This window comes from Dermochelys coriacea, chromosome 26 (assembly GCF_009764565.3).
Source record: "Dermochelys coriacea isolate rDerCor1 chromosome 26, rDerCor1.pri.v4, whole genome shotgun sequence".
NCBI lineage: Eukaryota > Metazoa > Chordata > Testudines > Dermochelyidae > Dermochelys > Dermochelys coriacea.
In genome coordinates, this window is record NC_050093.1 from 7287000 (window position 1) to 7352008 (window position 65009).

Genomic DNA, 65009 nt, shown 5'->3' on the forward strand with positions numbered 1-65009 from the left:
CCTATGTGACAGGCTACTTTACTCACTGCTGAATGGCACCTCCTACTGGCAGTCCTGGAGATTAGCTCTGTCAGTTCAACACCCCTTCCAGCCATTACACCATCAGTTTCTCCTCCGCAGTCCCCCCTCAGGAGTCACAGCATCCTCTTTGTAACTCAGCCAGGTCATTATTGTGGTTTCCCCCATCCCAGAAAAGGGTGTCAAGATTCCTGCTCTCCAGTAGTCTCCTGCTTTACTGCCTTGCAGGATCGCTCCCATAGGAGATAGCGAGAGAAACCAGGCTCACACTACTCTAGATTCTGGCTCAGGAGCCCTTTAACCAGGAGCTACAGTCCATTCCCTGCATCTTACTGCCTTTCCCTGAGCCACTTCCATACCTCCTGGCCTCCCCCACTCCTCTAGCTTTATCAGTCTCTTTATTCCCTCCTCTCCCCAACCCCCAAACACACCTCCCTTCTATCAGGAAATGATTGCAGCCTCCTTCCCTACAGTCTCTACTTCCTATTTCCTGTCTTTTGTAGACATGCCACCTGTCCATCACAGGTGAGCTGCTCTCCAATTAGCTGCCTCCAGCTTAAAGCTCCCCTCCCACCTTTCCAGCCTAATTAACTAATGGGACATACCTGACCTAATTTAGCTCTTGCAGGGCCAGTGTGAAACCCACACCCTATCACAAAATCTGTGGGACTACACAGGGGTAAATATCACCCCAGGGGACTAGCTTCCCTAGTAGTCCAAGCTACATGTACATATAGTCTCTTCTCAGTTAATTGAAATTCTCCTCTAATGGGGCAACCAAATAATGTGTTAAACTTTAGAAGATGCTCATTGAACAGTTCTCATTAAGCAGGCAGCTTTTTAACCTTCATTGTAGAGGGGATGTGCTATTTACTTCCTCCAGCAAAGTCAAATGTCCTCTGTGGCGGCTACTTAAATGATGAAGGATATGTTTGTCAAAAAAAGGGATAAAAATATCTCTATACATTACATTAGTCTTTAAAAATTCTGACCTGAATGAAGGATTTGCACACTGGGCAAATATTCTGCCAATGAAGCAGAATTGCTGCAGTCCACATCCCTACAATCAATTATTTGATTGCAATGCACTTGGCCTAATCATTTATCTTTTGTTGCTTGGCTTTGAGCAACATGGCTCCAGTATACAGCCTGGCCACCTGAGGTGCGTGCTAAGTGGCTCCATGGGGCTGAATGCAAAGAATCTTCCCTACACTCATGGGGCAGTAGTGCAGCTGTCACAAAGCTGAAACCCCCTCTTATATCTGGAGTAGCCTTTTTGCAAGCAAAAGGCATCAAAAGTAGATCTGAGAAGCGGAAATATGTTTACACAACATGCAATTAGGCCCTGCAACTCTGTCATACGATACCATGGAGACCTAGAATTAATAGGCTACCGAAAGGGGTTGCATATTTACATGGATAATGAGAACATCCAGTTTTTTTTTTTTTAAAAAAAGGGGGGGGGGATGTAAATCCTCCTGCTTCAGGGATAAGACATCCTCTTGCTAATGGTGGTTAGCAATAAACTTTTCCCAGGGGCAAGTTACTTAATACTGCATTTCCTGCTGCTTCCTCTGAACCAGCTAGCGCTGACTACTACTGGAGACAGGATATTGAACCGGATGAACCACTGGTTTAATCCAGTCTTATGTAACTATACTCTTCATACAGGGAGTCGGGCTCATGGGTCCACAAAGCACCCTCAGATACCTTGAATTTGGAACGATACGTATTCTAGCTCACCCATTTAATATTTTATTAAAGGATTTCCAATACAATTACCAACATGTCAGGGAATAAACAGCCATTTGCACTCAATAAATGATCGACATCAGGAATAATATGAAATAGATACCAAAAATCTGCATTCAACTAACGTTGAGGCATTTTTTTTTCTTTGTGAATGGATCATGCATATATATTTATTTGATCATGAGAGTTGGTATAAGTCTCTCTTTAATAAGTTATACCAACTATACACCAGCAGGGTTACGTGCATCAACTCATTCTCTCTGGTGTGTGTGTGTGTGTGTGTGTGTGTGTGTGTGTGTGTGTGTGTGTGTGTGTGTGTGTGTGTGTGTGTGTGTGTGAGAGAGAGAGAGAGAGAGAATAGATGCAAGGATCTTGAATATCCTTGTGCACACAAATTCTTGCATTGATTTTTTAAACTTCAATACGACTACTTGAGTGAATAAGGATTACTCATGTCAGTAAAGATTTGCAGGATCAGGCTCAAACTAAGATCCTGAATCAAAGCCCACTAAATATATGGAAAAACTGGTTTAATTCAATGGGCTTCAGATCTGGCCTATAGAGATGTAGCTTTGCACTATTACAATACATGGACACTTTTACATCTACTCCCCTCCCCTTTACCATGGCTGGATGATAAAGACAACCATGTTGAAAAAAACCTGATATTTTACTTGCCAAATGTTATTCTTCACTACTGGCATCAGGCAAGTAAAATTTGGCAAGGCTTATACTGTACCTGTTGGTAGACAGATTAGATAAATCTTTATAACATTTTTCCCCTGACCTCCATAACTGCCCATGTTGGTGTCCAGTGGAACTGGTCATACCTATATATAATTGGAAAATGAGAGAGCGCGTGGGTGTGTCATTGATAATAGTGGGGTTCAGCCTCAGCACTCTAAACATCTAGAAGCATATTTAGCCCTTGCGTCTGACCCTGTTCTCTTGGGGCTGGCAGTAGAAAGCCTTTATCTTTGTTTAGTTCAGCTGTGTCTATCTGGAAATCGGCCAAGTAATCTTATTACTGCATTATGGACTGCTATCATTTTCTGCAACAGAACTAAACTTCTATATGGTGACACTTATTTGAGAGAGACTGAACCTCTCTATGGTCCACAGAGACATTAGACCTAATTCTCCAGAGAGCTATTAACTAGCCATTTTCATTAACACAGGGGACTTAACAGCATTTCTTCTTTGACCCACACTTTCCTTTTTCTTCTCTATGAATTTCAGTGCGTCTGTCATAACTACAGACTTTAGCACTAGCAGCCACACATGTACCTGTAGATATCTAGCACGGGGGTGATTTTGTACAAGTGTTCAGATCTAGATTAGAGACCAAGAGTTTACCTCTTCCTGCCCACTTGAGACATTTAGATCTAAGTGATGTCTGCAAGACACTAAAGCGAGGGCATTCTCAGTAAAGGGGCCTAAGTTATGGACTGCACTGCTCCTGTTCGTGAGGGTAGGGGAGCCCAAATGTAGTGGCTTTCAATTATAATGCCCACCACCTTACTCAAGCTTTTTTGAGAGACAGAGCTACTGGCTACATGGTAATATCAATTAAGCACTGTGCATGCTGACCCTTTGACATGCTGACCTTCCTTTTGATGTTTCACCACATTCCTGAGGTTACTTTTGAAATTCACCTCATAAACCCACTTTCAAGTCTATGGAAATCTGACGCTCCAGCTCCCACTAAAAACATCCTGTGGATGAAATGTTTCCAGACAATCAAACTATCTAGTGCTACAGAAGCTTCAAGGGGCTCTTGAGGGAAAAAACCCAAGCTTCGAGAAGTGCTAATGAAATGGTTTAGTCCAAACTTTTACCTTCATGCTGTCCTTGACTTGAAGGCCATTGCCTATTGTTCTGTCCCTATTAACGGAATTCTGTGCCTCAAACCAGCTCGCTGCAGATCATCACCTTCCAGAACAGATATTGCATTAGCCTTTTATGCTCCTGGAGGGAATGTTCCCTGACAGCCCCTGAACATTTGAAAATAAGCCAATTGCAAAGTATGTGGCCAAAAAACTTAATGTCATCCTGACAATATTTATAATTGAGGTCCCAATTTAATTTATGCCCCCTTTAAGGCCCCTTTGCACAGCCAGGCCATTGTAAAGGTGCTCTAGTTTAAATGAGAATCAGGCACAATATGTTTAAGCTATCTTTGTGCCAGTCTAAGGGTCCTGCCAATGAAATAAAGACCTAACCTTTACCCATGTAGAGAGGTGGTGCCAAGTTACCTCCTACCTATTTTTAACCAAGGTTTCCTACTCTACTACAAATAAGTCAAACACACAGAAATTGGAGTCTGAGCCATTGATAGTTTCCTGGTTGAGATGAACTGTTTTGATGTGGCTATTAAAGCAACAGACCAAGACAGTTGAATTAGCTGCCTGGCAGTAATCCAAGAATACAATACATGTCCTTTGAAGCCAGCAGGCCACATGGCCTCAATTACTGGGACTTCTGCACAAAGTGGAAAACCCCCAAAATTTCTTCTGTTTTTGATGAGCAGCAATATTCCCTCATTTTATGATTCATATCTTTGTTCAGGCCACTGTTCATCTTATTCATTAAAAGGGGTAGATAAATATTGACTAAAAGTGATTACCAAAAACCCTCATGCTGTAGAAGAGCAGGGATTGGTGCAAATAAAGGTCCCACTCAGTTGGTTTTATAACTATAGAAACCTGGTCATTTGAACATCTCCTCACTGCTATTTTGTCTTCCTCACAGTGGGTCACATGCAGAGTCCAGCTGCAATATTGAATGGAATTCACCCTTTCACAGATGGTCAACGTGAGGCCTGTTCACCTGATAAGTCTCATTTAAGATCTTGTTACTGGCTTGAGTAGAATTTAAGTGGTAACATGGTCTTTGTGCTGGAGTCACTATCATAATCAACAAAGAAAGGGTAACCTTTCAGTAGGAATAGTGGAACTGGAGAAATCTGTTTTCACACAACAGTCAGTTAATGTAAGCAATGCAGCGTCTACATAGACGCTGCATCGCCCCTAACTACACCCACATAAGCCCTATGCCTCTTGTGGAGATGGCATTAGGTTGCTATAAGCTGCTTTATGTTGACCTAATTTGTAGTGAAGACCAGACCTTAGGTTCAATGGGCCTGTTTCTCCTCTCACATAAGTCTACTTCCATCGGGACTTCTCCAACTTGCTATACTATTGTCGGATAAGAGAAGTGTCCTTAGCTACCCTAAATCCCTTTTAATATGGTAGGCTGAGCATCATCTGTTAATGCTGTGCATTTTTTCCTTTGTGCATTCAACATTTGCTTTGGGGCAGATTCACAGTTTGCTTAAATTAGGATGGCTCTATTGAAGTTGCTAGAGCTATGCCAATGCACGCACCCGTTGAGAATCTAACTGTCCTAAAATGTAACATCATTAATACCCCCCTTGTTAGTTAGTTCACTGTAAATTGCCACGTTGTCCCACAGGACTGCAGCATGTCCCAATTTAAATGAGTTTAGGCAAGAACATCTGAATCAGCTGTTGATAAAAGTGCACAGCTGTAAACTCATGGGGATGGCAAGGACAGGGCAGCTATGAAAGGAAAACCAATGGATTACAAAGCTGATCCCAAAGATTAAACACTCACACCACCACCCAATAAATGGATTTGAAAGTGCATCTCCACATGAGAAGATAAACAGGAGAAGGAAACAGCAATTAACAGCACTTATAGTTTCTGTATGCATTGAGTGGCTTTTATTATAGGAATGAAGAATTTAACCAGTCTAGTATTAAGAGTAAACGTGGACACTAAATTGAGAAAGTGCTGAGTAGATGCTTAAAAAGGCATTAAAGTAGAATTATAGTTTAATCAATCTTTACATTTATAATCAGCTTTCCATAGTTAAGGCAATGCAGTTGCATCGTGTCAGGGAACTTCAAGTAAACAACCCAGCAGAGCTATTCACTGCACCTCTTTAATCCAGCATGGGGTGACTTCTCAATTAGATACTCACGATACATGGATGGGAACAATTACAGACTCAGCAGAGAAAGAGGTATGTATAGGACTTCTGTGCTTCAGTATTTGTACAGTGCCTAGTAAAATGGGATCCTGGTTTCTTGACTGGGGCTTCTAGACACTAGAGCAATACAAATAACGACCAAGAGGGCAGGTATTGCTAGGCATTGACCAGCACCGAGTAGTATTAGGTTTTCCATACACAAAGGGTAAATATATGTATTCAGCCTGAATAGCTTTTATTTAGGTTAAAGAAAAAACCAGAACAAAAACAAAAAGTATTCATAATAAATACTTAGCTCTTATATAGCCCCTTTTATCAAACATCTTATAAAGCTTGAAAGGACAATATCATTATCCCCATTTTACAGATGGGGCAGTGGAGACCCAAAGCAATGACATGACTTGGCCAGGGGAAGAGGAGAAGCCAAAGATCCACCTGTCCAATTCCTACCCCTCCCCTTCTGCAGCACATCACGCTCACCTCTACTACAGAGCTCCTGCTGTTGGCCAATCCTGCCACAGCAACTTATGACAAGCGATTGAGAGAGTGCCATGTGCTGTCATAGCTCAAACCTCTTACACAATTAAAGAAAGATCGAGCTCAGAGAGAATGAGAGCAAGGGCCAAATCAGCAATAGCATCAAACGAGAGGAGGCAGGCCAAGAAAGCAGGGTCATGTGGTTATTTACAAATAGGAGAACTTTGGATGCAAACTTAGAGAGGTGCTCCAAGTAAGATATTGTAGTTTGTGTTTGGTGCTGGAAATGGAGAGGAGCAAAGATGAGGCAGGGGGATCTTGTTTTCTAAATCCAAGAAAGGGGTGGTTCAGTTTCAGTGTATTTTTCCAACCCCCACAAGAGTGGTTTGATAAGCTAATTTCATATATAAAAAAAACCAAAGTATTGTTACACACACACTGCGCAGACGAGAGACTGCAGGTGAGAAGTGGTTTGACCAAGTTCACACAGCTCACCAGCGATTGAGCTGAGAAGAAAACTGCGGTCTGCTTGAGTCCCATGCTTGTCCCTTATCCACTGGGCCATACCGCTGCTTGCTTAGCTGTGCCTCTAACTGGGAAATGAAAAAATGAAGTTAAGTGAGACAAAGGGAGGAGAGGGGAGAACAAGGTACTAAGCTTCTGTTCTTGGAAGAAGAGGTTTAATCACATGAGTCACTAGCATATAGACTACAGGCTTGACTACACAGCGAGTTCCTGCGCAACAAGACAGGATGTGAATCTACAGCACACCAGCTTGCCGCACAGGAACATCCCCTATGGACACTGCTGCAGTGCAGTGTAGTTTGAAGTAGTAAGCCAAACCACACTCCAGGAGTTTGATTGTACCATAGCAGTATCTACATGGGACTCTGCAGTACTGCTAGGTGCTGTGTTATATAATCACTCCCTGGCTTAACGCTCAGTAACTTGCTGTGCGAGGAAGCCCTGGAGATGTTTAGGTCTCATTGTGGATCTCCATGTCACACAGCAGATGCCTGATTTATCCAATGCTTCCCCTTTGCCCATGCATGTGGGGCCAAATTTTCAAATATAGACTCAAATGCTGCCCTTCCCCAACATGCATGCCTGCAAAAGCACTGTACATAAAGAATTAGTGATAGCATTTGTTCATGGCACTGTGGTGGTGTTCATCTGTGTGGTATATTGAGGACTATATTGGAATGGCAAGCTATTACTTCAAGAGTGGGGTGGGTGGAGGGTTCTGGTCCTGCTTGCAGGCTCTGAAGCTCTGTAGCAAAGCATGTGATCAAATGTATTCTGGAAGGAGCCAGCTTAAAGCAAGATGGCATGAGTTGTCTCTGCCTTAGGCAGCGGCCTGCTCTCCCTGTTTTGGGGTTTTGTTATTTTGAATTCTAGGAAACATTAACGTGTTGCAATCTTCCAGCAAAAATTTGCTTTTACTCTAGTATCTGTGCATGCTGTGAACGTAAGACAGTGTCTGCATGTTTTCCTTTCAGAATCTGGTTCCTAGCCTCCTTCAGTCCCACTAAGGGTAGAAGAAACCAAAGGAAGATTTCAGTCAGAAATAGTTAAAGAACTTTCTGATAAGCTAAGTTTCCTAAAATGGATATCTTGGCCCCACATAAACTACTTGCAGATGAGGTTGGGGATTAGAAGTCGTGCGTGAAGAGCTATGCTATTCTCTTCCAGCTCTTATTTAAAAAAGCACCGTGTCTTGCTCAGATCTGGTTCATTTCATAAAATGTTACCTTAAATGACAACCTGTTGCCAGAATTAGCCTGTGAATGACTTGTGCATCAAGATGCATAGGCTCTGAAAGCTTACTTCTTGCCTCTCTAATGCATCCAACATCAAAGTATCAGGGCACTCTACACAATTCTGATACGAGTCATTATCCCTCTAAGAGGGAGGAGTCTATCAGTGAGACAGAAACTAAACTGATTAGATCTCAGTGGTCAGCATCCCAGGGAGCCGGGTTTATGGCCTCTTTAGTTGAGAAATTCTTGCGTACCCAGGGCTGTATTGTGCCACACTGTAAGGGCTGGATCTTCAGCAGTGCAAATCAGTGTCACTTCATTGCAATGAAGATATGATATAGCCCACATAGCTGGCTTAACCCAGGGTTTTCTATCAGGTAGGAATGACTTCCCCAAGGTACCTGGAAACAGGGGGAAAGAGGCTGTTTAGATCTGGGTTGTGACCACCGAAGCATCCCTTCTGAATGGGTCTTGTGGTGGTATAGGCAGAGCTGGCAGGCCCTGTGAGATAGCTGGGCCTTGGCCAATTTAGGCCTTTCAAGGTAAGCAGCAGGAGTTGGTGCTTAATTTAAAACTGGATTGGTAGCCATTGCAGAGTGTGAATGTCTGAAGCGATATATTCCTTTTCCCCATGTCAATCTATGTAGCATGGGGGTAGTCAATAGGTGGACCAGAGGTCAAATCCAGACCAGATGCTTTTGAACAGACCCAAAATTGTCTACTTAGTGTTATTTTTAAAATTTCTTCTCTGGAGTCTGGACCTGGATTATACCTTTTCTAAGAAAGTTGGACCTTGACAACAAAAAATAAAAAGCTACATTGGGGGTAGTCTATCATGTTGCCCATCACCATGGTATCTCAGCACACTGGAGATGGGCTACTGTTTACTGCTCCCAGGTCTTCTGCAGTACTTCCTAAAGAGATTCAGTCTGTAGTTAGCTTTGCTGTCTCATGAGGAACTACAGAGAGTAGGGGTGGGTGGAGGAGAAACTCCAGGATGGGCTCTTTAGTCTCTTTCAAGAGCCTGCATTTGGCTGCTTCTTCTGTGCCTGCCTGGTTAACAGCAATATCCAAAAGTCCTTGCCACAAGGCAGATCATTGAGCTAGTCCTTTGATCTCTTCAAACCAGAAGGGCTCTTCTGGAAGGGATTGGTTTTGTAATCCTTTAAGGCCAATTACAGAGTATACGCTCCATGTCCTTTGGTGTGCCTCCCTGGAGTGAGCCACGCAAAGACCATGGAGTGCATGCTCTGTAATTAAAGGATTACAAAACAAATCCCTTCCAGACAGGGCCAGATTTATGCCTTTTGCACCCCTAGAGACAGCATCTTCAGCATACTCTTCCCCCCATCCGACACCACACACACACACTTACAGCTGACCTTCATGTTTTCTGTAAAATATGAAGTAAAAGAAACAGCCTTTTGGGAAGGCATGAGACCCTGTCATGCAGAACTCCAAGCCTGAGCTCCTAGGTGAGGCACAAGGGGGTGGAGAGGAACAGTACCTCTCCCCTTGGTAAGCAGTCACTGTGTGTCTTCCATCCCTCCTGCAGCCCAGCCCAGCTCAGCAATGGTGTTCCAGCTCTGCCCATGCAAGTAAATGGGGTGCCAGCAACACCCCTTCCTCTTCCTGGCAGGGGGTGGCAGAGATAGGGAAGTTGGCTGGGATGTTCCCTGCATCTTCAGCAGCTTCTGTGCCTGGCCACAGCTCAAAGCCCCCCAGGTGGGCTGACTTGGACACTCACCCTGCTCCAGCCCCACATGCTGCGTGGCCACCAACCCTTGCCAGGAGTCTGCCCACCTGCAGTGGAGCTGTATTAAAAGTGGGTCCAAAACATTAGGTGCCACTGAGCACATGCCCATCCTGCTTCCAGAGGAAGGGTGGCAAGCAGAGGCAAGAGCTAAAGTGTTCCATTTTATAGACCCAAGCACAGCTAAATCAACTCAGATTCCTGGGTTCTATTCTAAAGTCAGGAAAGAAGAGTTGTTTAGTAGGTATGGTGGGGTTTACGACTTAATCTGTACAAGTTCTACCCATTTGCCACACCATAAACCTCTGTAGTCTGTAAAAGGGGTACAATAATTCTTACCTACCTCACAGGAGTCATTCTGATTTGTAAAGAGAACTCAGATCCTTAGCAAAATAGATAGTTATATTGAAATCTCACCGTGTTTGCTACTGCAGCATACATGGTATGTGAGATCCCCCTCTCTATAGGCATTAGAATAGCTGGCCCAAATGGAGCGAATGAAGGTCATTTTGCCTTTAACCTAGAGTATTCACGTTTTAGGTCAGACTTTTGGCTTTCAGTTAGTCAGTTACCCAATACCATTGTGCTGAGCAAAAGATACATGGGGGCCTGATTCTGTTCATACTTACTCTAGTGTAATTCAGTAAAGTTGCTCCTGATTTACCAGGTAGATGAGAAAAATCATATCCTTGTCAGAGACTAACAAAGGGTTAGATACATGAATTTCTTACTGAATCTGACCTATTATTCAGAACTTACAAATAGGCACAACTTTGGTACAAGTCTAGAGGAAAGACTCCTGTAGAAAACGAGATTGGCGTAATGCTGATCTCACTGTTACATCTTCTCCTACTTTACTTTGGCTGTTTGTGATGATTTAGAAATTCCCCTACCATTTGGTAGGTTAGCAGCTCAGATATCATTTCAGGGGGGCCTTTGACTGATAGCAAAGAGGCGCTTTGTTATGCTCCAGACTGTCACTGGAGAACCCTTCAATAAGGACAGCAGAAATGCAGAAGCCAGTTTGTTTAATGCAGTGAGATGCTATGCTGAATTGTAACTGAGAAATGAAGAATCCTTCAGGGGAAATAGAATAAAGTCCTCAGCTGGGGTAAAGCGGTGTTTCTCTAGAGACTTTAATGAAAGATACCACCAACTGAGAAGCTGGTCTTTTGAGGCAACAGAGCTATATTGAAAGTGAAGGGTGCCCAGCACAACCCCTTATCTGATTGCAGATCTCTATTCTACCCAAGTAATTAGAACAGCTGCCTGCAGGGTACATCCCAGTTCAAATCATTTCCTGCTAAGAGTTTGAGAGGCATTTGCTGTCACAGCTGCCATACTTACAGGAAACAGCTGTTCTGCTTCACCTCACCTTCAGTTGCATTGAATATCCTGCCATTGCTTTGCTCTCAGCTATGTTTCCAGTAGTTGAGCAGACTGGTGGCCTGACTCAAGGAGGAAGTTAAATATGTTAAGTATTTCATTAGTTTCCTTGGCTGAAAGGAACTAGGGCACACAGATCACTCTGGATCTGCTTCTCAGTCATACCCAACGGTTCAGTCCATCTGAATTTCCTTCTGTCCAATTTGTCCACCCCAGATTCGGTCTCTCCCACAACACTGTACCGGCAAGTTTTTATCTACTGCCTCTGCATGCATATCACCACACTTGTAGCTCCTGTCCTGATCTGCTCCTGCAGCTCATGGCCAAGAGGGAGGAGGCAGCACTGGCTGGCCATCTCGCTTCCTCACCCCCTGCTGCATACAGTTTGGTCAAGGAATCCAGCAGAATGAGGGGGGCAATCTTGGTTTCCTGTTCAGTAGTCCACAGGATGGGGAGGAGGAGGAGTTGCAGGGAACTTGCAGCTCTGATGCTGAATGGGGGGCAACCAACAGCAGACTCTGTAGAGGAGAGACTCAGCAGGTGAGCCTTGGGAAGTGCACTTGCTTACAGAGCTCTGATTTAGGACCAGTGTCTGTGGTCCTATTCTGAAGTTTGGAAGGCAATAGTTTTTGGACTTTAGAGAGTAGTGATTCAGCAACATAAGCTGATGCTGCATTAGCTCAGCTTCAGAGAGCATAATGATTGGCCCTCACTTCTTTTCTTTCCAGTACTTAATTACACCACAGGAGAGGCAAGTAAATCTGCTATTCCTGAGTCATCTGGATACCCTCAGGCCAGCATCCTGTCAGCTGCTGCTCTGTGTGAGCCTCACGCCTGCCTCATGCAGAGCTGCTTTTATTCATTTCCAGTGCTTGTGTAACTGACACCATCTGCCCAACCCCCCCCCCCACTCTGATCTGAGCAGGCCCAAAGCATATCTAGGAACCCAGAACCTACTATGTAAAGAGAAAGCTTTATATCAAAGGATCCCCCAAAACTTCACAATTTTAATTCAGCCTCCCAAGAGCCACCTGAGGCACAGAAGGGTTAAAGTCCAGGTGGCGAAGGGCCCTTGCATGAATGTGCAGAGTGGAGTTGGAAACCAAAAAAATTTGCCCCATCTTTGACTCCACACACAAGCCCTAACCACAAGTTGATTGGCATTTTTGCAACAGTGAATTCCCATTTGACCTGTTCCTGGTGTCCCCTGTCAAAGTATTTGATCATCAACCCAAGTGACTGAGCTCTTTGGAAAAAAAAAAATCTAGTCTTTAGTTGGTGTCTGACTAGGAGCAAAGATCTTTTGGAAAAAAAAAAGTCTGATTTTTGAAATGCTCTCCATGGCACCAGTCTGGCTGTGTGGCCTTGATGCAACTCCTCTAAGTCAATGTTAGCAGTTCCATTAACTGAATAGGCTTTTTACAGACTCCAGCTGTGAAAATGTGGTCCGTCTATTTCCTTCTTGCCCATGTTTAACATACATTTCTTGCTAATCTTTACAGTTAGTCTCCAATGGCTTCATGCCCAATTCATTTGAAATGTATAGAAAATCAAGTTCATAATCTTACAGACTGTTTGAGAGGTAAAGAATAAAATAGTATTTGGGGTGGAGGGTAACATTAAAGAGGATCTCACTCACTCCAATGCAGTGAGCTGTAGCTTACGAAAGCTTATGCTCCAATCAATTTTTTAGTCTAAGGTGCCACAAGTACTCCTTTTCTTTTCACTCAAATCTGCAAGGAATCTGAATTCCAGCTGAAAATTGTTGCAAATAGAATAAGTGAGCAAGAGGAATACACAAAAACACACTGGCATAGAGATCAGCCAAAAATGTTATAGCAGGCAATTACAGAAGCATGGAGCAAAGCAAAAAAGGCTGCAGAGTTGACACATTTCAGTTGGGTAACAGGTCTGAGTTGGGTAAAATTTTATAGATCTAATTAGATAATCTAGTTTTCTGGCACCAGAGCATGTGGGAGATTTACATTAGCATCTTATGAGGAACATAGGAATGGATATAAAAATCTTTCCATCAGCTTCACAAAGAAATAGCCTTATGACACATGCCTCCAAACTGCCAGTTTATACAGTTTTCATACTGGCAGTGCAAGTGCCTTTTGCTTACATTAGCCACTTCAAGTTGTATGCTTTCAGTTAACATGATTTTTCTCAGGGAACTTTCAAAGGCAAGTTTCTCCATGCTTTTGCTCTCCATATTACTATTAACAGTGTGTTACTTTAGAGCCTATCAGCTCCAGCCAATCAGAGGCCCATTATGCTAGGATCTGGACATAGATCCTCACACATTATTGGTGGACTTGGATCTCCCAGTTCAGCTTTGCAAAGAGGTATCCAGAACTTTTTTCCCTGATTGTTGTACATGGCTAATTTCAGATAGCCAGAACTGCTGGAGGGCCATTTGCCATAAAGGAAAAGGCAAATTCAGTTAAAAGTTGTGATAGGAACCCTTGTCCTCTAGCAACTTGTTTGAGCCAAACACCACATCTGGCCACAGACACCATGTCCATAAGCCATCGCTCTTGCTTTGGGCGAAATCTTCATTTGGTGTGAAGTTAGTGGAGCTAGACCCATTTACACCTGGGGATCTGTCCCAAATATTGCATTTGTTAAGGTTCTTGAACTGCTTTAATCTGTCACTGCAAATGGGGGTCATGTGATCACTAGGATTATTTTTTAAGAAAGAAAACTATGCAGAGACTTTCAGTTTGAATGAAAACATATGAAGTTGAAAAATGCCAATACCTCAGCAAGTACAATTCAATGGCAGTAAAAATGCCACACTCAGAGTGTGGACTAAAGGGAATGTGTCTGATTTTGATGGACATGCACTCATTCTAAGAATATGCATTTCAGCTTCCGGTGGACTTTGAAAACTTGAAGTTGTTCTGAGCAGAGATTTTCATCTCTATCTACTATTGACCTTTCAGATTTGACATATTACTGGGGCACTAGCACTCAACTCTTAATAGAGAGTCACTGAGGAAAAAAGCAATGGGCTTACTGGTGCTAAATGTCCAAGCATCATACGAGTCCAAAAGCACCAAGGTAGACTCTGAACTTAAAAAGCATCCAACCCCAGGACAGCAGAGACTCAGGCTTAATCCATGCTCTGGATTCAGGATCCCAAATATTTAATCTGGCTGGAAACTGACAGGGATGGCCTTCTGCTCCCATCTTAGCATTCTTGCCTCTGGTTTGTAAACACTTGTTTACTTATTTATCTCAACCACCCCCCTTTCCAGCCCTGTGCAAAACAAAAAGCAAAAAAACTCAGTTTACAGCAATCAACATGAGCCCCCTTTGCCAAATACAAGTGAGCGAAAGATCCCTCCATGCAGAGGCCTCCGTTTACCCTGGCCTCGATAGCCTCTCATTCCCCACTTACACCTTCTTCCTGTGCACTTGTCTGCTCTTCCACTTACTGGGGTAGCTCCCTAGTGCTCCCCAATCTAATTGGCTCCAGCTTCCCCCAATCATGCCCCTCTGCAGGGAAACTAATTGGACTTCTTGTGACCAGAGGGCTGGGTCAGCAGCTGGTTCTCACTCTGCCAGAGAGCTCTTTATTTGAGTGTCTTTTAAACATGTCTCAGCTATTATTTTCAGCCAATATGGGACCCTTTCCCATTCCCACCTGGCTCCTTTTTGCCATCTACTTAGTACCAGTACTTTGCTTTGTTGCAAATAAAGCACTAGCTTCTAATCCAAACTGCCACTGACCCCGTCTCTTCAGCTGACTGAAGCATCTGTAAAATGGGGTGGGGGGAAATAGCACCTACCCACATTCTTAAGATGCTTGGATAAAAGGCATCCTATAAGAGCAAAGAATTTTTATTATAAAGGGCCTAAAATACCATAGTGACCCGCAATGTTTGTTACTCTATTAATACCTATAGATTTTAGTACCCAGGAGCCCTGCTCATGGACCCAAATGTCATTGTACTAGATGCTGTACACACAGAATAAGATTGTAAGTGCTTGGGGACAGGGGCTATCTAAGTAGGACCAGCACTGTACCACAGGACACTGGAGTGGGTTTTGTAAAGAATGGCATTTCAGTAATCACACCTCTTAGCTGGTGTAAATTAACATAGCATCAGTGACTTGAACAGAAGTGCACCAAATGACTTGTTCTTCCCATAGTTTAAGATGTACTGTTTTGACAGCTGTGATATAAGAGCAACTGCACTGAAGTTTATGGTATTCCACAACTGGCATGAGCCAAGAGTACATTACTACACCCCAGAGCAAGCAGCTGAGGCACTGGGCCTCAGAGTGGAGTCCAAGAGGCATACGGCCTCCTGTGCCTATGACCACACTGGTGGTGAACACACTGCCCTGTGCTTAGGGCTCTGCCTAAAGGCACTCACCCCACTTGTTAACAGCTTGCAAAATTTCCCCAAGGGGAAATCTATGAAACTTAGGCTCTTTCATCCTTTCCCACCACCCTGTCACTCTGTACAAGTATGGTTATTTTCACCCCATAGTATTAAGCTGTGTGCAATCTAGTAGATTCCTTGCTCAGATTTATACTTTATCTGTTTTCTTGCTCAACCACCATAATATTTAGCAAGACGTCCAAGGGTTTCCCTTTGGCGGTTGGTTCAAAAGGTGTGTGTCCTTCCTGTCAGTGTCATCCTGGGTCCTGAGATTTGTTGCACGAGAGTCACCCTGTCAAGGTTCTTTCCCCACTCTGAACTCTAGAGTGGAGATGTGGGGACCTGCATGAAAGCCCCCTAAGCTTATTTTTACCATCTTAGGTTGAAGCTTCCTTAAGGTACAAACTATTTTACTTTTTGCTCTTCGACTTTATTGCTGCCACCACCAAGTGTCTAACAAATATACAACCAGGAAAGAGCCTGCTTGGAAATGTCTTTCCCCTCCAAAAATCCTCCCAAACCCTACACCCCCTTTCCTGGGGAAAGCTTGATAAAAATCCTCAATTTGTATAGCGAACACTGACCCAAACCTTTGGATCTTAATGAAGAAGCCAATCAGGTTCTTAGAAGAACTTCAATTGAAGAAAAAGTAAAAAAGAATCACCCTGTAAATACAGGATGGTAAATACCTTACAGGGTAATCTGATTCAAAAACCTAGGCAAAAACCTTAAGTTACAGAAATATCCATTCCATTCAGCACATCTTATTTTATCAGCCATTTAAACAATACAGAATCTAAACACATATCTAGCAGATATCTGATGAAGTGAGCTGTAGCTCACGAAAGCTTATGCTCAAATAAATTTGTTAGTCTAAGGTGCCACAAGTCCTCCTTTTCTTTTTGCGAATACAGACTAACACAGCTGCTACTCTGAAACATATCTAGCTAGATTACTTACTAAGTTCTAAGACTCCATTCCTGTTCTGTTTGCAGCAAAACCGTCACACAGACAGAGAACCTTTGTTTCTCTCCTCCCCCCCCAGCTTCGAAAGTAACTCGTCTCCTCATTGGTCATTTTGGTCAGGTGCTAGTAAGGTTATTCTAACTTCTTAACCCTTAAAAATACCTCCTGGCAAGAGGAAAAACCCTTTCACCTGTAAAGGTGTTTACCCTTCCCTTTATATTTATGACACACCCTAACACTTATCCAGGGTGTCTGGCACAAGTGGTAACAGCGATCCAGCCAGTGTCATGGTTTTGGGGATAGTATTCTCTTTTCAGGAAGCCGATTACTACAGCCTGCTCCTGCTCCCATTGTAATCAGTGGCAAAACTCCCTATGACCTCAATGGGGGCAAGACTGGGCCCTTTATTAATGTAACCTGTTCAGCAGCAATGTGTTTTTTACCCCTTAATCTCCTGACAGCTTTAGTTATTCATCTTCTGCAGTTCTAAAGGTGAAAGAGAACCCACCTATTTAGGTTTAGCTGACAGGGCTGATTTTAAGAGGCACTCTTTTCCTCTATTGCCTTTTATCTCATGGTTTATTGCTCCTCCTCATTTTTCCTTCCAAGTGCTTTAGTTTCCCCTCAATTAGATACCATATAAATCTGGGTAAGGAGGCCTGCACTGCTCTCTAGTTTCCACTGTTTAAGTCAGAAGAAGGTTTCACATTTCAGACATTTGAAGGGACCTTTCAAGAAGTGCCTACCTTCCTCTTCTAGTACTTAAACATGCCGCACCCCACTTCACACAGTAACTCCAGAGCCATATCCTGTTACTCCTCTTCCCACAAATGGCCCCAGTGACTTTGCAGGATGCAGTTATATCAGTACAAGTCCCATATACAAGTAGAAGTTATTCCTCTTCTGTATTGGAATACAGACACCACTATACAGCTATCACTGCATCCACACTTGGTGGGGGCCTTGTATTGGTAACTACAGCGATATAAATGTGCGCACACAAGGCTTGAATCTGGCCCAGAGGTCTCCAATTAGCAAGGTGCTGAATACCCAACTTCCAGCACCTCCCAGGAGGCACTGTCAGCCCCTCAAAGGGTTGGGCCCAAGGGCAAGGTAATGCTAAATGCAGATTACCCTCCCCTAAACCGAAACAGGGTTTTGCTAAATGTGCTTTCCATCTCTGAGGTTTGTTCTACTAAAGTCCAGAGCTCAGCCTTCTGGCTCTTTCAGAAATGTCTCCTTTTTTAAAAAGGAAGGAGGGGTAAGGGAGGGGGACCCCATTTTGGTCTGATTGGATTTATTGTTTAATAATCATTCTGTTGCTTCATTGCCCAAAATTTAAAAAACCCACAGAATATGCCAATTTCTCCATTACCCCTCAATCTGTCAAAGGTCATTAGCTTGACATCCAATATATATCTTTGCTGGGTACATGAAATGATTTTTGTTTATGGTTCCACAGTCTGAACATTTCTACAGTGGTTATACAAGGCAAAGGATGTGCTATTTTTAGTAGCGTCTTTCTGCCTGCTGGCTAGACAGCAGGGAAAAACCCTGCTCTACCATTTCTTTTGTCTCTTGAAGGTTTCCAGTTTACACAAGCCTCAGTGCAGTGGGCTGGACTATATGACCTCTCAAGGTCCTTCCCAGCCCTATGTGTCTATGATTCTATGACCTGGAGGGCATGATCTACAATTAGAATTTTGTTTGTGCTTCCCTTGCATGTGCAGTTAGGGTTTGTTGTAAATTAACCCAATTAAGGGCACCAATCCCCCCCAGTTGTGCACACACTTACCTCTAAACAGGTAGACTCATTGCTATAAAACTCAGCCACCTGTTCAAGTTATGGACTGTATTAGCAACTTCTCAGAGATCCAAGGTCCATGCCTAATGCCTAATTTACATCTACATATCGACCAAGATTCTCAAAAGTCACTAGAGATTTTGGGTCCCCAACCTGAGATGCGTTAACAGGCCTGTTTTTTCAGAAAGTGCTGAACACCTGCCCTCTGAAAATTAGCCCCTCCTGGTCTCCACCCAAAAGTCACTAGTCACTTGAAAATCTAGGCTACATTTTATTTGGTCATAAAAACTAAATGTTGCAGCCATAATGTTTATGCTTACTTACAATGATTGCAATGGGAATTGGACATCATGGACCTATCTGCATGTTGAGTCACCTAAATACTTAAAAAAAAAATCTACCCTTTAGGTGGCTAAGTGCCTCTGCCATTATTGAAAATGGGAGTTGGGATAAAACTTTCAAGAATGCCCATCTCCTCAGATGGTGAAAATCTTGGTTCTATGCATGTCAATAGAGCAACTCTAGTTTTCCTTGATTGAGAATTTGACCCTATACTTTTATCACTGTAAAAATTCCTTGGGCCATATCAGCCTATTCATTCTGAAGCAAAATGCTTCACTCTATTTTTCAAGTTTAGCTTAAAAACAGATGATTGCCTGATTAGGCAGCACATCTCTGCTGCTAAGCTAAGTAGAACTAGTTCAACGTCCACTTCAGACAGTCCATTTTTTTAAATTTTCAACTAGTTTGTCAAAAGCCACCATCTTGCCAATAGCTGATCAGATGCATTTCCAGCTCTGTGGAACTGTATTATATGCTTGACAGACATCTGAGACCAACTAGTTGTTGCATTTGAATAGACTGTATAAGTAAATGCATCAAAAGGGTGTATGCTGGAATTTAAGTGCAATTGGATTTGCCCTGCCCAACTATTGGAGATGGCCAAGTTGAAAGTCAATACTAATTCTGTGTTCAAGACACACTGTCAGGAATCACATTTGTTCCTCCTCAGTGAAAGCTGAAACCCAATGAAGGGCAAACAAATCCCTGAAAATACTGTTGGAGGATGCCTCCCCAAACTACCTACAAACAGGTAATGGAGTAACATTCTGCAATTTAAGACTGAGTGATGGAAGTAATCCATTTGTTACTTAGATTGCAGGCTCTTTGGGGCAGGAACCATCTGCATTTTCTACCATGGAGAGCACAATGGGCCCCCCTCCCATGCTTGGCTGATCCTTAGGCACGACTGTAATAGACCCAACCAAGCACTATTTCTCCTAGAATACATAGTGCAGGCATCACAGGGGCTGCCTAGAAGGCCTCTGGCAGAGACAGTGGGGTTGGGAAACATCTAAGTAAGATGTAACCAGAGGAACCACCTGCTGGAAGCCCAGCCAAGTGGCCTATCCAAAACAAACCCTTCAGTGAGGCTGGAGGGGAAAAAGGATAATGAGGGAAAGAACTGCCATTCTGAAGGACCAGAGCGAGCCTGGAGCCACACCTGGCTATGAGCTGTTCTTCTGGGTCCAGGGAGGCTAGGCCACAGTGCAAACAGTTGGCAGGAGAGGGGAGGCCCAGACACTGCTATGATGGAGGCTAGGCAAGGACCTGGAGAGAAGGGCTGGGGTGAAAGGGTGCATTTGCGACAGTCTAAGTGAGTCCTGTTAACATTCCTGCATTTGTACAACAACATCTAGCACAATAAGGTTGTGGTCCATGACTGGGGCTCTTAAGTGCTACAGTAAATAGAGAAGGGGACTGGAAATCAGTACCTCAACATTTTTGAGTAGGTTATTGACTTGGTGTGCAGCCTTGTCAAGTCATTTAACCCCTATACACTTGACATCTCAGGGTGGGGTGGCAATTATTGCTAAAGCACTTCCTAATTGTAAGAAAGTTACAACACATGGACAAAGTGTTATGATGAGTTAATTGATACACATTTTCAATTAATCAAGGCCTGATCACAAGTTGTTAAAAAAGGTGGTAACTTGTTGAAAATTTATTATGTTCAATCATTTGCCACTCACTAACTGGGTCCAGATTTTCAAGAGTGACCACCACATCAGATGCATGTCAGGTGAGGAGCTCTTGAATATTTGGCCCCTTGAAATTGACACATGACAGGCTTCCATCCAGCATTGAAAGCAGATATTCTGAAGGACTTTAAGTACCATACTGAATTTCAGACACTAAAATTTATTCAAGAGCAACTTTGCACAATTACGCACAACATTTCGAAGGCAAGTGACCTTCTGCCTTATTTTCCACGTGAGTAATTTCAGAGGCTGATATTGCTTGTGCACTTTTCTTATGAAAATATTTTAAGTTTTCTGCTCATGAACAGACTAATGAATTTTGGATGCCAATTTCCACCTTATGAAATGATCCTACATTTGGTCTGGTTCATTCCAGAGATGAGGCAAGCGAAACCCCAGATCCCAACATGTCTGGGTTTAGAAAAGTTTTGATCCACATGCACATCCAAACCCTGGATTGGTTTATGACTTTAGAGCAAGGAGCTATGTATAAACTGCACCACCCAGGTGCCATACCCAGAGGAGGCACTTGTCACAGACATCCTACCAAGTCAAGTTTCTCCCCATTTCTGACTTTGGTGGGGGGGAGGGACAGAAATTTACTTCTGGTACCACCAACACTAGCTCAGGTATCCAGCCAACGGGCTCAGGTGGAACCAAGAGCCAAGGTGCTACCCACTCCTCACCTCACCTGCCCCAGGGAGAGAGTAAACAGGCAAGAAACCCTCTTTACTTTTAAGCGTCCAGGACTCCAGACCCAATGTCCAGGTAGCTTATAGAAGAGCATGGGTGCATTGTTTTGTGCAGTCTAAAAATCACCATCTAGCTTTTTATAGCTAGCCCTTAGTTCTGCTGATGGCTACAACTGAAAACAAATGCAAGTTCAGAACCAGATCTGAATCCATATCCAAACACTGCATCTTAGGCCTCTCTAGTTTTTACTCAGTGCTCCAAGTGCAATGATTAACATCCAAAAATACCTCATACAATAGGACTGAATTGAATTCTCTTATCTACAGTGCCTTTATCTGATTCTATTCCATTTTGTTTTCCTTGGTGAAACCTTTCTGGATGACTGCAGCATCAATGCCTATGCAGACATCTATTCTGGTATTTTCTAGACAGATGTCTGTTAATCAGGAAAGGTGATTATGCACAGCTAGTTTCCTTCTGTTATGTCATTACTCACCTTTTCCCACCTTATTTCTGTGAAGCACCTTTTGGAATTGCAAAAATAAAAAAAATGAGAGTCAGCCTGCCCTTGACTTGACAATGGAATTATACTGCACTGTATACTATTTTCACATTGCTGATATATGCCACTCACACAGTCCTTAGCGGGGGAGAGGATGCTTTCTGACAATGGGGATTTGTTCAATCATTTGATGATCTGGATGTCAGCATTCAAACCCACCTGAGATTGTATTGCATGCTTTTCCTGAGTCCTATAGGACAGGCGCTCAGATTTGAAGTTGCTTATGAGCAGGACTGTATATTGCACTTCTGATTCAAAGCATGCCTGAAAAGGCAATTAGAGCATGGAATAGTTATTTAGGCTACTAAACTCTGGGACTGAGCTCTTGTATGCATCTTGCCCAGATTTCAGGACTGTATTCTTTGGATACACTTCAGAATTAGATTATAATTGCAGTGTAAATACACACTAATTTACGTACCTGTATTATGAAATGCATCCTACTCTCCGTAGCCGTTTCAGATTTCAAAATGCCAGGGTAAGGCAATGGCACAAAAAGCTTTCTGGCTGGGACTACAAGAGCTAGAGTCCATTCCCATGGACATCAGTGGAAAGACTCCACTGATTAGTGAGAGCTGGATTAGGCCCCTAATGATTTGAGTCCAACTGTGCAGGAAGAGCCTGATTCTGCTAGGTGTTGAGCACCTACTGGGAAAGTTCAAGAGGTGTTAAGTATCTTTCTGGGTTGGGTCTGACTTCAGTGCACCAAAAGAATTGCATCATTTTTGTGCCCATAAACTGTATATGACCTCTTGGTTTGCCCAAGAGCACAGAAGCTTGACTATCCAGATGACCTAACAGTGTTCAGATAAATGACTTGATTCAAGAGATAAAGATCATGGCAGAGCATTTCTTGGTTGCCTGAGGGCAATTTAGTAGACAGGTTCCTTATTTAATAACAAACAAAGCAGACTTGAGATCCAAGTCCTATGCTTGAAAAATATCTGATTGAAAGGTTTTCATTATTCTAGGTAACATTAACCTTAAAAAAACGATATAAAATCTCCTTTGGGGCAAGAGAAATAAGAGCAGTCTGAGAAGTTAAACCTTCCATATCAAGGTCTGAGTGAATTAAAGAAATCCTTCCTCCAGGTCATGTCAAATGAAGACATCAACTGAGAGTCAGCTACAGCAAGTTTTGAATTAAACATAGGCCAGGATGCCGAGCAAAAAGCATTACTGTCATTGTTCAAAGTGAGTATATGCTACAGGAGCCAACCCCTGCACTTGCTTCCATAGGAAAAACACAAGTGAAATTGTGCCATTCAGTTATTGCATTTGGAGGATTTGCTGGGAAGGTTTATTTTGTCTAAGGAAATCCATTACAGGTTAATAAATTAAACACAGAGGACTGATCCCACAAGACCTCAGTGTGTGAAACTCCCATTGAAGTCAGTGATATTTCAAATCAGAGTGCCTAAAGTCAGGCTGCAATACTCATACTTAAGAACTTAAGTAAAAGCAGTTTGATAGTCCGAGGTGCAGAGCACCTCTGACAATTTAGGTGTCTAACTATTGTTCAGGACATTTTATTTACCCAAATTTGGGTCAGATCCTCAGATGGGGTACATTGGCATGGATGTCAATGCCACTCTGCCAATTTACACCAGCTGAGGATCTGATCCTTAAAAAACTGGTCCTCCTATGGAATTGTGGTATAGTAAAATATGGGCTGTTCTTGTAATGGGAAAGATTTTACACAAAGTACATAGACAAAAGAGCACCAAAGACGCGTTGGGGATTTAAAAATTTGCTCACCCTTTCTACTGTACTCAGAGGATGGCTCCCCAGCTGGCAAACCAGAATTTAGTCAGGTTCTTAGAACGTTAACCTGATCCTGAACAAAAAAGGTCCTAAAAGACTTCAGCATCTTCACACATCCAGTGACTAAGTTAAGAATAGAGCCCTGACTCAACAAGATATTTAAACAAGTGCCTAATTTTAAGTACATGCTGTTTGCAGTGGTGTTATAGCCATGTCAGTCCCAGGATATGCCAGACAAGATGGGAGAAGTAATACCATTTAATCATCCAACTTCTGTTGGTGGAAGAAACAAGCTTTTGAGCTACACAGAGGTCAACTCTAGCTTGACAGAGTAAGCAGCCTCAGACCATGAAAGGCTATTACCTTACCCACACTGTCGTTAAGCATACCAGCTGTCCAGGTGAAGCCAATGGGACTTAAGGGCAAGGCATTGCTTAAGCATCTTGCTGAACTGAGACTCTAGTCTCTTGCTCTATTGTCTTGGTTTAATGGCCCTTAAACCTCCTCAATGGCTATTAGCCAGGCTGGGCAGGGATGATGTCCCTAGCCTCTGTTTGCCTGAAGCTGGGAATGGGCAACAGGGGATGATCACTTGATGGTTACCTGTTCTGTTTGTTCCCTCTGGAGCACCTGCCATTTACGACTGTCAAGATACTGGGCTAGATGGACCTTTGGTCTGACCCAGTATGGCCACTCTTGTTAATGCCAAGATAGGTGGTTAGTTATATAATAAATGCATAGGTCTTCATGAGTTGCGAAGCACACAAAAGCACCCTGAAATATTTGGGGCTCATAGGGCCAGATGGAGTTCTATTTGAAATAGGTGATGAAGTTCACTTTTAACTATAAGATCCCCTTTTCTACCTGAACCGATAGGGGGCCCTGTTTAATTCCTGAGCTACAAACACCTGAAAATAAAACTCATTGAGAGATCTGACCATTTAAACTGTAGATGTAAACTCATCCATCTATAGCATCCATGCAATCAGGAGAACAAAGTGACAGATTATTCAGGAACAAAAAAAACAAAACACCAAACCACTTATCTACTTGCCCCTGCTTGTGCCCAAGCTTTTCAGCTTCTCCTCTAGCAACCAATCTTCTTATTTGACAAAAAGCTTATCAATTGCTTAGACAGCAGGAACTGCAAGTTGTTGAAATTCTAAGAAGGCTGACCTTTCCAGACACACTGGTATGAAATTCAGTCTGGGTGCAGATAATCAGGAAGCACCGATTTAAAAAAAAAATCTCACTTACTTGCCTTGCACAAGACTTAATTGGTGTTTGCTGTGCTTTTTCACTGTTGTCATAGTAACTGAAGGGTTAATCATGTCTGCACACAGGCTAAACTCTGGAATCATTGAGTTATTCTGGTCATAACAGGCCAAGAGCACCTGGAAATAGACCAAACCTGATAATGTTGCTGCAACTAATGCTCCAACCAGCACTTATAAGCGCATGAGTCAGTGAGCTATTTTGATTTTTATACAGGGGACCTTAAAGGTAGACTCCTAAACGCATATCTGGGCACCTACCTGATTTTCAAAGGCACCAAACAGTGGTTCCCATTGAAAATACTTGTCTAAAATAGTAAAAGGTGGTGGTATGAAATTTTTGGGAGCTCAGCAGCTCTGAAAATTAGGTGGGACCTAACTGATTTTGGAGTGTCACTTTAGGCACCTATGTTTGAAAATCTTGGACTTTATCTCCCTTCTTCCTTTATGTTGGAAAGTAACGTGTGCTTTGAGATCCTCCACTACTAACATAAGGTGGAGACAAGCTGTGAGTCTCAAAGGTAGTTAGGCACCCAACTCAAATTGATTTTCATGAGTGTTAAGTGGCTAAATACCCTTGATGATCTGAGCTGAAAGGACACTTATTTAAGACCAATACTGCCCTTGGGGTGCCAACTGTGGTACTCTACAGGCTAACTATGGATTTCAATGGAAAGTTTTGATGGGTGGGAGGAACTTTAACATGTTTTTGCTGTTGGCTGTTACACTGAAGAGCAAATATAGGAGCGGTTTATTTTGTCAGAGATTTTCAGAGGTCTGTAAGGGAAATAGGTGCCAAACTGCCACAGCCCAAGTGAGTATGGCACGTAACCCCCTTAGACTGCTTTGAAAACCCCCACCTTTATCATTGTAAATTGAAGGAATCCAGTTGCACCTAGAGTAATGGTTAGGGACTCCATTTGCACAGGTCTGGAAATGGAATTAAAGGAAATTTAAAGAAAAACCATCTTAAAATATTCACAGTGGTGAGTTAGGGAGGAAGGATGGTCCAGTGGTTTGGACAGTTAGGAGACCCATGTTAGTTAAATTCCCTGCTCCTCTGTAGACCTACTGTGTGAATTTAGCCTGTGCCTTAGTTCCCAATCTGTATGGGGTGGGAGATAGTACCCTTTGAGATCAGGAAATTCTATTAAGGATAATTGCATTCAAGATTGTGAGCCACTCAGGCTATATCTACACTGCAGCTGGGAGCAAGCCTCCCAATCCCCAGACAGACAGACTTGGACTAGTGAGGTTTAAGCTACCACACATGAAAAAACAAAAACAAAAACAAAACACAAATAGTGTTAACATTGCAGTTCAGGTTTTCAAGGCCACCTGACCCCCTGGACATGAGGCCCTGAGCCACACTGATTTTTAGCAAGCTAACTTGAGCCCTGTTAGTGCAAGTCAGTCTACCTGGGCTGCTCTCTCCTAGCTGCAGTGTAGATATAGCCTCAAATACAATGGGGATGGGGCCATGCAAGTGTCTTTAAACTGACAGACCAGCCCCCAAAATACTTAGGCTTTTTCCACTTCACTGATGCTTTTAAATCAGGAATAACTGCACTGAATCCATTGACACATTTTACTTTGGTAACTAGGAGAAGTCAGGTCACCAGTAGAATTACATTAACCATCAGCTCCTCAGATGGTATAAATCAGTGCATCTCCATTGATTTTACACCAGCTGAGGATCTGTCCCAGAAAGCTGAAGTCTAGAAAAAAAAACCAAGCGCAACTTCTATGGGCAATGAAAGGACAGACCAATGCCATTTTTCTTGGGCTTCTGACTTCCTATTTGGATGAAAAGATGTTGAAAGCGATTCATTTAAAGCCATCTCATGATTAGGAGTTAAAAAACTTCCCTTTATAGCTTAGCATCTTCAGCTGTGCTCCTAGGAAATGAATCTGTGGACATACTTGTGTGCTACTTATCAGTTTAGGAATCATTTTTAAATCTAACTGCCAATCTTGTGTAGGATCCATCTTAGTCTCTCTCCGGGAGAACAAAAAGCTTTGGCATTCACTTTAGCAGTGTATTATTCTAAGGAGATCAGAACAGGTAAAAGTAAAAGATTTTCCGATAAATGAAAGCAATTCAATCTGACCTTCAAAATGTCTCACCTAACATGACCACCAGGAGCCAAGAGTATAAAATATTTAGGAAGTAAAGGTCTTTCTGTTCAGTAGAAGATGAAATTATGCTTGCATGAGCCTTATTTGGGTGCTGTTTCAGCAGTCAGTGATGACAGCTTGAGTTTTCTAATAGGTTTGGGGTTAAATTCTTATAAGGTAACACCATATTGTTTCCAAAAATAGGTGCCTCTAGAAAGTTCTGCTCTGGATCTGAACTTCTTCCAAGTTCACGGGCCCAATCCCAGAAACCTTCCCCACAATGTGGAGCTCTCATTGGAGTGTTATGCAATCACACTGATTTAAGTGGGAAAGACTCTAGCTCTTTAGACTTTTGGATGTACAAATTGGCCTGAAACAAAACTCCACATCCAAAGCCCCATCTCAAGTTTTGGAAGACCTCAGAGGTACATCTGAATTTCCTAGCTGGTCCCTTCTTTTGTTTGTAAGGAAAAACTTAACTTGCAATATAATCTTCTACTGCATCTCCTCCCATGTACATATTGGATAAAAAACATTTGGACCCAGTTTCAAATCCAGGCTTTGCAGAATCAGGCTTTTCTCTTCAGATGCCTATTCATATGTTTGACATTCACCCATTAGCTTTAAGCCGTGATGCCTTGTACATTGGGGATTTTACCTCCCAATGTACCTACATCAATGTAACCTGCACAATCCCACACCCTAGTGGAGTTGCCCTGCACTGGTGTAAGCCATGATTGGCATGTAAACCCCATCTCAAAAAAAGGGTATATTATAACTGGAAAAGATGCAGAGAAGGGCAACAAAAATTCAGGTTATGGAACAGCTTCCAGAGGAGGAGATTAAGAGTGGGACTTCATCTTGGGGGGGGGAGAAGAAAAAAAAAAGATTAAAGGGATATGATAGAGGTCTATCAAATCATGACTAGTGTGAAGAAAGCAAATAAGGAGGTGTTATTTACCCCTTCACATAAAGGCAAAACTAGCGGTCACCCAATAAAATTAAAAGCAGCCACTTCAACATAAGGAAGTATTTCACACAATGCACACAGTCAACCTGTGGAACTTGTTGCCAGGGATGTGGAAGGCCAAAAGTATAAAAGTGTTAAAAAAATTAGATGAGTTCATGGAGGATAGATCCTTTAGTAGCTATTAGCCAAGGTGGTCAGGGATGCAATGCCAAGTTCTGGGTGTCCGTAAGCCTCCAACTGCCAGAAGCGGGGACTGATGCACTCAAAATTGCCCTGTTCTGTTCATTCCCTCAGATGCATTTGGCAAGGGCCACAGACACATTGCGTTAGATGGACCATTGGTTCGACACAGTATGGCTGTGCTTATATTCTTAGAAGTTTTAATGGCTGACCTGGAAATGCCTCATGCTTAATACTTGGTGGAATATTTGTTTTCTCCTGCAAGGGGTACCACATGGATTACTAAAGCTGAAATGGATATTGATGTGTCCACTAATATCATCCAGATCGCTCTTGTAAACAAACTGAAATATTGTCAGTTTATTTACTGAGGCTAAAGATCATGCCAAGATTTTTTTTTTTAATATAAAGAGTTTACAAGTTTTAGGACCCAAATTTAGCTTTCCTTTGAATTTCTTCAAGTTATAGGCCAAAGTTCTTTCAAACTGACTTTTCCCCAAAGTTTGGCTGCCCAGGCAAGGCCTGATTTTCAGAGTGGGATGCCCAGCACTGTCTGAAATTCAGCCCCCTTACAAATCGACCAGAGAAAAATTGATACAAAGTCACAAATCGCTCTGAAAACCTTGACTGTAATTACTAGGTTAGGGCCAGGTCCTCATCTGGTGTACATTGGTGGAGCTCTGTTAAAGACAAGATCTATATTTTTAGACTAAAGAGATAAGAAAATGGACAATAAGAATATCAAGGACAGCATGTTGGCATGACTTCAAGTTACATACATCTCCTTAATATTGCTTACTTGGTGTGGAAGTTTTAAATCCTAGTTCTCAAATACTTCATACATTCCTTGTCATTCCAGGTCACAAAAGTTCATTCATTTAAACATCCTCAAAATTTAGCGTTGTTCTACGCCTCATCTCGAATCAAACTTGCTTCCAGGGTTGATCATCCTGTTAAGGTAGTGTGTTTAAAGGCAGATCAAACAAGGAAAACAAAAAGTATGGCTTTCACATCCATGATGTATATTCTAATTTCTAAGCTGACAACATAGCAAGTAGCTGTCTATTTTAAGTCATATTTCACCCAGACTACATTAGAATAAACTAAACCAATCAAGAGCATACAAATCTCTTCATATCAGCACTCACTATCAGGCCTATAGTTATGAGTTTGTCAATCCTACCATTATAATCTGATGGATTTATATATTGGCTGAAACAAACAAGGTCCACTCTGAAGTGCATCTTGGCAGGCACGCAAGATCAGGCCAATATTAAAATGAAAGGCTTTGGCCCACTGTCAATTGGACAAGGGGATGAGGGAGGAATGAGCTTTATTTGCATTTTCTGAACACCCAAACCAAATGGCTAGAAAAAGTTAAGTTTTCCAGCTGAATGCAGAGGTAACAGAGCTAACTGGCCTTGGAATAGTTTCCATTGGAAATTAAAATGGCCAAGATTTTGTAAGTTGTACAACATTATGATACAACTGAAGTGAACTCTAAGGGTAAAATGATATTGAGCACCAGGGCTGATTCAGACAAGCTGCCAAATGGGCTAGGAGCAGGTTACTGATGTCTCTGCACTCCTCCATCAGTGGGCTACAAACAGGCTAAGGACCAGGCTCCACAGTGGCACACAGTCCTCTCCAACACCTCACTGCATCTCAGCAGTAGGTGTGGAGGAGAAATAGCAGCTGGATAGAGAGTAGGCAGGAGAACAGGGAATGGGCCCTTGGGTGTGCCAGACACTGGAGGCTAGTAGCAGTGGGGAAGTAAGGGAAGAATTGTGACTGCTCTCTAGACTTTGAGGTAGGGCAGGACACCTGTGCCTGTCCCCTTGTAGGTCTGTTCATGAGGCACAACCATGGTTAAATTTCCAAAGGCACAAAGGGCAGGAAGATGCCCAAGTCAATGGAAGTTGTGTTTAACTTTGTGGTTTGATGAAGCTTCAATATAGAGGAGGTTGTTTTATCTCCCCACTTTGCTGCAGTGACACAGGCTGAAAGTTGTCAGGCTGGCCCTGCCTGCTACAGGAAAACCCACAAGACAAACATGAAATGAAAGGAAAGTAGGAGGAGAAGGTACATTCCACATGGCCCAATTTTCCTCTCCAGCCATTGAGTTCAGTCGCATTTAGAGCAGCATTAAATCCATATAAAGCAGGGGAGAGTCAGATGAGAATCAAGGCCCATTTTTGCTACTCAAACTCGGGCAGATTAATTAAGGACAATCCTGTTCGCACTGGAGTCTTAATGTTGCCAGGGCCCTAGCTTTAGTGACAAATAGAAATCCTATGCTGCCTTAAAGGCCCTGCTTCCAACCAGAATGTGGGTATGTTTAGTTCAGGCTCTTATGGCTATTTTCAATTTACTTTTTTGGTCTCTACTATTGCACATTTGTCCTTCATTTAAAAAAAAAAAACAGAGATGAGTTATAGGGGAGAGCCTTCATGTTAATGGAAGCAAATTTTGCAGGCTTCAGAAAGTGCCATGAAGTGCACCCTTAAGGCTATATTTTCCAAGTGCTACAGCATGGTTACAGTTAAAAAAGGACTAAAAATAGACCCTGCTTATTCAGTAGGTCTGCTTCCTCACTGTGAAATGGAAGCCAATGCAGACGACCAGCACCATACAACAGAGCTTGTGGGAATTAAGCATTATGCTGGACAGGGATGAATTTCACCCTTAAACAGTTGGCACTGGATACTGACCCCCATCATTGCATGAGACCTGTGTCAGCCTGGCCCAGATCATGTGACTGATGACCGGACATAATGTTCCATTTCTGAACAGGTGTGTTGGTCAAGTTCTTATTGTACCATAGGCTTAATCTTTCTAGGTGCTGAGAACCTCCCACACGCTGCTGAGCAGCCTCTCCCCTCCCATTGATTTCTTCATGCTTTGTGGGTTATCAGCACTGTCTGTCATCATCGTGGGCCCTAATTGCCTTTGAGCTTTATCTACTCACTACACCAACAAATACAAGTGTTTTATTCCCCTAAGCACTGCAGAGCTAATACACTGGTGGAAGCAGCTTCAGCACCTGTTAGGATCACACCCTACATCTTGACTACTTTGCCAAAGCTGAAGCTCTTAGAGGGAGAGTTTCTGATACACAAATATTTCTAGGCCTGAGGCACGTCAGAAGGCTGCCTTGCTTCCAAAACTCAAAACCACCCAAAAGCAGCTTGCCTGACACTAAAGTCAGCTGAGATTATTAGTATTATTTATATTACCATAGTGCCTAGCAGCCCCAGTCATGGACCAGGGCCCCATTGTGCTAGGCTTTGTACAAACAAAACACAATTTCAGTTCCTGCCTGTAACAGGGTCAGCACCTATCTCTTGCAAGCACCCTCTCCGGTTGTGTATATCCACAGTCTTTAAACCAGTCTCAGCCCTGCCTTCAGGCTGTACCCCCAGGGCTTCCTCCTGGGAAACCATGGTTTTGCCCCCGTCTGCAGTTGAGCCTCCCCACAGTTCAGTCCCCTTCTGGGGATTTACTGACGTCCAATTGTAAGGCCACTGGGAAGTGCCATGGGAGGGGGGGAACCCAGGTCCACCCACTACTCCAGCTCCCAGCCCAGGAACCCCAAGAAGAGCAACCACATAGCACCATGTCCCTTTAGTGAAACTTGTCAGTTCTGGGGCCCACTTCCCCCCAGCCTTCACCAATGCCTTACCTTCAGCTCAGGGCCAGTAGCCAGCCAGGAACTTCCTTACCCCCCCCCCAAGTCGCTACTAGCACTGAGCTCTCTGGGGTGCTACAGTTCCTCTTGCCAGCCAGAAACCCCACCCCTTCTAGCTCCAGCAAGAAAGTGCTTTTCTCCAGACCTGTAGCTCCTTTTTATAGGGTCCTCCTGATTGGCTGCATCCCTGAAGCCACTCTAGCCTATTTGCAGGCCCTCTCCACTATCCAAGAACAAGACTAGAGAAAGTGGACCGGCTATTGACAGGGGAAGCACAAGGAAATAATGAGGCTGTATTGGTCAGCATTATGGGCAGTGGTCTCAGCACAGCAGCTGTCTCATCAAGTTTTCTGTAAGCTTCTCAGCAGAGGAGAGTTTTCAGGAAGTCTTTCCTCTCCTGCGCTGGATTGAGACCTCAGTGTATTGCCCATGACAGCTCTACTTAGGACGCTGTCTCCAAAAACTATTGCAAGGCACCTGAAAACTAAACTGTTTTTATTCCTCTCCATTACTCTGAAGCCAACATGTCAAATGGGAATCCCCCTCGGGGGGGGGGGGGAACTGCTGAAGCATTCCTGTTACTGGAAAGCTGCAGCACTTTTACATTCACCTTAATTGCACAAAGACAATAAATTGCTGCACGGCCCCACGAGCATCTGTAGAAAAGCAAAGCCGATGTGCTATTAGTCAGTGTAACAGCTTCAGAGGGCCAGTCTTCTCAAAAGCTAAGATTGCTCTCCACCTTATAGTAACTAAAGCGTCAAGGAAGCAGTGTCTCACTTCTGAGGTTCACCTAACAGCTCAGAAAACAAAGTGACTGGCTTGCTTAAAAATCAGTCTGTCAATGAAAACTCTAAATCCACCCAGGATCACCTCATTTGCAAAGCCAATTTCTGAAGCTGAATTCCATCAGTGCTAGAAAAAACATTAGTGGAGGACTGATTGCAGTAGGGGTTTGGTGAGAAGCTATACAGCCTTTTGTCTCTTGTCCATTGGATCAAATAATTAAAAAAACTTACCATTTATAGTTGATACTGGTTGTTCAGCGCTAATGCTTTAGAAAGTTAGTTAAACATTGCCATCTTCATTTCGTAGGTAGGGAAACAGGCACATTGAGGTTAAAGAGACTTGCCCAAGGTCACACAGCAATTCAGTGGCAGGGTTGCAAACTAGGACCTAGATCTTCTATTGCCTTGTGCTATACTACTGGCCTAAACTTACACTTCCAAGCCAATTTTTTTGGCAGGTAGCCATATATGGCTTTGGGTAGCTAGCTTAAAGGTATCACATGTTTGAAAATGCAGGTTAATACAAGGACCAGAAATAGAGGCCAGGCCATGCTCTAGCTTTTCAGTGTGTCTAAGATGACTTGATTTTAGACCTTATAAATTTAACATTTACTTTTGTTCTTACACAGATCTGTCAAAATATGTGCATTTACCATAGATTTCTCCAAGTCTAGCTGGGGCAGAACATCAGCAGACACTATCAGGTTTCCAGAGAACTAGTAACAGCCTTGGATGTAAACCACTTTTTAATTTTGCTTTGACAGCTACATTTGAAGACTTATGCCCCCGCCAGGATAATGAGGCAGCAAACATTTTGGAAACCTAGGCCTGCATCATTGGGTAGCTCATTGGATTCAATGGCCCCTAGAGAGAAGCAGATTCCACTGACTTGCTTGGTGCAGGACTGGACCTCTAGTCAGGCCATGAAACAATCCTTATTGTACACAGTTTTAAAAAGGGATTCACTCTTATGGGATTTGATCCTACAAAGTGCTATGGATCCTCAGTTCTCATAGAATTCAATTTCCCTTCCTAACTAGTAAGCAGGGGCTGCTAGAGGGCTTATACAGCTAAGCAAACATCCATCAGTCTGAGGGTGGCGAGCGCCTCCTAGACCTGCTCAGCAATGAGCCAGTGTTACTCAGAAACTGGTGGACTCAGCCCCCAGCTCTGTAGAACAGATCAAGCCTGGAAACACAGAGCCATTGGTTTCAATGGAGCTATGCCAGTTTATGCCAGCTGAGGATCTGACTCTAACTTCAATCACCATCAAGGCCAGCTCAGTCCCTCCAAGACACATTCCACAGTAGCTCTTCAAAGCTTTAGACCTCCTAAGACAAATACATCAAGTACCTGTTGGTTTAGTGGATTAGACCTTTGAAAAATGAGGCCTTATCTCCACCATGTCAGACCCTCCGCCCGTTCAGCCATGGCCAAAGTTTCCCACCCTCCAGCTTTTGCTCAGCCGGGTTTGAGCTGCATATGCTCCTCCACCCCAGAGATGGCTGCATTCCAGTGGCACTGAACAGTAGCACCTTGATTTTACAAACACCAATCTTATGAACAAACTACCCTTCTCAACAGCAAAGCCAAAAAAAAATTCACATAAAAGTGTTCTTGATGAAGTACAAGTTGACATCCCTTCACATTCTCATGCATTCAGGACCTTGGAAATCTCTTGGCAGGGGTTTGAAGTACAAGATGAAAGTGACACAGCACACCTGGCTGCAATTTAAGCAGCATCCCCACTGTCATTTTGAGATGTTTCATTTGACAATTTTTCTTCATTTTCTTAACTCCTTAACCCCCCATTAGTTAAAAAAGGGTTTGTACTGTAGTTCATGAAGCATTGCTATTGGATTAGCAGAGAAAAGCACTGTCATCTGCAGGGACAGCATAGGGGCATGTGGCAGTCTACACACACACACCCCTAATCACATAAACAGGGTGTCAAGGGCAGAAGAGCACCACCAATGAGTCCTCTCCCAGGCTTTCTAAATGGCCAAATCATGGTTTAAGGTCCAAAACACAGGCAACAGCCCCTAGGATCAGGGGCTAGCAGCCCAAATTCAATGTGGGGCTCCCCCTAGGGGGCCCAGCAGCCCTAATACAGGGCCCAAGCCCACCCCACTCCACCAGGTCCTAACCCACAGCCCTAACAGTGGCAGAGCAATTTGTCACTGACTCAGCAGGGGGCCATAGTGAAACACACTGAGGTGTCCCAGGTGGAAAGGTACCACTCCATCACCCCCCCCCCCCCCATCACTTCCTACCTGTATCTGCATTGGGGTCTCTCATGAGGCTTCAGATTCTCCATGGTCTGTTGCGCCAGTCATAGGAGCTCAAGGGGGCCCAGGGAGGCTCTGGTCCCCAGCACAGTCAGAAGCTACCACTGGTCCACCACAGGCACTTTCCAGACAGACCTTTCCCCTGCAACCTCCAGCCCAGAATAAGCTGGGCTTCCTCCTTTATACTCCTTGAGCATTTGGAGCATGCCCAGTCCCGCCTGGGAGGCAGGACTTCCTCTGTCAATAATATGGGCTTAACCCTGTCTGGGCTAGTGCAGGAAAAGCAGGCCCCGTCATAGGGCACAAGAGGGAAGCTTGCATTGCGTGCGCTAAGATCCCACACCATTCATCCGTTCCCTGCAATCGCAGGGTGGTCGGGGGCATGGCTCTAACTCGGTCTTGCATGTCTTCTGTCTCTACAAGAAAAACATGGTACACAGTTGCAGTTTGACCTCATGATCTTACTGCTGCTCACAGAAAGGTGAAGAGCCACTTAGACTGAGCAGCAGCCTTTTCTGTCGGATTGCACAAGCAATTTACATGCAGACTAAACAATTCTTTTCTACACTGTTCAGGGTGCCCTAACCCAGCCTTCATACTCGGAGAATCAGGGTTATTTTATTGTGAGCCCCACTGCACCTACCACAAGCTCACTCTGAAACTCTTTATAATCACAAAACATCAAATCCTCTCAGCTGTGAAGCCTGCAAAATACAGATGCAGATTACAAGGTCTTGTGAATTTTCTGTCCACTGGGTGGAGAGCAGGGAGATGGACACTGACTCTAAAGTATGGATCAAATCATTCAGGTTATGGGTGAAAGCGTATTTGCACTCTTCTGTACGCTGCTTTATTCCATTTCTTTGCGTGTAAGCTCTTTACTCTCAATAGGATAACAACTGGAAACCCTGGAAGCTGGTAGTGCCCCTCATAATGTATCCATATGTTAGTACCGTGTACATCACACGTACTGTGGGTCTGATCCAGCTTCCACTCAAGTCAGTGGAAAGTCTACCTCTGATTTCAAAAGGAGTTGCACCAGATTCAAGAGTTCCTGATGACACAACCTTGCAGCCTATTTGTATTGCCTCCACCATTTATGTGGCTTATACTCTGTAACATGGCAATTCATGCAACATCCCGACAGTAATGTAGCATGTCTCTTTGCAATCATGCACACGTGATCCTTAAAAAATGAATGGGGTTATTAAACTGTACATAAAAAGAGGGTGGTTAATTCTTATTACCAGATTAAAGTTTACATGAGCAGAGGAAGAATACTAAAGTCTGGCAAGTCAGATGATTTAACATGATAAAAAGATTAAAATACACGTGGTAAATATTGTGTACAAAGAAAGACTCTACTCATTTAGGTCCTGATCCTGTGTAAGCATGAGGGTAGCTTTGCTCCTGAGTGTACTTTAATGGATTTTGAGTTGGAGCACTCTTGAAATTACAGCAGTATTGAAACCACAACTCCTGATTCAATTACACTTACTAGATTTCTGCTTTCTCCTCTCCTAACTCCTTGATCCCATCTACAGCGGCAATCACTGAACTGTCTGTTGTGCAATAAAATACATTCTAAACTCCTTAAATATTGAAAATATTGTGTTGATTCGGATAACTAGTTAACAATCTAAGTGGGTTTGAAGATGTAAAGCAGGTCAAAAAGTGCCAGTTATATTTCTTAGGAAATTTCAGGAATAAAATGGTCTTTTCTTCAGTATTTCACAAAACATTTTGAATTTTTAAATGAAAAACCAAAACTGAATGCTGAAAGCTTTTGGTTTGCAAAGACCACTTTCAGTAAAAATGTTTAGGTTTTAGTTTAAAAAAAAATCAATTTATTTGGAGGTTCAAAAAAGAAAAACTTGTCCTAGTAAAAGGAAATGTTTCCTGACTTTCTTGGGGGGTTGATTTCTTCTGTCATCAAAAAAAGACCCCCAGAAAATATTGTTGGAAATGAAACTTCGGAATGAAAATGTTAATTTTAGTCAAGAAGCCGTTTCTGTTGAAAAAAGATTTCCAACTGGCTCTTTTCAACTTTTCTTGGGAACACAATTCATATAGTTGCCTGGCATCTGGCCAGCTCTTTCTCACGTCTGTCAAGCTGAAGGGCACGGTATTTATTCCACATGGCAGCAATGGGCCCAATCTTGCTCCCCCTAAAGTCAATTGAAGCTCTCTTGAGAATCAGGCCCTTGTTCTCCCTGCAGAGAAGGAGTGGGAGGAAGCAGCGGGGCCAGATCAATATTCCTACCCCGAAGTATATTATTTAATTACCTGGGAAGAGGCTTGCTATAAATGAGATTTCCAGCTCAGGCCATCAAAAAGCTTTTCCTATTAATATCCCTGCTGTATGTCTCGAGATGGGGGAGTGCCCCACTCCCCGCAGTTTAGTCTAAAGATTTCCCACTCTGAAAGCGGCCTTGAAATGCCCTTTGGTGAACAAAAAGGCCCCTTTAGCTCACACTTTAAGAAAATAAGCCTTCATTCCCATCCGCAGGGCACCAAACCTCTGGTGAGCTGTAAGAAGAGCAGCGATCCATCTCCCCTCGCATTAATGGGCTCCTCCATTATTGGGTGGCTCAGAACAAAGGAGTCTGTCAAAGAGCCACTTTGGCTAATTGGAATCCTGAGCTAAAAGCATCAGGGTGCAAACCCAGAGCAGCCTAATGCAGGAGCAAAGGTTAATGCACAATTATATGAGATGCATTTAATCTCATAGAAAGGAAGGCTTTTTTGTCCCTTTAAAGGGGGGGGGGGGAATTACTACAGGCCTGAAGGCCAGTGAATTGAAAAGGAAACACTCGCCTGCTTCCAAGCCTCTTGTTTTATGTTCCTCAGCATACGCCTTTGCCCTTTCTGTAGTGTCCGTGGTGGAGTTACCGATAGATTTACCGTTGCAGAGAGAGCTGACTCAGCCTTCTGCAGACATAGCCTCCCCCAGTTGGGCTCTATATCCCATTCAGAGCACGGATGGCTCAGAACCAAACACAGCTCCAAAGAGATGTAGCTTGGGCCACCGGGTGGTTCCGGGGGAGGGGGAGATGAACCAAAGCATGATTAGCTCCTGAGTCCCAGACTATGCAGAGGCCATTGAGTTATTTTGATTGATGATAGCTGAACCGCATCCAGCTCTATCTCTCCACTGAGTGATGCACAATAAAGAAAACTCCCAGTCAGTGACAATTTCAGTGCAGGAGGGGGACAGGACATAATGCATCAGCTCAGCAGCAGCAGCAGTAGGGAAGGGCAGAGCATCTGAAGTGCAGACTAGCTCTTTAATAAAGGACAGGGCTTCGGAGTTTCTGCAGTGACGGCCAACATAAGAGAGAAGGCTAGGAAGGGAATGACAGCTGCTCAGGGTAGGGACGGTGGGAATGCAGTGCAGACTGGCTGCAAGTCAGAAGCCCAGTCCAGTGATCTGCAGGCACCTTAGTGACGGACAGGCTGCAGCAAGGAAGAAGTTGCACTGGTGCGGTGCAGAAAGGATACTGCACTCTTTAGGGAGGCCGCTGATGGCCCATGGGGCCTGAGCCAAAGCCCATGGAAGGCAGTGGAGAGATTCCTGTTGACTTCAGTTTGGGCTCTGGCTCCTGGTTTGCTCAGTGACGTTACTTCCACGAGCATTGGATTAGGCTCTAAGATTCCCATAGGCTCAGACCCACTTACCAAAGTGTAACTTATGCCCCCACTTTAAATATCACCTCTGAATTTGACCCAAGTGAGTCTAAGATGGTGCAGTTTGGATGCCAAGGAGTCAGAAGAGAAGAGCTCACAATAAATCAATGAGCGGAGGGTATATGAAGGTGTAAGTCAAAGCCGTCACCACCCTACTTTAGCCTGCACCTTTTATAGCAACTTGGGCTTCCTTATGCATCAGTAAGTGGGTGTAAGTATTCCTAAGGGTCTCTAACTTACACATCACCTTGCAGTTTGACCCTCCTGTCTCCATTCCTACAATGATCCTTTGATTTCTATAACATATGGCTTACGTCCGCCACTGGTGTAAATCAGTGTAGTTCTATTGGGACAATGCTGATAGATACCAATGGAGTATCTGCTCCAAAGGATGTATCTGACTTCAAGAGAGTTGTGCCAATTTATACCAGCTGAGGATCTGGCCCCAGATATTTGGGCATTTCTAAAGCCCCCTGGTATCCAGGCACCAATCTACCTGCACTGTTCATCTCAAAATATTAACTGCTGTGCTCAAATGCTCCGGTCATCAAAGCCAATGTTGTGAGCAACTGGCACGCGGATTACTGCATACAATTATACAGACAGCACAAAAGTTAGTAGGATTTTTTTCCTATTTCCTCTCTCTGTTCACGAGAGGCCAGAGGGATTTATTAATGGTTAAAAGCACTGACCTTTCACTTGTATGTGTCTGTTAAGATCAGAGGGGTCTTACTTGAGTCCCCTGTGAGTAGAAATGGATATCACACAAAGCAACTACCATGGTGATGCTCTGAGCAGTAGATGTCCATGAGTCAGTAGGGAGGAAAAGCTGGCTTCCGAGAGCCTTTCATGTTACTTATTGAACAAAAGTTGCAGGCTCAGCCGTGGAGTCTGAGCAGCAATTCAAAACCCGCGTGTTTCCAGATGAGAGTCGTAAAGTTTGAAGCAATACAAAATTAATATGTTGTTTGACACTGCCTAGAAAAGGGGACTCAAAAGGCACGATGAAAACTTGGCGACTGTATTCTCAGAAAAACAATCACGCCAATGCATTGAATTTATTCTTGAGCCTGTTTGATCCTTTCTTTTGTTATAGGGCCTTGATCTTGGCAACAGAATTGAATCACCAGCATCCCACACGCAGTTATAAGCAGATGAATTCATTTAAGTTAGTGCCAACTTCACGCTGCACCCCACCGCCTGGTTTTCTGGTTTGGCCATCACACTTTTGGACAGCGAAAGCTTACTTCATCAATTAGGGATGGTAACATCTGCTTGAAAAAGCAATAAACCACTTGATCAAGGAAAGTTTAATTTGACATGAAATGAGCCTTTGCTCTGATCAGTGAGAATCCGCTGAAAAGTGAGGAAGAATATGTTAAGCATTATGGGAATATATAAAAGCAGCTAGGAATCATCAGGCCCTTATCTGATCCACAACTTTCTATGGCACTTTTCTATCCCCCGTTACTATGTGATGTGAGGTCTTCACAATCTTCAATGTATTCTTTCTTACAACATCCCTATGACAGCGGGAAGGGCTATTGTCCCCTTCTTACACATGGGGTATTAAAGCACAGAGAGCGACTTGCCCAAGGCCTCTCAGGAAGTCTGTAGCAGAACAGGAAAACCAACCCCTGTCTCTAAAGGCTCAGGCTAGCACCCTAGCCACTTGGATCCTCCATCATCGCACAGGAGCTTGCAAAAAGAGAAGGCAAGCAGAGGAAGGTAAGTAGGTTGTAAGCAGCCTTGGGTAGTTTTCCCTGTCTCCTTTGACCCTTCACAAGAAGCATCATTGTCAGTGTGGTGGAACACCGGTTGGAATTGACCCCACAAAGCAAAGGTCCGGTCTTGCAAACCCTTACTCGTGAGAGTAGCTCCACTGAAGTTAATGGGACTACCTGCATCAAGACTTCTGACAGGAACAAGGGCCTGCAGGATTGGATTGTCAGAGGCCTATCATTACCGTATTACTCAGTTTTACACTGTGTAACTGATTCCAACAGAGTTGCCGCAGGTACACTGGAATCAAGGGAGGGGGGGGGGGTGGGGGGGGGGGGGGGGGGGGGGGGTGATAGCATCATCCTAAAGCCCTAATCCTTGTTTACACTAAGGCCACATTACATTGCTCTGGTGTAAAAATGGGCATAAATTGCATTTAAGTCTCATTTACACTGACCGAGTGGGGCAAAGGAGCCTGAGTGTAGGTAAGAATCCCACTAGATATCATCTATTGGAGCCAACAAGGGGTCTAAGTCTCAGTTACATGAAGGCTGCTTTACACCACTTCTGACAGTGCGAAGAGGACTTACGCTCACTTTAACCTTGACCGGTGTATAACAGGCTTAGAATAGGTCCACACTGCAATCGGAGGTGTGATTGCAGCTCAGGTTGGCGTAACCCTGCGAGCTTTCCTCTAGCTAGCTTGGGTAACGATAGCAGTGACGACGTAGCAGCACTGACCCCAATATGGGTTAGCAATGCAAGTATGTCCCCAGGATCCTAGGCAGTGAAATCTGTGCCACCCTCCTAATTTTAGCCATGATTAAAGCTGGTGAGGGTATGCCTATATGAGCTGCAATCATGCCTTCGATTGCAGTGTAGACGTACTCTTAGGGCTGGTCTAGGCCAAAAACTTCCATCTGCCTCGCTACTGTCAACCCAGCTACTGCCTCTCTGGGAGGTGGATTAACTACCGCAATGGGAGAACCCCTGTAGTGAGTGTCGACACGGAAGCGCTCAGCGGTCGATTTATCGTGTCTATATTAGACGCTATAAATTGACCCCCGCTGGATTGATCGCTGCCCGCCGATCCGGCGGGTAGCGTAGACAAGCCCTATGTCTACACTAGAGATGCAGCTGCACCTCAGTAAGATCTCTAGTGTCACTGGTCTATGCCGACACGAGAGAGCTGTCCCATCGACATAGTGCTGTCCACACTGGTGCTTATGTTGGTGTAAGTTATGTCACACCCCTAAGCGACTTAAATTATGCCAACGTAAGTGGTCGCGCAGCCAGATTTCAAAGATGGAACGGATTAGCACAGAGGTCCCGGCCCCAAAAGAGAACATGTTTTCCAAGGGGAATAGAGGAAGAGAGTGAGGCTTAAATCTGAGGATCCATCCTCCACTAAAACTATTTACATAGTAGAGAGAATGCAGAGCAGCTGTAACTCACATGTGGGGGCGAGGCCATAATGCCATGCCATGTCCCCCTTTCTCCTTCCCTTGCCACTCACCATTGTGCAGATATTAGCTCTGGTTGTCTCTGTTCTGCAGTGGAGAGAGACATCTACAGTGTATACTTGTTTAATCGGCTGGCAGTTGCGTGCTCTGTTGGAAAGCACGTGGATGCATTAATTACTCAGTGGCACGTTTTAGTCTGCAGATCCTTTTGAAGCATCATTGATTTAAAGCTCCTCTTCATTTGTTTTCTGTATCGCTTGTTGCTAGGGGCCCTCTCTAGCACAGAAGAGGATAGAAATGCCAGGCTGTTATGTAAATGCAGCTTGAGTCATAAGAAAAAAAAACATGCCTTGTTTGGCAGGCTTTCATTGCACAGAAGAGCTCAAGAGAGGATGAGGCGCAATGTGAGAAAAGGAAAGACAGAGGGTGCTTGTGTACCTGTAAGAAAGAAATCAGGATCCCTCTCATGCCCTGAGACTGTGCTTACGGCATGCACAAGGCTCTGTCTATCTAGGTCTCGCCTCGCATATCTTCTCTGTGAGTTCCCATAACTATGCCTTCTCTGAATAGTGGGATTCTTCCAGCCCTCTTTTGTATATGCCTCCAGCTGACAGACAGACACACAGACAGATGAAGAGCCTTCTCGAGGAGGAAATTTGTGCTATAAGTGTGTTTAAATATGTGAGGCTTGGAGAATGCTTTTTCTCTTCAGGCCCGGCCCTGTGTAGGGGGAGCTGTGGAGCGAGGTTGCCCTAGAGAACACAAGAGACACGGTACCTCAGGCCCAGCTAGTCTCTCTGGGGCAGCCTGCCCCCTCAGCGTGCCAGCCGAGCGCCATAAGCAGACGTGGAGGAAGGCACAGCAGCGGCCTTGCTTCCTCTTCCTCGCCACCCCCTTTTCAGCCTCTGCCTGTGGCACAAGCAATCCCAGAATGCAGGCAGAGCTGGTCCTGCACCAGTGGGGTGGCTTCTTGCATGCCCCTCGGCAGACACGCCAAGGGCCTCTCCTGATCTGACCTTTAATGGTTTGGGGATAAAATTTCATGCTGGTGTCTAAGTGTCCAGTCCTGCGCCCCTTGATGTCAACGGGAGTGTAGCCATTAACAGGCGGGGCGGGGGGGCAGGTCCGAGGACTGTATTAGTTAATGTTTGCATTGCACGTTGAAGTTGTACGGTGCTTTAGGTGCTAACTATTAATTATTAATAAATTACACAACGTTAGGTCTTTGGGGTCATCTCAGGAGAGGATCACGAAATGGTAATGGGCAGAGACCTAACTGCAGCCATCAATAGAAATGCAAGAGACACTGGGGAGCATGAGTCAGCCACAGGAAGCAAAATGCTCGATTATTATTCATTGCTTTCCTGGGTTTCTTAAGCCATTAATTATCTGCCTCGTACATTACTCGCCATGCATATTAATACCAGCTCACCGATCCACTCTGGCCTTCCTGTTAATTCCGAAGAGTCAGCGGGTCATATTAAATACATGCCTCATGCCACGTGGGGTTATGTACGGGAGGAAAGACGAATCGGGATCCTGTGTTTTGCAATGCAGCAGGATATAAATAAAACCTTTTCCGGGGTGTATGTATGTAGGGGTGAGTGGGGTGACCAGTGTTCAGTACCTGCTTTTTAATTCATGCAAAGAAACTGTGATGGTATTTTACGAAGGGTGAAAGTAGAGTGATCTCATCCCTAAAGGACAAAGCCAGATTTTCAAAGGTATTTAGGGACCTAAATATGCAGACAGATTTCAATGGAATTAACTACCTAGATGCTTTTGAAGATCCCACTGGGCACCTATCTCCATCGTTAGGCACCTAAATACCTTTAACACCTGGCCCCAACTGCACATTTTGAAAATGAGACTTAGGAACCTAAGTCACCTAAGCATTTTTGAAAGTTTCACCCTCCCTCTCAGTAAAGTCAAAGGGAGTTGGGCTCCTAACCTGCTTAGGTGCCTGCGAGGTACCTATTTGCATATTTAAATGCCTAAATACCTTTTAAAATATGCCCCCAATAGCTTAGGGCTGATGGGAAAATACAAGAAACCAGGAATATTTTTGAAAAATGCTCAGATATTTGGTTACCTTCCTTTGTTCATTGGTTTGCTTTGTTTTTTTTTTTCATTTTCATTCAGATCTGGCTTTTCAGGCACTGGTTTGCATCACAACCTGAAATGCAATATACCATGATAAAGATACTTCTAGTCCAGGTGTGCCCCAGCTGTGAGAGTCAAATCTGTATCTGAAACTCCCAAGGTCTGGGGGTGGGTGAGGTGTTCATGTCTGGAGTGTCGCCTTGCAGCATTAGTGTAGTCAGCAATATGCCACCATGGCTAAGACCAGGCCAGTGTATTTGTACGAGGTGACAAGCTCTGTTACTTGATCTATTAGCTTGAGAGTCATGGAGAACAACACAGACAGTGTCCAGCAGCTGGAAAAAAGAATCTTTTTCACACTCATTTTAACCCAAGTCCTGTCCCCCGACCCCTCCAAAAAGAAAAAGGAACAAATGAGAAATTGTGGGCTGGATTTTTTGCTATGATCGAGAACTCTTCACCATAGCAGGGGGACAAGGAGTGTCAGGGAACCCATGACAGCTTCCTGCTTCCCTCTTTGTCTTGGCCTTGGCATAGCTTAGAGCAGCCTGAGGGCAGCTCTAACATATACCAGATGCCACCAGTCCCAGTGGGACCATCCATCACCTGACAATGCCCATCTCATCTTCAGGACACCCCTGCTTAAATGTTGCATCGACCTTACGTTGGTCCCCCCCACAGGAATGTATTTCACCTCCTGAAGCCAAGATCTCTCATTTTCACCCATCATTACAATAACTGCAGTGATTTATCCCTAATCTAAATTAATTTCTAGCCACTTCGGAAAATGAATCCAAACTTTAAGGGTCTGAGCCTTCAGCCCCGTGAGCAGTCCTTACACCAATCACTAGGCCTTCTTGCCTGACTAAGGACTACTTCCATGAGTAAGAGTTTGCAGGATGAGACCCCATGTTCAAAAATCCTGAGATGCAATAAAATGTAGGAGAATGCCTTTTGCCTACAATAGTATCATAAAGTTCCCCACCAATTATTTTTTTAAATACAAGCCCCACACTTATGGAGGCGCCACTGCAAATTTAGCAGATTGAAATGCTCCCTTTAAAAAGTGCATTACCATCCAAGGGCAGTCGTCTGCAATATAACTGGTAAATGTTCATGGAAGGTTGCCAGCCATGAAATTTGTGAGGAAAATAAACAGATGAGTGCACATCCAAGGAATGCAAAGCAAGCCAAGTAATAAGGTTTTGTGCAGTCTAGCTGGAGGTATTTCATGTTGTGGGCATGCAGATCTTTCTACCTAAGTACTGCTACTGTAGAAATATTATGCTATATCTATATATATTCTGCAGCTACCAGACCAGAAAGAATGGTAATATCGCAGAGGTACTGCAAACTAATAATTCTAAAGAACCGTAGCGTTACTGTTCTCCTGCAAATTATGCTTATTGTCTAACAATTACATTGTGGGTCATCACTGGGCATTGAACCGGGATCTCCAGCGCTAAAAGTACAATCACTTGCGCTAAAGGACAAGCTCCTCCCTCTGAATCTTGTAGCAACCTAATAGCCTTTGTGGACTAGCCTGAGATGTGGTTGTCTAATAGACACCAAGTTAATGATAGTAGCGCAAGGATTCAGACTACATACTGAGGAGGAAGAGAGTGTTCATAGAATATCAGGGTTGGAAGGGACCTCAGCAGGTCATCTAGTCCAACCCCCTGCTCAAAGCAGGACCAATCCCCAATTTTTGCTCCAGATCCCTCAATGGCCCCCTCAAGGACTGAACTCACAACCCTGAGTTTAGCAGGTCAATGCTCAAACCACTGAGCTATCCCTCCCCCAAACGATAAAAGCTGGGGGACAATTTGCCCAAGAAAGGACTTCAGAATTTGAATATAGGAATTACCACGCTAGTTCAGACCAGTGGGTCCATCTAGCCCAGCGATTTGTCTCCAACTATGGCCAGCACCAGCTACTTCCCAGGAAGGTACAAGAAACCCTGCAGAAGGCAGTTTGGGGATAACCTTCCCCCAGGGAAAGTTTCTTCCTGGCCCACATTAATCAGAGGTTGACTTAAGCCCTGAGGCATGAGTATTTTTATCCCTTCCCCAAGCTCATGTTTTGTTTTTAATATTTACTCTTATAACTCTGAATATTCTTGTTATTTGGACCTATGTATCAAATTATTGGTTTGTTACTTAGCATGACTGGAACAATGACATAGCTGGGCAAAAAGAAAAGGAGTACTTGTGGCACCTTAGAGACTAACAAATTTATTAGAGCATAAGCTTTCGTGAGCTACAGCTCACTTCACTGGTAAACGGGAGGTACCATGTGAAAAAGCTATGGCTCAGCTTTTCCAACGCTCTATAAGCTTCTACAGAGTGTTTCATTTTTTCCCCATAGAGAATAAAACGGATCAAAATAACTGCGCTGGAACTACAGGCTCCTCTTCAGATACTAATTATTCTTTTTTTTTCTTTTCTATTTTTGCCTTGTGCCTTTACGAACATGCTTTTTTGTATGAGACATAAATGATATCCATTACTGATAATAATGCTTCAATCCCATTATCACTTAGACACATCCATTATCACCCAGAACAGCCTCTCTACTTTCTCCCTGCTTTCTTTTCTCACAGCCTTTCCATGTCTCTACAGAAGGTTATAAATTGTACTTTAAGGCCTCTTTACATTGGCAGCATGGAATAAAGGAACCATAGTGAAACTGAGAATGTATTTAAAAATAATAGAAGCATATATTGTTGGGTCTTTTGCCTTTATTTTAAATGTTTTTATGCCCATCTGTTTCTTCCCTAGAAGAGAAATATTTGTATTAAAAAATAGATGTTTGTGAAATGCCCTTCATCTTGACGATGTTAAGAGCTCATTTTTTGTAACTATAGCAGCTTACCAGCACTAGTCCACATTCAGGTGAGCATAAAATACATGTGTGTGCTTTAGATCAATGCAGTGTGTGTGTACACCACCTGCACTCCCTGCCTTTACATTAAGGGGTTACCACTTTGTATGGATTTTAAAGGGCAGAACTGCACGCAGCAGGGGCACCCGCACAAAAAAAGCCTAGAAAGCTATATATTCAGTCTGGATGGTGCATTGTTTAAATATTTTATTATTATTTATTATTAAAATTTTATTTGTTTAATTCATAAAGGAGCATCTGCATTTTTTGATGAAGATGCTGCAGTCGTCAGTCCTGCTGACTCTCTGCAGCCTGACTGAAGAGCATTTTAGGGCCATTGCTACAAAGGCAAAAATGGGACATGAAATTCACAGTTAGACTCTTATGCTGTTCCACTGGGGTTCGCAACAGTGAAAGCTGTAATGTAGACAGGGGTCAGGGGTCTTTGCTGCTGTTTAGCCCCTGCATTTACCCCTGCTCTGAGCCATGGTAAAACCCTCTGCATTGTCTACATGACAGCCTGCACCCATGGAACTGCACCCAGAGTGAATCACAGGTCTCATTCGTGCCAGAGTAGACAAGGGCCGATGTTTTCAAAAGTGAATAGCAATCGTGGGTGCCCAACATCAGACACTTTAAATGGGCCTGATTTTCAGAGGACAAGTGGCTCGGTGCTTTGAGAAAAATCAAGCCCCTGTAAGATGTCGCACGTTGGGTACCCAAAATCTCTAGCCACTTGCCAAAGCCTGTGGGCAGGGTTATAATTAAGGATAAGATGATGTCACTGAGGTCATGGAAGTCACGGATTCCATGATTTTCAGAGACCTCCATGATATTTTCAGCTTCAGGCCAGGGGCAGCAGGACCCCAAGAACTTTCAGCCACCTCGGCTGCGGCAGGGGGCCTGCAGTGCCAAGCCGCTGGGGCGCGGGCCTGTGGAGCTGTCAGCCACAATGACGGCAGGTGCTGGACCACCTCCTCCTGCCGCAGGGCTTGGGCTCTCATTCTCTTCCCCCCACCCACTAAGGCTTCAGTCATTCCCCCCCGTCTGCCTTCTCCCCATTATTTTTAGTAAAAGTCACAGACAGGTCACAGGCTTCCGTGAATTTTTGTTCATTGCCCACTACCTGTCTGTGACATTTACTAAAAAAAGACCGTGACAAACTCTTAAACTTAGTTATAATTAGGGTGACCAGATAGCAAGTGTGAAAAATCAGGATAGGGAGTGGGGGTAATAGGCGCCTATATAAGACAAAGCCCCGAATATCGGGACTGTCCCTATAAAATTGGGACACCTGGTCACCGTACTTATAATGTATGTTGTCTTGCTGGCCTGTTGTTATATGCCAGCCTCTCCACAAGAGACACATTTCTGTTTCAAGTAATCATCGGAAGTTCTGGCTTTAGCTGGAACAATCCTCTTGCCCATGTATTTTAATACAGCTTTCAGACTGATCAGTTTAAGTGTTCAATTACTTCTAAATTGCCCAGTCTGAACAAAATGTACGCACCATCCCTGGATTTTTCTTGTGAGGAGCACAATTACCTGTGTTGAATGGAAATAAAAGGAAACAACTCTGCAAGGGAAGAGTACTGTGAAAACAGAACAATCCCCAGGCAGTCTAATGAGGCTGAAATGAACAGAAATAAGACTTTGCTTCAATGGAATAAATGGCGATAGCACTGGCTGGAGCATGGAGAGAAGAGATGCAGTGTGGGCTTCAGGTCTCGAGCATTGGACAAGGATCCAGGAATGCTGATGCTCTCTCTGGCCCAGTCAAGTCATTTATCCTCTATAGACTTCAGTAGGCGTTTGCTCAAGAGCCCCCCATTTCTCTATTAGTAAAATGCAGAGGATAGTACTGACCCGTTTCAGAGGTGGGATTTTCAAAATCGCCTAAGTATCTTAGGAGCACAGATCCTATTCAAATATTTTATAGTAAACAACAAGATCTTAAACCAAATTTAAAATGCTGCCTTTAAAAAAAATAAAGGCCACCAGGTTTTGTAGTCCTGATGTGAGGAAAACAAGAGTCTGAAAAAGAGCCCACTGTTTCTCTGTAGGAAAAACAACATGCCCCTTGATGTCCAACTCCCTAAAACTGAATGGTGATATATGTAGGACCTGAGCCTGCAAGAACTTATGACCAAGCCTAGAGCTTACTACTGAGTGAAATACATCCTCTACAGAGACCTGTGTGCCATTTAAACCCTGGTTTGAGGACTAAGACCCAGAACTTCCAAGACATTGGATTTGAGTGAGAGTTAGGAACCTAAATACCTTGGAGGATCTGGGTTTAAGCTCCCAAACCTGCAAGTTGATCCATGTGAATAGACCCCTGGACCCACACTGAGCTCTGTTGAAGGGTCTGCCTGCAGGCCTTCTGTAGCCTTAGGATGGTTTGGATTAAGAAATAAGTAAAAGATAGGCTAATTTAGGCCCTTCACTTAAGTGTAGATGAGTACCGGAAGTTGCTAGTGTGAGAAAAGTCGAATATAAGTTGGAGACAGATTGTTATTGGAAAGTAAGAGCTAGGAAGGACATAACCCAGGCTTGTATTGTCATTATGTAACTGGTTTAAGAGCAAAGTTTATAAATGAGTATTTTTGAGAATTATGCGTGTTCTATTAAAACGCTATCTGTATTGACAGTATGAGAAGGACATTGGTGCAGATGTTTATTTAAATAATGTGTAAAAAGCCCATAAGAAGATGGTGGGAATATAATTATGGTAAGGAGCAGTTTAATTTTAATTAGTATTATAAGGCTTATAAAAGGAGTAATTTTGCTAAATTGCAGGAGCGCTCCCATTAACATTCAAAGGGTACCATTCAATTCCAGGATTATAGGGCTGTACTTCTCTGTTGTCAGTGGACTGATCACCCATTGACACACCATTTCATCTTTGAGTGAGAGTATAATTGTCGTATTGTGTAAGCAGCAATTACATGTCCGTTTGCTTAACGAATCATTTCTTCTTTTTAATAAAGTTTGGTTGTATCATCCGAAGTGTCACCAATGGGTCCTCTGCTAAATACATTTTCTCAGGACATAATTTGTAATGAAAGAGGTGCTGGGGCTCAAGCAATTTGTATACATTCATAACGATGCAGTAAGCCCAGAGATGCTGGGCTATAAAGTGCCAAGCCCAGGGATGCCAGGGCTCAGCCCTGGCACAAAGTAAGCACTACATTTTCTGTGACTAGCCTAGAGGCTCAAACCTGAAAATTAAGTTGGGTTTTATAGCGCCCTTACCCTTAACAACTTAATATTAATTGGGAACATTTCAACATCATGGTTACAAAAGGTTATACTACCTCATGGTCTCAAGTGGTGCCAGCCCTCTTCCTGTGTTTTGACTATTGGTACCTGAAAAACATGGAGTTGGGATAAGTGTTCAAACTAAAGGCTCCTGAGAACTCTGCAGCTCTATCAGTAAAGAGGATGTAGATCCCTTCTGACCCAACAAGAATTGGGAAGTAGTCATGGGTGACCTTGTCTGGATTCCGATGGATAACTAGAAAAGGAGTACTTGTGGCACCTTAGAGACTAACAAATTTATTTTAGTCTCTAAGGTGCCACAAGTACTCCTTTTCTTTTTGCAAATACAGACTAACACGGCCGCTACTCTGAAAGATGGATAACTGTGAATATCATGGAGGTGATAGCTCATTGAAAGCAATGGAATTTTTTCCATTGCTTTCAATGGGTTCGGGATTTCACCCTTGCTGGCTGTGCAAGCTAGCTGATCCTCCTGAGTCTGCAAAACAGAACTAGAAATTTCCTATCTCTTCAGGGAAGTTTCCAGTATCTCTAGGTTAGCTTCAGCATCACGAGAGGATGGACTTGTGCCTAGGAACTCAAGACATCTGGGTTCAGTTCCTGAATCTGCCACAGACTGTTTGTACGATGGTGGGAAAGTTTATTCTCTCTGTGCTTGACTTCCCCATCTGTGGCTGATCTGTGCCTCGTCTGTAGCAGAAACAGGAACTGAACCCCATGTCTTGAATGCTCATCCACTGCTTTAGCCACAAGTCCATCCTCTCTCAATGATAAAGCTAATTGATCAGATCATTTAAGAACTTTAACAAGGATTCCAGTCTAGAAATTTGAAAACATTTGACTGATCCAGACGTTCTTGATTTTCCTCATCCCTAGTTTATATCACCACCAAAATGACAAAGGAGCAGTATGAACAATGAGAACTGCCAGCTTCTTATTATCTCCATCAGACTGGAATATTTCATATTCCATCTTCAGATTCACTGATCTATTAAAGCAATTATAATCGGATTTTTTTGTAGCTTGTAATGAGAAATAAACTAAAACTCAAACAAATAAACTAGCTGATTTTCCCCACAAGTTTTTTCAAAGTCAGTAAAATGTCAGGAACACTTTTATATATAGCTCTAATTAAAGCTAACAACGAGGCAGAGAACATTAGAATCCAATAAACATATTGCACAAGAGTAAACAAATTATTTGTTGGAGTATCATGCAGTGAAATTATCAGCTCAGGAACCTTTAAGGCAATGATGTATTACCTAGAATGCAGAATAACAAAAACAGCAATTTCTCTGGGCTGGCTTGCTGCTAGAAAATCTATACTTTAATAAGACTGATGAGATGCTTCTTCATTCCTAAGCCTGAAGAGAACAGAGATGATGGCATAACTATGTTATCAAAATATGCAGCCGAGGGAAAGACATTTTTTGAGGAAACTCGTAGCCAACAAATCCTCAGCAATCAAATTGTGTTTGGGTTTATTTTATCTTGAGACACACTGAAAACATTAAATATTATGTTAATTGATGTGTTCATCTTGTTGAACTACATAGCTGCTCTAAAATGCAACAGTGTCTTCCATGTAAGCTGTGTTATCCCCTATCTCTGTATGATGCAGTCTAGGTATGCTATAGCAGAATCTGGTTCCTGACAGAGTAAAGTTACAGTCTTAAACTAGGATTAATAGAAAAAAAATGTCGCATTATCTCAGTTGAATAATTTGTATTAGCAGTGATAGGAAAGAGATAAAGATAGGGTATTTTCCAGGGAAATTCGTAGATTGTGATGTGTGCTATAAATCCAATAATCATATTTTAAGATTGTCTTCTTCCTAGAGCATGCACATTTCTTAATTAAATGGCTATTGTATACGCCTTTCTAGTAGATATAGCCATTGTCAGATTTTGTATCACTCACGTAGTTTTGGTCTTCCTATAGACAATTCAATTTCTAACTAAAGGTCCAGAAGCAAACAAAAGCAATCAAAGCCAAAACACAAGGCCATGTGCACTAGCCCGTTGTTGTGTGCATGGAAGTCTTAATGAGGTCAGCACAAGTTCTGCATAAGAAATGATGGCAGGATATGGCTCATAAAATTCTATTTGAACACACAGCACTAGCATTCTCTTAATGTATTGAATGCCACTTAAACACTGGAATGAACAATCACCGGGGAACGGATCCTTCAAACCCTCATTCACATGAGGCGAAATTCACCCCCTGTGTGTAGCACCAATGCACCCTTTGAAAGTGATGAATTTTACCTGTGAGCAGTTCTCATTCCTGAGTGCAACAACAACTCATTGCACTGATATAGCACTTTTTATCAGTGGACTTCAAATACAAATAGGGTAGGTATTATCTCCGTGTTTTACATATGGGGAAATGGAGGCACTGATAAACGAAATGGCTTGCCCAAGGTCACCCAGCAGGCCAATGACAGAACCCTGCCTCTTCTGAGTCCCATTCAGTGTACTGTCCTCTAGCCTACACTGCCTACTAATAAGGTTATAATAATAGAGTAGTTCTGCTGAAATAAGAACTGCTTATATGACTAAAGATTTGAAGATCAAGCCGGTGGCTAAAGACAAGACAATCAAGTTCAGTTGCATTGTGCTCCTCAGCAAACTTTCTTATAAATAATGCATACAACACCTAAGGAAGCTGCTCCTCAAGTAATTAAGTGTGACTACTGTAGTACGCAAGAGTTAGGTTCATCATGAAAGGTGCTTTTTTATTACAGTTGTGGCTTCCACTATCAAATCCATGACTGAGAGCCCTTCTCTTCTGATCAATCCACTTTAATTTTCTCCTGGAAATAAAAAAATAAGTGCCTTCACTTTTTTTTCTTTACTGAATATTGAAATGAATGTAATCCCAATCCCTCAAAGGTATTTAGGTGCTTAACGTCGATTGAAATCAATGGAAATTACATAGCGAAATACCTTTCAGTAGGGGTAGTCAACAGACAGAACACAGGCCAAATCTATATCACCAGAGGCTTTTGAACGGACCCCGTTATTATTTTTTCTGGAGTCTGGACCTTGACCAAGAAATTTGGACCTTGACAAAAAATAATTGAGAAGCCCTTTCAGAATCCGGGCCTTAGTGTCTGTGGAAAATGTTGGGATGATATCCCTGGAGAATGAAGTCACTGAATCATTGTAAAAGATACATCAGCAGGGCAAATTTCTGCTACAACAGACCCCGCCAACGTGTCTCAGTTCTGCTCTGGATCAGTCACCTCTGACATGCTGAAGGGTGTTTGGTCTCCAAGGACCACTCAGTCCTTGGCTGAGAGAGTTGATAAGTCATGATGAGGATGTTCATACCTCTGGGCAGATCAGAGTCTGATCCAGTTCTTCAACATGCTTTTAGAGTTACAATATTGTGCATGTGTATAGCTTTCTTTCATGCACAGAACTCAAAGAACTTTACACTGATGGGAAAGTATCATGGTCCCCATTTTACAGTAGGGAATCAGACACAAAGAAGTGAAGTGACTTGACCAAGGTCCCACACCAAGTCAGTGTCAGGAATTCAACCCAGGTCTCCATCGCTCTAACCATTGGAGGTCACTATCTCTCGTGACTGAAGGGTGGTAGGGACTAGGCTTTGGGACTGCTTGACAGGTTTCAATATTTATATGGAAGTATAAAGCAAATGAAAGAATAAGAATAAACCATGTTGTACCCAGGCCTCTACTGACTAAGTGCAGAGGGCACAAGGGACATAGTCACAATTCTTGTTCATTGTCACGACGTGTAAGGAATGAGAAAAATCACTAGTGCTCAGTGATTCCAACCTCCCAAAGTGTACTGTGGGCCCATATAGCAGAGGAAAGATTACATACCACACCCTACCAAAAGGTGTCTGGAAACTGGAGCCACACCCTTGGTACACTTGACTGCCCAAGCCACAATGCCTCCAAGAACTACCATGAGCTGTTTAAAGCCAAAAACTGGCCCAATGTGTTTTCAACAGTAGGCTAAATCTGCCCTCAGTAATTATCTATCTTGTATGTGCATCACTGCCCCCTACAGAATGGGCTCAGAACTGCTCAGTTTTGTGTCATTAGCCCTATATTACAAACAGTTACCAGCGATTCTCCATTAACTGAGGTAGTCAGTACCTAGGCTTTTGAAATACAGCATTGGAATTATTTTCATTAAGTTTTAAATAGTGACTGAGTGAAGCAAGCTTCCCATCGTATAACTGTCCCCAGATCTGTTACAGTACTGTGCCCTTTGGCTGAATAAATGTTGCCTATATAGTTTAACTGATGTTAGCAACTCTACGACTCCCACCACTGGATATTGACAAGATTCAGGCAGATTCCTCACTTGCCCACACCTCTTCCTATGAGACATAATTATGTTTTGCAGTTAGTGAGTCAGGCCTTTTAGTGGATGTAGGACAGGAGCAGTCAATCATGTGAGTGCCAAATTAGCAACGAGTAGGAGTGTACAGCAAATGGCTGGGATACATTGCAGTTGTAACAGGGAAAGAAGTACATATGATGACAAACTAGTGATCAAGATTAAAGAAAAAAAAAAGAAAAAGACCGACCCAAGAGGAAGTATTGTGATGTAATAAAGGAAGACATGTTAGCATGTGATGAGAGCATATGACATTGAACAGAGCATGATGGAGGGAGAGAACACAGAGCAGATGCTATTTGATGGTATTAACACCAGGAAGAAGAACTGAGAAGAGGGTTAGGCCCAATGTTGAACAATCACATGCATTGTGGGGGTACTACATCTCCTTCTGAAGTATGTCATTATCCACTGCTAGAGATAGGGTACGTCTGTTCTGGAAGCATTATGGCAATTCCACTCTAACAACGCCTTAGGGGTTTCAATAAGAGAATTTTTCTATGAGCTTACCACCAAAATAGCAATTTTTCACTTTTCTTTCTTTTAGACAAAGGGGAAATATATAGCACTCCCAAATCTGATTTCGTATGGTTAATGCTGGCGTAACTCCATTGACTTACCTGAGTTACTCCTCCTTTATGTGGGTGAGAGATCAGAATCAGACCTGAGTTGCATTTTGTGAATTGGTTCCTAGTTCCTTGGGATTTTAATTGTCCTTTTTCTAATCTCTTGACAAATCCCGAGGCTCTGACTTACACTGCCACTTAAGTCGATCTAACTTATGTCATTAGAGGGTGTGAAAAAGACACCCGCATGAGCGATGCAAGTTACAGTAACCTAAGTGCTGGCCACACCTCTCGCAGGGGTGGAGTAATTATGCCTCAAAGCAAACGCCCACTGACTTCCACTGCTATAGACAAACTGCGTGAGGAGCTCGGGTTTTGGCCAATCCCCAGACGACTTATGTGATCAATACCATTCTCTGCAGACCAAAAGGAAAACACATCAATGATTTCAAGGAGGGTTGCGCAGAGGAAAGCTCAAGCAACATCAAGGTCCTTTACAATCTCCCCTGCTATTCAAACTCTGAATAATGTAGAGGTTCAGGTTTGGCTTTATTAATACTAATGGTATTAATGGTATTTTTAGCAAGAGACAATATTTTTGCACAGAACTTCATAAACATGCTCAGTCATTTCCCCTCTCTGCACAACGCCTTCAATTAAATGAACCCAAACCACTTTGCAAGACGTGATTTTAAAAGACTTAAAACAAAATAACTAAAAATACAACCTCAGCTTTTTTTTTTTTTAAAGTGAAAAGTTTCAGCTGGATGTAACCAGGGACTGAAGTCCCTTATTTAACCACAAAACAGACTGGAGGGGTGAGTGCAAACTTCCATCCCATTGTACCTCAAACAGGTTCCAAAGAGAACATCTGTTACGTGAAGATTGCTCACTCTCCATATCCAGTCAACCCATTCCTGAGCCTCTCTGCTGAGATTACCACGTGGCAGGTGTCGTGTTGTAGGCAGACACCTAGAGCTTGTACGGCATTAGATTGTGAAATCTTCTTGTATGGAGTTAGATTGTGAATTCATTGACACATTTCACAGCAGCTGACAAGTGACAAAAGTTTCAGTGACTCCTGATATTAAGTGCCTCAATTTTGGAGTCCTCAGCTTCAGATACCTAGTAGAGTCCGGCAACGTTTTGTAGGAGTGATAACATGTGTAGGTGTCTTAGTCTTGGCACCCAGACACTGAATCATTCTCTTCCCCTCCTCCCATGCCCAGAGCTGTGTGCTGCCCCCTCATTCTATTATCCCCTTCCTCCCATGTCACTCCATTCCCCTCCTCCATGGGACTCCATCCAAGAGTTTTTCATTTTCCCCACACTCCCATCCCAGGGGCTCTCTACGCACCCCCACTCCATTCTTATTTCTTTTCTTTCTGTCTGGGAGCAAAGTTATTCCAGACATCAGGCTGGGAGGGTGAACAGACCAACAGAAATGCCATCAACTTGAGTGACAAGGTGGGTGAAGCAAAATCTGATTGGACCAACTTCTGTTGGTGAAAGAGAAGCTTTTAAGCTACAGAGAACTCTTCTTCAATTTGAGTGTAAGGCCTCACAAGTTTGGCCAATTGTCAATATTAGAGAATGAGCTGAAGTCAGGTAGGACATGATTATACTTTATGAGGCACAAAGAGGGGACAATTACAGTTACAGAATAGTCACCTTTGTCTGCTGTTGAGTGGAGAGGACATAGCACTGAAATAGCTCCAGTTAGCAACGAGCACATCACATCTATCGTGGGAGTCAGAATGTTACCCAAACACTGCATCTGCATTACACTAAAAAAAGATTTTCTTTCCTAAGATGTCGCCTGTTCAAGTATTAACCAAACCTAGCTCTGCTTAGCTTGGAAGATCTAAGAAGATCAAATCCAGAAGTTGCACAAAACTGTGCATGCCTCCTAAATATCAGCCTCTCTCTCTCTCTCTCTCTCTCTCAGGGTTTTTGGCTGTCACAGGTCATAGTATCCGATTGCTTTCCATGAGTGGAAACTTTATGGGTCCAATGTATAGGGCATTGGACTGAGTTCCATTGCCACCTTGGCCACTGACTGAATGGGCAAGTCACTTCACCTTCCATCCAACTCTGTTTCTCCATCTGTAAAGAGGTGACAATGACACTTTCCTTGTAAAGTGACAGGTTTCAGAGTGGTAGCGGTGTTAGTCTGTATCAGCAAAAACAACGATGAGTCCTTGTGGCACTTTAGAGACTAACAAATTTATTTGGGCATAAGCCCACGAAATCTTATGCCCAAATAAATTTGTTAGTCTCTAAGTTGCCACAAAGACTCCTCGTTGTTTTTCCTTGTAAAGTGTTTAGTGATCTGCGATAGAATGGCTAAGTAATAATAAATCACAGGGTCACCCTACATCAAACAGTGTGAACTCTAATGAAATAACAAACAAGTGCTCCTCAATCTGGATAGATTAAGACATCATCCCCTGTGAGCTATCACAGGCAGCATTTGAAATAACAGTGTAGAGTATTATTATTAAAGTTTACAGACAGTGTAATCTGGAGTTCCCTCAGTTGCATTAATTTGACTATTAATTCACAAGGAGATATGTAAATGTTAACCTGAGAATATGCAGGTTACCAAAAATGCAGCATTGCAGCATCACAACATTTGCAGTATCAGTCTTGCAATGAATGCAGCACTGTAGCGGATAATTTGCATCCCTGCATCTTTTACATCTGCTTTTGCTCTTCAGCTCATTACCACCCTCACCTTTCGTGGGAGATGAGAGAAGAAAATCTGAGGCAAGAATATGCTGATAATGAGGAACTCAAAGACGTACAAAGCACAAACACCAGAGCCTGAAAATGACAACAATCTACAGGACCCTAATGAATATAATTGTTCCAAAGAATACACAATACCATTTTATATTGGCAGATTTAGAAAAACCCTCTGACAACCCTTTTCCATTTCCAATGAAAAACTGAGCTCCTGTTTTATCTCAGACACATTAGTCAGTGTTATGTCAGATCCAGAGCGACTCATGAAAGTCACTGATTAAAGAAAGAAGAAAAGATTTATTTTGATTGTTTCATTTCTAAATCATCTAATGTAATTATTTCAAATTAGCAAGGGCAGCTCACTATAAATAGTCCTTTTCCACATGTATTTATTTAGAGTGTGTTACACTAGTCTCTGCAGACACTCTGTACATTCTAGCTCCTTAGCTGGGGAGACTTTTAGCTCTTCTTTAACAAAATCATCTAAGAGATATTTTGACAATAAAATTAGCTGGCAAAATGTACTGCCAGAAGTATTGATTTTCTTCTCTGAATGTCTGTATTATTCAATTTCTTGATTTATTGCTCTCCTGCTATTAACTTGGAGTTATTTCTATTGAGGATTCACAATTGGTGTTATAGCACTGGCTCTGAGTCAATGTGTACTTGCAACATGTAATTCAGAATTCTGAATACAGTAAAAAGAAAAGGAGGACTTGGGGCACCTTAGAGACTAACAAATTTATTTGAGCATAAGCTTTCGTGAGCTACAGCTCACTTCATCGGATGCATTCAGTAGCTCACGAAAGCTTATGCTCAAATAAATTTGTTAGTCTCTAAGGTGCCCCAAGTCCTCCTTTTCTTTTTGCGAATACAGACTAACATGGCTGCTACTCTGAATACAGTAAAAAATTCAGTTTTAGGAAGATTTGGGGTATTGTACAAAGCACTCGCAGTCCCGGAGTTACTTCTCTGATTGAAACAAGTCATATTTTGATACCCACCGTTCACATCAGCGTCCAGTCAGACAGCGGGCATATTAGCAGATATTTCAAATTTTTATGGAAAAATTGAGGAAGTTTTGTTTGTGTCATGGCCAGAGTTCTGAACAGAGGTGGTCAAAAATGCAGCAAAATACTTAATGAGCACGGCCCACACCCTAACAATACCCAACTTCCATTGAAACCAATGGGAGTTAAGCACCTAGATACCTTTGAGGATCTGGGCCCACGTGCCTAGCTGTAAGCATGTGAGCAGTCTCAGTGAAGTCAATGCAGTTTACATGCGTAAGGTGAGGCACACCTTTCAGTATCTTGCCGAATCTGGAACATGAGTGACAAGACGAGAATCCCGCTGAGTTCTTGGGAACCAGCTGGAATTGGTCTCACGGGAACCTCAACACTATTCAATCCATGCATTGGACAGCAGTTTATCCCTCTTCAGACAAATTCTTCGGGAAATATTGGGATAATTTACCTGGTGCAACTCAGTTGCAGTTATGCCAGGGATGAGTTGGTCACATTTGTCAATGATACGCTACTCCTCAACCTCCAACCTCTCCATCTGTGTATTGGATTAAGGCCCTTATGCCATTTCGCACTGGACAGTTTATCAGGTGGTCCAAACTCAGGAACACTTGCCGGACCTAAGTCCTTGAGCAGTAAGTCACAACCCATTTGTAAGAAATAAGGTGGCCAAAAATGAATCCTGGGATTTTCAAAGGAATCTCATGAAGAAAGGTGCCCTAATCCCATTGGGAAATTCAATGAGAGTCAGGCAGCTAACTCCCTTCGGCTACTTTGGAAGCCTCAACCTAGGTGATAAGACGATATCAAGGGGTTCTCGGTTGCTATTAAGAAGAGACAACAAAAATTTTATGCAAGATAAGCCTCTTGAAGAGGCCATCACCATGTTTTAATGCTTACTAGATTCTTTCAGTTACAATCAAGGGTTCTCACCTAAAAACATCTTCAACTATGCTGCTGAGTGTATCAACACTAACAATAGGTTTCAGAGTAGCAGCCGTGTTAGTCTGTATTCGCAAAAAGAAAAGGAGTACTTGTGGCACCTTAGAGACTAACAAATTTATTAGAGCATAAGCTTTCGTGAGCTACAGCTCACTTCATCGGAGTGAGCTGTAGCTCACGAAAGCTTATGCTCTAATAAATTTGTTAGTCTCTAAGGTGCCACAAGTACTCCTTTTCTTTTAACACTAACAATAGAGTCTGCCTTGAAAGAAGAATATGCATGCATCAGTCTAAGAGATACCTCAGCCACATAGAGTTCTCAAAAGACTTCTGCAAGGTAGGTACTGCCTTTAGCTCCAGTTATAAAAAAGGAGTCATGACAGTTAATGCAGAACCATTGCTGAGCTTCAGACTTCCATTGGCTTTCCCTCTGCAAATCAAAGACATCCACTAGAAGTGCAATTAACCTAGATCCAAATTAGACTAGCAGGGGGGGATTCCTTCTTTGCATCAGTCTCTTGTTTAAGAAATGGAATCATCCATATGTAAGTGCACACGTTTCCCCCCTTCGCCCCTGACAAAGGCAAGTCAATAAAAAAAGCAAACACTGCAAAGAACAGGCATGTTACTTTTTCAATGGCACTTATGTAAAGCTGAGAGTAAAAGTTTGGTGTCAGTGAGCAGATGAGTTAAAGACAAGTGCAAACATAGGAGCAGATCCTAAAACTTAATTTCAGTTATCAAGTATGACCTCGTAATGTGTTTGTAGAATTGGGACAATTATCATTGTTAATCCTCAGATTATGAGCTATATCCTCAGCAGGAGTAAATCAAAGTATCTCCCCTGCAGTAAAGAGGGCTGGTGTAAATCAGCATTACTATGGATTTGCCAAAGAGCTCAGCATGCCTAAATGGAAGCAGAGATCTTTGGAAAATTTAGTCCCAAGTATGCATGCTGAGCACTTAAAAATATAGTCTAATGGTCCTGAGCCCCACTCCATGGATCTATGTTCAGTTCCTGGCTTTACTAAAGACTGTGTGACCTTAGGAAAGTCACTTAATCTCTCTTAATGCCGTATCTGAAAAAAATGGTGACCACAATATATCTTCTTTGTCTATTTTGACTGTAATGTTTTCAGAGCAGGACTTTTCATAGTGTATAGTCATTGTCTTCCACAGTGGGATCCCGATCTCCATTGGCACCTCTAAGTGCTAGCACACGGTATAACTAATAATAATTGAAGTCAATGGCAACCTGTCTTTGATGTCAGCAGTCCGCTCTGCAGCCTTGAAATCATTGTTCTTCATTTTGTCCGAGAATTTGTCCTTCCAGGAATAACTTCACAGCGCGGCAGCATGAGGAGTACACAGCACTGGCAAGAAGAGCGGCCATACTGAGTATGTATTGTAGCCACGTTTCAAAACTATGTTTTTAGTTCAAGGAGGTTCAAAAGCCATCAAAGCCGCTATCAAAACTAGAAGGAAAGACAAGCTATTTTGGGCTGCTTTGGCACTAAAAAAAGATGACTTTCCCCAACTTGTGCTACTTTCCGTATGCCAACTTTCGGCCCTGTTCAACTGAAAACAGATAGCACACCCAGGAAATATGACCACTGACCCTTAAACATGATGCTATAATTTGGAAGCACAAAGGCAACAAAGAGGTGATTTTTCTTCACTTCCCAGCTACACCATTTAGATTTAGGGCAGGCATGATTTTTTTCCCTTTAGGATGTGGCTCAGCTGCAGAGACCTGACCCCTTGCATTGTTTATCTTGCTGTATGACTCACAAGGACAATTGACCAGCCCCTCTGAATGCAATGTGGGTAATTGAATAAGCTCTAAAGCAGCAGAATTCTCCACTAGGGACCAAACAATTCTAATTCAACCATTTCCTAACTATTGATCTGTGATCCCATGACCCTTCTGTGCCTTCTCTTCCATCCCTCTACTCCTATCATTCATTGTTATGAATGCAGATGACCGGTTATTGCATACTGCACTGCATTTTCTTTCCAGTTTACCATTTCTAACAGCATTATTACTTTCAGCATATGTTGCAGGTGAATTCAGTGTCCAGTACAGCAAAGGACAAGAAGCACTGATTTGAATTATGTCTACAAAGGCCAGGTTATATGCAAGTTTCTGCCATTGTACCTCAATCTTGATTTCCAGCACCTAGTGTTCTCTTGTCCCAGACATCCTCCTCCTTGCAGCAACCCTACCGTCTACTCCCGGGCACACACACACATTTCTAGTTCTGGGCCACACACACACCTCTCTGACCATACTACTCCAGCTTCATCCACACATCAGTCCAATCCTAGACCTACAAGCTCTGCTGGCACATCTTCGCTCTAACATGAAGCACCCCTTGCCTTTCCAGCCCTGAGTTTTTGCATGAGCAGTTGCTTTCAGTTCTGCCAGATAGCATGATGGGTTTTTTGATATGCACACATTTCCACTAGGACCATAACACCTTCCATTCTCACTCGCCCTAGTGACTTAGTCAGTATTTGGACCTAGCTTTCCAAATTGGCAAAAAAACTAGAGAGTTAATGCTATCAAAAACTTGAGTAACACAGGATGGTGTTTAAGAGGACACTATTACTGTGGAGTTCAGTGATGATCTGGATTAAATAGAGCATTTTTAACACGAAGGCACTCACAAGAGTAGCCGCAGTTGAAGATCTTGCAGCCATTTCATTGCAACCCCATATTTTCAGGCGTTTCTTGTTTACTTCCTAAGGACCTGATTCTCATTTACACAAAGGTCAATTTACACCACTGACAGTGAAACGGGGCTTTTGAGCCTGACTTCCAGTTGCACTAAAGCCTCTTTACACAGTCAGAGTGGTGTAAACTGACCTTTGCATAAATGAGAATTGGGCTCAAATTTTCAGGCTAGGAGCATTTTTTTAATTCAGGGAATGAAAGTTTGCTGCCTTTCTGTTTTAACACAGAGATTATTTAATATTTTGTTCTTTTATAGCACACTTGATCCAGGGATTTCAATGTGCTTTGGCAACGTGAATGAAGATTCACAATCCCTCTTTAATGTAGATATGCACTGTTATGACTATATTCTCTCTCTTCTAAGCATTTAGGACCTGCCTGATACAAAGCCCATTCAGTCTTCCACTGACTTCAATAGTCTTTGGTCAGGCTCTTAAATACTACTCTGATTTGTACTATAGAAAACCTTAAGAAGGTGTAGAAGAGTTAACTCACCACGGACACACCACCTCGTGGCAAGGTATGACATGGCGCTCTTTCCCTCCCTAGCACCCCACTGATTGTCGCTCCAGTCCCACCGGGGTCCACCTCTTCTCATAGTTCAGCCTTCAGGCAGCTCACTTTAAAATCTCTTCCCTTCCAAAGGGAAACCAAAGGGTCCACTATGTTAGACTCAAGCCCACAGCTCTTCACCCCCTACCCAGGTCCCACAGAGTGTCCTGGGACACTGCACCGGTGTTCGTTCATGTTCTCTTTCTCTCTCTCTCTCTCTCTCTCCCAAGACCTTTTCCCCTACCTGCACAGCTCCACTCTCAATAGTCCTTCTCCTGCCTGGCTTAAGGGTGTTTTTGCACTACCTTTTCTGGTGGATCATTAGGGGAACCCTCATTCCCTGACCCTCTCATCCCTGGAACAAATAGTCACAGTCTGTTCCATCAAACCCCCTTCCTGATGCTTTCCTTGACTCCTCCTAACTTGACTTTCCTTCTGCCCTTTCCCACAGCCCATCCCCGTATTTACTATACATCTTCTCTCTAGGCCCTTCCTTCATTCTGTGACAAGAAGACAGACACTATAGAATTCTTCCCTGTCTCATCTGGGCTTCCTCCCTTTATAAGCTTGCCCCCCTGCAGGACTTCATCTTCAATTGGGCCTGGCCCACCTTCCAGATGCCCTAATTGAGCTCTCTAGCCCTAGTTAACCCTTTTGGTGCCAGGGTAGGGTATATTACCCATCACAATTATTAGAGATAAAATTCATTCCATCAACTAGTAAATCGAGGCACAGAGAGATTAAAGAGACTTATTAGGACTTGAATCCTGAAGTTCTGTCCAACAATCCCCTGCACTAGACGATGCTTGGTTAATGGCTGTGTTTTAAGTCTGCAAACCAATATATAGCCCAATTTTCCCCCAGGTGAGTGGTCCCATTGACTATGTATGTGAAATGAGACTATTCTCTTGAGTATTGGTGTGTGGGGTTTGGCTCATTACTGACATAATAATTTTAGGCATTTTTTCTTTTTTGCTTCTTAAAATATAGCTCATTAGACTGATTTCCAAAGCCCATTAAGGCAATGAAAAGACTCCCACTGACTTCAGCGAGTATCAGATCAGGCCTTTTATTTCTATAGCTGGATGAAAAGAAAAGGACTGGTATTAAATGCAGTTTCTGTGCGGACATGTGCTGTGACTGCTTTTCAGATTGCAATTTCATTGCATATTTGGAGCTCAATTGTCAAAGAATACACTTTAAGTGCTCAGTGGGGCTCAGTTCAGTAACTATTTCCAGTATATGAGCATGGAGAGAGGGAGATTTCCTCAAATGCAAGAAGAACCTATCATAGTGAACCTGCCATGAAGAACCTACCATAGTGCACTTGTAGATAACATGAGCAATCTGCATCATGTCAAGTATCAGAGGGGTAGCCCTGTTAGTCTGGATCTGTAAAAGCGGCAAAGAGTCCTTTGGCACCTTACAGACTAACAGACATATTGGAGCATAAGCTTTCGTGGGTGAAGATTCACTTCGTCAGATGCGTCCGATGAAGTGGGTATTTACCCATGAAAGCTTATGCTCCAATACGTCAGTTAGTCTATAAGGTGCCACAGGACTCTGCTGCTTAATCTGCACGATGTGCATTTTCTGTGATGAGACAATAAAAGAATTTCTTTTACCATGCAGATGAGGCTCCTTAATGTTCACAGGCATATTGCTTTAGTGAAATATACTTTACAGAGTAAATATTGATTTCATTTGAATTTGCAGCTGGGGAGTGGGGCATAAGCAATCTGTCAGATTCTTATGGGATGAGATGTACTATAATATAAAACTGATTTCACCCTGGGGTTTTGCACTTCAAATGTATTTGCAAGTTTAAAAATATTCCCAGCAATTAACAATTACACCAATTTGTTTACAGAACCATTCCATCTCACACCTGCCAAAAAAGTACCATTGACATTGTATTGTTCAGAGGACAATAATTACCCAATTGAGCCATGTATCAAATTATACCTCTCAAGCTCCAAATATGACACAAGGTATGGGACAAAGACACCAAGTTATGTGTGTGTGAGGGGGTGGGAGGTCCACCCGGGAAATGATGAATGCTCAGAGTTTAAACTGATATGGCATTTGCCTCTTAATGTTAAATCGTCTGTGGCTGAGGACATAGAGCTTTGGATCATCTGCATGCTGATGGGCTCAAAATCCACATTATCTCTCTGTCTTCCTCAGCAACTTTGCATACAAAATGAGCCATTGATCTTGCAA

At 43.1% G+C, this 65009-nt stretch overlaps 1 long non-coding RNA gene across 1 annotated transcript; it reads right to left on the minus strand.

Moving 5' to 3' along the window:
• Positions 1-1235: 1235 nt before the first annotated feature.
• On the minus strand, positions 1236-34835 carry LOC122457541. The gene is made up of 3 exons (XR_006277107.1): positions 34680-34835; positions 6695-6854; positions 1236-1322 (listed from the first exon to the last, which is right to left on the minus strand). It is a non-coding gene; the product is annotated as an uncharacterized LOC122457541 (long non-coding RNA).
• Positions 34836-65009: the final 30174 nt, after the last annotated feature.